The sequence below is a fragment of the Lygodium microphyllum genome, chromosome 1, assembly GCF_053477565.2.
Source record: "Lygodium microphyllum isolate KBCC chromosome 1, Lygodium_microphyllum_v1.1.10, whole genome shotgun sequence".
NCBI lineage: Eukaryota > Viridiplantae > Streptophyta > Polypodiopsida > Schizaeales > Lygodiaceae > Lygodium > Lygodium microphyllum.
This window is the reverse complement of record NC_141135.1, coordinates 167641530-167713618: the sequence shown is the minus strand read 5'-3', so window position 1 is coordinate 167713618 and position 72089 is coordinate 167641530. Positions and strand designations below refer to the sequence as shown.

Sequence of the window (72089 nt, the reverse complement as noted above, 5' to 3'; positions counted from 1 at the left end):
TCATGGTCTTGGCATGGTCCAACCTGAGCGCTATAGGTTTTGCATGGGAAGTAAAGACGATGATCATGAAATTGAACTTCTTATACCTAGTAAAGAAGATTCTTATGCCAAAGATGTAGTCTTGTGTTCTTGCAAACAAAATATGTGAAAAATAATACTAAAGCATGATTGTATTGAATGTTGTGAAAAGTGTAAAAAATGCAATAAATGAAGGAGAGAAATGTTAGCTATTGATTATTTACCTCTAAAGAAACAATTAGAGCTTTTAGTGCGATCCAGGAAACTTTGTCATGATTTCCTAAGCATGTGGCGTCATGAAACAAGATGGTTAGGGAAAGACATCCATATGCAACCAGAATTCATAAACGAGTTTTGGGATGGAACAAAGTGTCATGAGTATCAAGATTTTTGGAATCCTGATGCTGAGTATGAGATGGTTGTTGCGTGCAACAACCCTATATGTGGGAAAGTATAGACAACTTTTCCAAGGACTTGTTTTTCAATAGTTCTAGAACAATGTTTTGACCAAGAGATGCAAGAGTATAATTTTGTTTGTAAAAAATGTCGACATCTCAACAAATGTAAAAGGAAAATGTGTAGAGGTGATCCTCGGAACTTGGCACTTCTTTTACATTGGGATGGCTTCCAAGCCTCTTGTACCACTCAAAAGGACTGTGGTGTGGTTGAAATTAAGGTCCTTAATGGTGGGAAGGGTTCCATATTAGGCATTATTCCTGTTTTATTCATACCTTTTAGTTGCTCTAAATTTATTCGTAATACTCCTGATGTATTTCAAACTTTTTTAAGACCACTTATTAGTGAGCTACAAGACCTTTACATAAATGGTATGCAAGTGTCATACAACTACCCTGTAGAAAAGATTTTTGAAAATCCAATGGGACAATCAAACTTTTGTGTTGTTAGATTAATGCTAATGATGGTTACAAGGGATCATCCTGCACAACGCAAAATAGGATCCTTCAAAGATGGTGGTCAATTCTTTTGTCGTAGAGACAAAGCCCAAGCTACTTGATACTAGTAATCCCTCATTCCAAGGACGTTACCTTTACGATGGTAGTCGATATCAAGCAAGATATCCTCCAACCCAACGGTCCATAGGTAAAATGATTGATGCCTTATCAAGTTCAAAGAGGGCATCCACACAAGCTGAAAAGGATGGAAAACTAAAGCTTGTAGGATTAGCTGGAGAGTCTATTCTATGGAAATTGTATGATTTGTATGGTTTTAACTTGTCAATTGACTTGATATATGATGCGATGCATGTGTTATCTCTAAATATATTTCAAAAATACATACGAGTACTCATGAGAGCCATGTCCAATGAAAAGAAAAAGATGATAGATTTTTGTTGTGAAAATGCATATAAGCTCTCTCCACCCTCTATTCGTCATGGACGATGGCCTCATAATCCAAGTAAGTACAATTAAAGCTTTAAGGCTGAAGAGAACCAAAAGTTCATCCAATGGTGCTTACCATATATTTTAGGTATAGTTGATGAGATACCAAAGCCAATTTTTGACCTAGGTTTGTTGCTCATAGATATTGCACATGCCTTCTATAGTTATAGTCGATGTATTGGTTGGTCAAAATAATGTTTAGGTGTTGTATGTACTTTGTTTTCTGCTTGGAGAGTTCGAAAGGAAGAAGCCTTTGGTGCTACTTCTTCTCCCTTAGAACACGTTGCAGGAAATGGCGAACTACTAGATGACATATTGAGACATGGATTCCATGATGTGTATTGGTGTTGTGACTTTGAGTGAATGGTAGCATTATATATAGGGGTAAAGACTAATAATCACTTTAACAAAATATCTTATGTAAATCATTATAAGAGGACATTCTTCACTTCAATATTTAAGTTATTAGAAATGGAAGTAGATGGGCTTTTGCCACATGAAAGAATGCTTATCCAAGTACATGCCTGTCTTGTTTTACCTGATGGTTATGGTTTCACTGATTACTAGACACCGTGTTGTTATTCATTTCATGAGAATGGAATTGTGGAGGTTTCTTCAATTGAGCAGGCAAAGGAGATGTGGAAACTTTTTGAAAGAGATGATTCCCAATATCCTTGTAACATAATGATGCATGAAAAAGGCATTTTAATCACAAAAAAGAGAAGAGAACATAGGCCCCTTTCATCAGAAGAACAAAAATATATTGCGTAATTTCTTGGTCTTCAAGAGAATACACTAGTAGGACATCTAGTTACCACATATAGAAGAATTCTTTATAATGGAGAAATATACAAGATCGCAGATGACGTCGTGGTAAAAACTGACACTTTTTGTAGTACGTTAGAAAGTATAGGTCATTGGAAAGCAAGACTCACTAATTTTTTTTCCATTCAATGTGATGGAGAGTATTGCACCTTTTTTAGTGGAGAATATTACAAGCAATGCATAACTGTAAAAGAAAATGAAGAATGCTTACTTATAGATCCAATCATGGGAATGAGTGTACTACAAACTCAACAACTTCCATTTACATGGGATTGCATAAGACCATTGAGTTCTTTATTGCATAAGTTTGTTCCTTTACCTTTACATAATAGACTTGTTGCATATGAGGTAAAAGATCTAATTTAAAGAACAATATTATTACAAATAGGGGCAGTTGGTTGTATACCTCCTTGGTTGGAAAAATACGATATTGTGTTGGCAAGAAAACATGATGATATGGATGTGGAGTACATTCGTGCAATGATAAGAGAGGTAAATTATGAAGAAAAAATGTGCAAATTGTCATGGTTGAAGTGTGATCATAATAGAAGTACATGGAGAATTGATATTAATGAAGATATTTGGAGGGATTGGAACTTGTGTTGCATGGTAATGTCAAACTTTGAAGTTACAAAGAGAAGGAGAGTAACATTATCAATTGGAGAGTCTATAGATGTTCCAATAGTGTGGAGATCGCGTGATGTAACTTGACTGCTTTAGAGAGAGAGTGTGTGTGTGTGTTGCATTCTTGGAGATCCAAATGGGTGCTAGTAGCATTGGTCATAATGGACATCATTATCTGATCGCCATCCCATTGTGTATATCATAATGCTTTATCTATGGGTGTTTGTATATTAGGACGGTATCTCGTGGATATAGCTCATGTTGTGTCTCATGTATAGGTAGTTGGACCTTTGTGTGTATGTGTGTATGTGTGCATGTGTGATTATTAAAAAATGAGAAAATTTCTTGCTTGAAGAAGATTAATGTATGGATATAGTCTCTTCTTTGAGGAATACTAGCATATAAAGTTGTAAATTTGATTTTAGCTTGTCTCATGGTTTATATAGTTGTATATTGTATCCTTTTTATATGATTGATTGATTCTTTATTGGTTGAATATTAACATAGTTTCTTGATTTAATTTTAGCTTGTCTCATGGCCTCCCCAAGTCAACAAACTCTATTCAATGATGCAAACTATCATCACTCTGCAAAAAACAATTGAGGAACTAAAATCAAAGAATGATAGTTCCGAACAAACACTGAGCATGAGCAAACTAGTTTCAATACAAAGTAAAAGAGTCCAGTTGCCACCTCAAAAGCAAATCAAGAGTATACAAATAGGGGATGTATCTCTGATGAAGAATCCTACATATGACCAGATTTTCAAACCACCTAAAAGGATTAGTCGAGAAGACCAAGATGAGTTTGGAAAACCATTTTTACTAAAATACTATCGAGATACGCAAAATGTTAGGTATTGTGCTAATCACAGAAAAGTGTATAATTGGGTCAAGAGCCATGATATTGGTAATGATTTGCGGTTTCATAATAATAAAGATGACAAACATAAAATTTTAGAGATCATAGATCAAAACTATGATCATATTTTACCCCTTGAGTTTCCTGGTGCTACTTACCTTTGGAAAAAGGAGGATGCATATCTGTACTATCTTTCTGTTGCTCAAAATCTCAGAAAGAAACTCAAGAGGAAAAGATCATCTTTGGTGGATATATCTTTGGTAAGCATACTTATTTATCAAAAATTTCTCACCATAGATTATATACATAAGAAATTGGTACTGATTGGCACAACTATGTTTTTTTAATAGAAGAATCATTGCTTCGAGCAAGTAGATATGCAACAATAACAAGCATATTTGAATAGATACATGCAAAGCAACTTTGAATTGGGCTAATAAGGATTTGCATTGGTATAGACCACATCCATACACTACTCCAAAATTCATCTCCTAGTATGGCACAGGTTACTATTATTAGTTTGATCACATTAGTTTATATATGCACTTCTAGAGAAGTTTTGAAGGGTGCTATAGGTCATTTGAACTAGTTGTATGTCCCATCTTCACTTGAGGACATGAAAACATCGAAATGTGTTGTCCTTCTTTCCTTGGAGCTAGAGAAAAAGTTTTTGCTTCTCATTTCAAGCATGCCATATTAGATTTTCAACTTATTGTATAAAGTTGGATATTCAAATAGCTTAAAGAAAATGACTGAGATGTTTAACATACATATCAAACTTTGAATAAGTATATTCAAACAATATCTAGATCGAGACAAATGTAATATATGCAAAAGAATGAAAAATATTGATAATTTGGGAGTCTTTCAAGATCTTGTTCACTTTCCGCATGGAGTATGTAAAATGAAGAGACAATAATCAAGATATTGTCTCCCATCACAAGTTAAGTTTATTGTTGGTTGCCTCTTTCATAAAGAGAACTGTAGTTTGATTGTAACTATCCTCTACATGTATTTGTACACCAACATGAGTAAATAGTAGGCTTGACCATCTTAGGCTTCAATTTCTAAGAATATAGTAGAGATTGAGGAGGTCGAAATGGATGTTTATGATATTCCTAGAATTGAGAAAGAAAATGAGATGCCAACAACACTTGATGCTATTGATTTGAGAGAAGTTACCATGTTGAGAATGTTGAATATTGAGGTATTGTGATTAACCTAATATTCTTATTATTATGTAAATTGTAAACAAGATCTTTCTATTGAGAGGGTTCCATGAGTAAAATGAGATAGATTTACAATACCCATTCACATGAGTTTTTCATTAATGGTAGTGCCTTTAAATAGACTTCATGCACATGACTTAGGATTCTCTTTGGGGTTCCAAAGGTCAACCTAGGGTAAACATATGCAATCACATGTTCACCTCCCTAATTAGGTGGTTCCCCTTTATTATCTCAACCTCTTGATGCCTAATTTGAGTTGTGTTTAGAGTGAAACTCTTTATGGTTTAGATTAGGGCTTGCATCATTGGTTTACTTACAAGCATGCTTTGTTCGAAAGGCTCTTAAAAACTAGCACTTGATATAAGCTAACCCTAAATGACCCTTGCAATCTCAACATAGGCAAAAGTAGAGACAAGATTATGTTATTTAGAATACATTGCTCTCTTCATATATTGTGTAATACACTCGGATTTTGCATATTCCTTGCTACAATAGCATTAAATAAAAACCCCTCATTAGCGAAATATAGTTTCTAAGGTAAAAAAGATAGGGTAGCAAGAACCAATTCTATTGATGAAACTTGGAAGCATTAAAATATAAATTTTAAGGTAATCAAGATAGGGTAGTAAGAACAAACTTTATTGGTTTTAGCTTTGTTACCTTCACTATTTTTTTTCTTTTTAATGTTAAAATATATATGTATGTGTTGATTCTCAAAATGTTATTACATCATCCATAAAATATACAAAGGTCATAGACATAAAGTGTTATAATGAACTTTCAAGCATCCTAGATACTAGTCTACAGGTGCCACCCTTGAGGGTTTGCATTAAGGCCCTTGCTTTTTGGATATATGTTCTCAACATTGTAGTTAGTTCACTGAATCTATTCTTACACCTACCAAAAACTAAGGCATTCCTTATGAACCATGCTTTCATGATCACCAATACTCTAAGGATCTCCCAAAACTTGACATCCTCCTCATTGAGTTTTCACTTCTCATTGAGTACAACATGCATAGGACCAAAGTCACTTACAAGACTAATTTTATTTAGTATCTTCTTTAAGTATACCTTCACTTAGCTTGATCCATATTCACAAGCTCTCTTCCTCTAATTAACTATGTCTCTTATTTTTCCATGTTTGCAATTTTTTGGTGTTCCTATTGTTTTCCTTTACTCTAATCATGATATGAGCATGGGATAGATAGATAGATTTACACATGTATTGCATCTACTTTTTTGCTATAGCTTGATCCATATTCACAAGCTCTCTTCCTCTACTTGATTGTGACTTTTCTTTGCCAATGCTTGCATTGGTTGGTGTTTCTCTTGTTTTCCTTTACTCTAATAATGATATGAGTATGGGGGCACATAGGTAGGCTGGGGTAGAGAGAGCATCTCACAACACTTAGAGAGAGAGAGAGAGAGAGAGAGAGAGAGAGAGAGAGAGAGAGAGAGAGAGAGAGAGAGAGAGAGAGAGAGAGAGAGAGAGAGAGAGAGAGAGAGAGAGAGAGAGAGAGAGAGAGAGATTTTGTGTGTGTGTTACTTGTAACAAAGAGAAACACATTTTAAAGAAGAGTCGATGGGGTACATACAAAAGTACACACATGAATAAGAAAGAAAGAGAGATTCTAGAAACACTTAGGCATGAGCGAGTAAGAGGTCCACTCATAACCAAGAGAAAGAATAAGAGAGTGAAAGTACAAGAACCCATCATCCTTTAATTGAGACTTGGCTCTAGCTATAAAGAAAAAAGAGAAATGAATTTACATAATTGGGATTTGATTAAGGAGTTAATCAAATCCTTAAAACACTCATTTTGTTTGAAGTTTGACACTACTATTTCAAGTATCTCACATAGTGCACTTGCTTGAATGTTGTGCACAGATTATGTCCTAAAGTGCTTGTTCCAACTCACTTCCTACTCAAGCTACCATATACTTCCTTGAAGCATGTAAGAATGTGAGGATTAAAATTTTGTTGCCAACATCTAACTCACAACGAGTTTACTTCTATCATTGATCTTTTGAAATTTTTGTATCCATAGTATCGATGTGGCCACACAAATGAAGAAATTAAAATCAATGTCATGATTGAGACAATTGAATTTACCTCAAAATTTTGTATTCCTTTTCATGACTAATATTTAAAAATTTCTTTTAAACCATGGGGTAATTTGAGTAATTGAGTGTTGCAAGCATCAAAATTCTTTGTATTCTAACTTTCTCACTTGAAAGCATTTGAGTAATGTATAGATAACCAGCTTTAACTTTCCATGAGTAAATGTAATATGTAAATACAATTATATAGATAGAGAAATAAATATAAATTAATGATAATTCAATCAATAGAATGACTATTTGGGAATTTGGTGTAATTATCAAATGGAGATCTATCCTCTGGGGGTTCACTATATGTGAACCCTCTATATTGTTGAGATGTCAAGTTCCACATAAGTTGGCATCCACTACAAGCCTTGGTGATGTGGTAGGACTTTACTTCATATGAGTTGGCATCCACTATGATGTGGAAGGACTTTATTGATTGTCATTTTTTAGGTGACCGCCATGGAGGATATGCTAATGATCCAAATATACCCACATATTCCACTCTTGGTTATGGCACATTCATTGGGCCACCTCATTTATCCTTAATGGGTTCACATTTCATGATCACATGTATATATGTTTTAGTACTTTCAACTTAGTCTTTTATCAAGTTATAGACTAAGTCATTTTGTGTGTAATAAGAAGATGATTTCAACCCAACTTTGGTGTGCTTAAGTTTCCATTGTGTGTGTGTGATCTTGGTTGTTTTGACTCTCTCTCCTCTTGTCTATTTACATGGTCTGAGAGATGTCCCACAACTACATGGAGTTTGATAAAAGGCTAAGGTGAAGTGATGAAGCACAAAAGTAAGTAAGCAAGAAATGGGTTAGAAGCTATTCTATATTATTTGCTTTACTTTAGAATATAGCCACAAGAGGCTCATAATATTATAGACCTGCAAGTTTTTATTGCAATGAAACTTGATGAGCATGAAGAGCATTGATTTTTGCCATTTGTGGTCATTTTGGTCTCCAATTTGGCCTTACAAATTGGTCAAAAGCAATTTTTGGCTATAGTTTAGTTGTGTTCTCCATTTATAGGTGTAAAGGTTACAACTTTTGAACCTATAAGGTATGCATCTATGTACACATTGTAGATTACAATTATATAGTGAAAAAGATTATGTGTTATGGTTATAATACACCTCATATTAACATGGTTATAGAATGTAGATTTTGCAAGGCTGCTTATCTTACCAAAACATCTTATTATTTCAACCAAATTGTTAGTGAGAAACTTGATAAGAACTATTACCCTACATGAAGTTGAGAATGAGAAAAATTTTGAAGGGCAAAGGCTTTTAGGATTACATTGAAGGAGACATGGCAGTGTTACTCAAATTCTCTTTATAAAATGTTGTTACAGAATAGATAAAAGCCAAGAAGGATTGGGAATAAACATACATTAAAGTAATATATTTTCTATCTGTGAGTATAGATACAACAATGGACTATTTATAGGAATATTAAATCTTCACTATATATTGCATGGAAGAATGTGGCAAGGTTGTTTGAGAAGTAAACACAAAGGCCAAAAAGCTACAACTCAATTCAAAGCTAAATCAAGTTTAAAAAGAAAATATTTCCATCAATGATATGCATTAAAGATCAAGAGTATTGTGAAAGCTCTTTGAACTATCAATATAGCAATAGATAATGATAATGTTGTGCATGCGTGTTTAGATGGGCTCAAAGATATGTGTAAGAGCTTCAAGTTATCTATCAATAACAAGGGTGATATCACTCATATTCATAGATATCCCTACCTTTGTAGATTTGATTGCTATGTTGATACTTGAGGAGAAGAACCTTGGCTTGATTCCCTCCTTACTCAAAGTAAGAGCAATTCTGAACATGTGTTTTACTCTACTAGTAGATATAGAGATCATGGTTGAGGCCAAATGGAAGTCATGGTTATAGTTATGACACACAACAAAATAAGGAAGGAAAGTCTCAAGGGGGATCCAAAGAGAGCCAGTTTTAAGTTTTAACCAACAATAGAATTCTGGTTATGCTAGGGAATGCTTGTTAGATATATTGAATGCCCCACTGTCATAAGGTACCACCAATTGTCAGAGACTGAACTAGGGAGAGAGAAAGAGGAGAGAGAAGATTGCAAAAGAGAGAGAAAGATTGCAGGAAGAGAGAAGAAGAAGAGTGATGAGGAGAGAGAAAGACTAGATTTGGAGAGAGAAAGATAGGAAAGAGGGAGAAGCCATAGAAGCTGTGAGCAAGATGGGAGAGAAAGACTGTAATTGTATTAATGTGTCAAAAAGAAATGAAAAATTACATGTCCTCTCCTTTTATACCAATGTCAGTGTGATGTGGCATAATATCAATATTATTTACACTAAATCCTTATTCCCAACTTCTTACAATCCATCCCTTCCCTAAAGTTTTTATCCTCAAAAACAAACCTGAAAGACTAGAAAAAGATGGATAGAATAGAGTACTACTCTGTTTTTACAGCTTTATAAATGGGAAATGAATGAAGTATGACAAACTATATGGACTGAGATTGAAGAACGAGAGTAGGCCTTAGCTATATACATGATCTGGAGTACTTCAAAAGTATATGGAGCCATAAAGTCTTCAACAAATAATCTCAAAACAAAGTACACAGCTTGCTATGTAAATAGACCTTGCTGGACCAAATTTGCCATAACTTCTAGTAGAAGTGTCCAAATGAGGCGTACCATGTATCAAAATGAAGCTCTTGAAGAGTACTTTAAGCCCATGTAGATAGCTTAATTTTGAAAATTAGGCACGATAAAAACTGTTCTAAAACAACATGCTGTCCTGATCCTGTCTGCATCATCACTAGCTCCATAATCAATAGGCTTCAGCCACCAATATATCCCTTAAAAAAGGAAACTCATCTAATATAGAATCAGGCCTCCAAGAACCTTCCTCAAGTGGTAAACCTCTCCATTTGATCAAATATTCCACGATAGAACAAGATCGAAGATTCTTCTCATGCTGACCTATAACAGCCTCTGGGATGTACTGAATAAGACCTTCTTCATCAATAGGTGGCAGCTCATCAACTCTATCCACTTGATCACCATAAAAGGGCTTGAGTTGACTAATATGGAAGACATTATGAATCTTTGTGGAAGAGGGATACTCTAATCTGTATGCCAAATCTCCAATTCGCTTAAGGACCCGGTAAGGTCCATAAAACCTGTGGGCAAGCTTATTACTAGATCTATCTTTTAATGTAGAGTACTTGGACTTGGGTACCTTTAGTAAGACCAACTCTCCTTCTTGGAACTCTAAAGGCCGCCTCTTCTCATCAGCATACACCTTCATTTGGTCTTGAGCCTTCCTAAGATTCATCTTACATTGCTGAAGAAGGGTCTGCATTCTTTCTAACTCTTCCTTCCCATGAGGATTGATCCTTTCATTAAAGATAACTGTGGGTAAGGACACCTTGTAATCATACAAAGCCTCAAAGGTTGAAACTCCAATACTAGCATGGGTAGAATTGTTATAAGCAAACTCAGCCAAGTGTAACCAAGAATCCCATGAAGTTTGGACATCATAGGAAAAATGACGAAGATAAGTCTCCAACCATTTATTGACTCTTTCTGTCTGTCCCATCAGTTTGGGGATGATAGGCCGTAGATGGAGCCAATTTAGTGCCCATAGATGTAAATATCGCCTGTCGAAAGTTACTCATAAACTTTGAGTCTCTATCATGAACAATCACCTGTGGTAATCCATGTAGTCTAAAAATCTGCTCCATAAACTGACTGGCCACTTGAGAAGCAGTAAACTGAATCTTGGTTGGAATAAAATGGGCTGCCTTGGTGAGTCTGTCTACCACCACATATATACTATTCTATCCCTTCTTGGTAGTAGGTAAGCCAGTAATGAAATCCATAGTAATATGAGTCCATTTACCTATAGGAATAGGTAATGGCTGTAACAAACCTCCTGGCTTATGGGTGTTGTCCTTATTCTGCTACTACTGACAAGGCATACACTTCATAACAAAGTCCTTGACATCTTTCCACAATCCTTTCCAATAGAAACTTTTGTTGATCCTATCATAGGTCTTGAAAACTCCTAAATGTCTAGCTAGAGCTAAAGAATGTAGTTCTTCCATAATTTTTCGCGTAAAAGAAGAGGTAGAAGGAATAACAATCTTGCATTTTAACCAAATAAGGCCATTTTTGAACTGGTAATGTGAGTTTTCTTCCATAAGACCTTGCTGTAATTTATAAAAAATATGGCTGAATTCTTCATCCAGAAGATAAGCCTCCTGTAATTTTTCAATCCAATCATTATGCAATTCTGTCATAGCTGAAACTTTGCAAGCCCACATACGAGAAAGAGAATCAACCACTATATTATCTTTTCCCCTTGTATAAGTGATGTCAAAATCATAATTCTGTAATGTAGCTACCCAATGACGTTGCTTTGGAGTAAGATTGGACTGAGTAAGGAAATACTTAAGTACCCTGTGATCACTATGTACTCTGAATCGGTTGCCATACAAGGAATGGTGCCACTTCATAATTGCATGCAAGATAGCTAACATCTCCTGGTCATAAACATTCATAGCCATTTCTTTATCTGTAAGCTTACGGTTCTCAAAGGCAATCACTCCATGCTCCTGTAGCAAAACAGTCCCAATGCCACAGCCACTAGCATCACACTGTATACTAAATTCTTTGGAAAAGTCCAGGCATACTAAGATAAGAGCAAAGGTAAGGAGTTCCTTTAACTGGTTGAAGCTGCTATCTACAAGAGCATCCCAAAAGAAAGCCTCCTTCTTCAACCTATCAGTCAAAGGAGCCGCAATGGCCGCATAATGCTTAATGAATCGGCGATAGAATGAAGATAAACCAAGGAATCCTCTAAGAGAGGTAGTAGCAGTAGGTGTTAGCCAATCTTTTATACATTGCACCTTCTTGGGATCAACCTATATTCCTTTTTCACTGACAATATGTCCCAAGTATTCCACTTCAATCTGCATGAAAGAACACTTCTTCTCCTTAGCAAAAATCCTGTGATGTCTCAATACATCAAAAACCCTCCTCATATGTGCCAAGTGATCCTGTAAAGTCTTGTTGTAGATCAAAATGCCATCAAAGAACACTAAGACAAACTGAAAGAGAAAAGGCTGTAAAATCTTATTCATCAGGCTTTGGAAGGTAGCTAGAGCATTTGTAAGCCCAAATGGCATCACTAAGAAATGATAGAGCCCACGATCAGTCCTGAAAGCAATCTTGACTTCATCACCTTCTCGCATGCAAATCTGATGATACCCTGACCTCAAATCAATCTTCGTAAAAATTCGAGCCCCCTTAAGCTCATCAAGCAAATCATCAATCCTGGGTATTGGATACATGTTCTTCACTGTGATCTTATTAATATCCTTGTAGTCAATGCACATTCTGAAAGATCCATCTTTCTTTTTGACTAATAGGATTGGAGATGCATAAGGTGAAGAACTTGGTTCAATGAATCCCATCTCAAGAAGTTCCTTGATTTGCTTGGCTACTTCCTCTCGTTCACACTTTGATAATCTGTAAGGTGGCTTATTGATTGTCTTTGAGTTGGGCTCCAAATCAATGGGGTGATCTACTGCTCTCTTGGGAGGCAATGAAGTAGGTACCTCAAACAAATCTCTATACTCCTCCAAGAAGAGTTGTCAAGGCTGGATGGTTTGCTGAATTATTGGGTTGATCTTGCATTTCTTTATTCAAATGCAAAACAAATATTTGTGAGCGCCTCTTGTACTCCCTTTTGAGTTGTTGAATGGTAATAAGCTGAAAATCTGATCTACTAGGATTTCCATGTAAATGGATAAGCTGTCCCCATTGAAGATAAACTCCATATACAACTGTGAGAAATCCATAGTGATCCTGCCTAATGTCATCAACCAATCACAACCGAGTACAATGTCTATAGGCCCCATTTCCAAAGTGATCAGGTTTACTTTTGCTTCAAAATTTTCAGCCAACTGTAAAGAAACCTGTGGGCATATCTGTGTGCTAATTTCCTCTTCACCATTGGCCACTTGAACTCTAATGGGCTGTTGTAAATCTATGGGAATACAATTCAGCTTGTCCATGATGGACTTATTCACAAAACTATGAGTACTGCCACTGTCTATCAGAATGAACACTGGCTTTCCACATATGCTTCCCTTCATACGGAGTGTATTAGGGCTCTTAGATCCTGTCCAAGCATCCATAGAAATACAACAATTAGTGGCAGCAAGTGGCTCATAAAAAGTCCCACCTGGATCAAACAGAACACTTTCACCTGGATCAAAAGGAAAAGAGTCGTTGGATCATAGAAATACTCTTGCCCAACTTCTTCCTCAAGATTTTCATTTTCAACATTAAGTACAATTGCATTAGCTTCATCCTTGTCATCTTCAAAATCCTAAAAAACTAACATACTCTGAAGCTTGGGTTTGACATTTTTGTATACACACTTTGAGGCATGATCAGGTGTATACTTTTCCCCACACTTGAAACATAAGCCTTTCTCCTTTCTTTCTTTATAAAGATCCATAGGAATAGATTTAGGATTCGTGTTGGGCTGAAATGGATTTAGGCTTGCTGTCCCCTTGTTTGAAGTCAACTCTTAGACTGTTTGCTGTCCTGAAATTACTTTGAGGCCTAGAAGCATTGAATGGAGGATAAGTTGGTACCCTTGAGCTCCTATTTGGCACATGATTGCTGCCATAAGTGTTACCAACTTGCCCCTACTCAAAAACAGTCCTTGGCTGTCCAAAACCAGGCTGAAATGAAGATTCTCTTCTATACTTTCTTCCATAGCGCTCTGCAAGCTCAATAGCCTTAAAGAGGGAAGTAGGATTTTGTGCCATGAAATCGGCTAATAAAGATAGCTCTAAACCATACATATACTTGTGGAGCTTAGCCTCATCACTGATGCTTTCCACATACATGGTTAGGTTGAGGAATTAGTTAGTGTACTCTCTTACACTTAGGCCTCTTTGTTCCAAACCATACCATCTCCGTGCCAATTTCTCTTTTTCAAGAGGGGAGACAAATACTTCAGCCATAAGTGCCTTGAAAGCTTCCCAATTCTCTACAAGTATGTTTTCTTTTTTTATATACCTCCACCAAGTATGGGAAAATCCCTCCAAATGCAAGGAAGCAAAATGAATCTTCATGTCATCAGTTTTAGGGAATATGTCAAAGTAGGATTCCATCTTAGAGGTCCACTTCTCTAAATCAGATGGTGAAGATGACTGACCATTAAATTTAGCTAGAACAATCTTGTCCTTTAGCTCTCTTTCATGAAATGGTTGTTGTCCCAAAATAGGCTGATCATGAATAGCATCTATGGAACCCCCAAATTGAGATGGAAATCTCCCAACAGGTGGCTAAGAACCACTATGTAATCTTCCTGTTGGTAGAGAACCCCTAGGAATTTGAGTATTCTGCCCAAAAGCTTGAGAATTAGCTCCATTAAAATTGCCCAAATAGTCATCATGCCATTTGAAGCCTCTTCTACTTCATACTGGCTATTTGGGATGCCTCTTCTTCCAATAATCCCATGTCCATGACCATTTTGGTTAGATGGTTGAAGTGGGATTGAAGGCTCATTGTTTGAATAAGCTTTCTCCTTAGCTTCTTTTGATCCCATTTGCATTTGCATCCATTGGGAGAATTGTGCCATAAGTTGAGCATTAGATTCCATCAACTTATCAATAGAAGCCTTTGTTTGAGTTGTTGAATCCACCAACTTCTCAATGGAAGACTTTGTTTGATCAGTAGACAAAACCATTTGCTCCATTCTTGATAATATGGCCTCATGTCGTTCCCTATGTCTTTGTTCATGGACGCACAAGGTATTATTGAGTATACTGACTTTCCCTTGTTGTTGAGGCTCTTCAGGGCTCTCTTGAGGTGTATCATCCAACATGGAATCCCTGATTTTCTTAGCATAATCTTCCTGGACCTTATTTTTACCCTTATGTCCTGCCATAATAGTGTAGTCCTGCAGTACCCCCTATCAGAAAAACAGCAATAACTTTTGCTAGGGAACTCCGATTTCAAAACTTTTTAGTTCAAATCGAATGCAAGAACGCCCTCTTTGAGATGAGCTATAGCATGCTATAACAAATTTAGGACAAAAAATTCTATAACTCAATTTCTGAGTCTGAACTGTCCAAGCCTACACCCTGTCTAAACCTGTAAGTGCCATGTTTTGACCCTATAAGGCAAGATAGTAACCCCAAATGGTTACCAAACCCTGTAAAAGGTTGGATAGGACATGTGGGTACCCTGTAGTACCTGCACCTATACTTCAATAATGAAGGGTGTACCTATAACCACCTGTAAATGCCTTGTAGTGCCCTGTAAATTACCATTTGTTTACCTAGAATGGTTGAGCAAAAGCTGGAGTAACTGGAGTAGACGTCCCCACAGGTATGACAAATCTTGGAGGTGATGCAACTCCAGTAGAACGACGAGATGGAGACACCGCATCCGTGCCTCCACAGCAACCACATGAGCCACGCTCCTTGGAACTGCCACAAGAGGGAGGAGTCCCATCTGTATCTCGTGCCGACCGCGGGCTCACTGCCTCCGTATCTCTACAGCATCCCCCTGACCCTGAAGCATTCCCTCCCTCTGGCCCAAGTCTGGAGCGTCGACCTCATCTGCTCGAAGCTGAAGCATCTTATCGTGCCGAAGTAAATCTAATAGAGCAGCCTGATGATGTCCGAGACAGCATGTCTCTGAATCTCGCCATCTGATCTAGAGACATGCACGTGAAGATATCCTGCAACTCCTCATGGCTCATCCCTCGACTCATCCTGAAAAGGTCACCTGCACGGACAAAAAATGATGTTAGCATAATCAATTTAAATCATACAAAGCACGGTAACATAAATCCTAACAAAATGATCTCACTTAAAATGCATATTTTATGTACCCTTATAAGTGATTAGTCAACGAATTGAGTAACTGGGTTGTCAAGAGTATTGATAGGGAGGAAGAAGATTGGACTACCCTGTTACACTCCTCTATCAGTCAATTTCAAGTAACTAGCTGTCCAAGGTGGAAAAACTTAGATTTGCTCATCGTTATTGTAGGCCTAGTAGAGAGCAAGACAGCAGGGTGCTCATCATTGATGAAGGGGATCTGGCAGGCCTGGTTTAAATATAAAAAACTGTTAGTCCCATCTTCACATTCCAATTTCACCTTACCTTGGGTTGCACTAGACTCTATATGGTTTAGTTTTTTTCACCAATCTATTTCAAAGAGCAATCTAAATAAAGCCTACAAAATATATCGGAAGGGGATTAGAACTTGGGGGGATATATGGGATCCCAATATAAAAGATTGGCTAAGCAATGTACAACTCATGACTAAATTTGGCCTACTTCCTACTGAAGTCCACATGGTAACCTTCAAAATGCAACTATGGAATCCACACCTCTTAGTAGTCATCAATCTAAAATAGCCTTTCAATCCCATAGGAGTATGTCTAATCGGAGACAAGTCTCTTCTGCCCCCCCCCCCCCCCCCTTCTAGATCTCCAGGTGTGCAATAAAGATCTATGTGCTAAACTCAATGAAAGATGGCACATTAATTGGATCAATAAAGAATGGAATTAGAGATTTACTAGTATTTGGATGAAAGTTCTTTAGCATAAGATGTCATGTCTTATGTGGTTCATAATCCTTAAAGGTCTTTGGACTGATCAAAAGGGCTTTAAAGGCCTTCGAGTGGAGTTGTAGTAGCACATTTGGCAAGCTTGCAAGTAGGATGTTTGCAAATTGCAATTATGCCTACTTCTTAGGTTTTGAAAGTTTTGACCACCCTTAGAAATCGGATGTGGTTGTTGTGACACTTTCTAGTTTATTTAGATGCTAGGAACAGACTACCAATGTACGTACACTTACCCAGGATTTCTTAATATAAGTCTGACTTTTCCAAAGTAAAGGCTTGTTTTAGTTTGAAAAGCACACTCTACTGACATGTAGTCTTTAGTGCGTACGAGCCTTTGTCGAGATACGTATTGTTTCATTTTTCCGGTTTATTTTATGAAAGAGTTTTAGGGAAAGCAAGTCTATAAGACGCCCGGGCACTTTGACCTCAGTGTTCTTTCCTCTAGTCTCAAATATTTGTCATCGTCTCAGAGGAAAAAAAGCCTCTCTCTCTCTCTCTCTCTCTCTCTCTCTCTCTCTCTCTCTCTCTCTCTCTCTCTCTCGCCATGTTTAGGTTTCGGGCGCGTTGCTTGCAGCATTCCTAGAGATTACAATCGGTGTTTGTAGATGATCAATGGGCATTGTACTCATGCTACGATTGCGGATGGACGAATCTAAGATGTTTCCATGAAGAGAACCTCTATGGCTGTAACCTAGCCATCTCTCTCTCTCTCTCTCTCTCTCTCTCTCTCTCTCTTCCTTCCACTTTCATCTATGTATGTCTCAACTTCTGCCATGTTTACATTTCTGAAGGGTGCATTGTTTAATGCAGCAACCTATAATGTTGCCGTCCATAGCTAGAAATTACAATTGGTTCAGGTTGATCCCCAATGGACATTGTTCGCATGCCACGATCATGGAGCTGGATGGAAGAGATTAAGAACATGCCATGAAGAGAACTGCTCTGGCTGTAAGCTACGCAGGCAAAGAAGTAAAAGCTGTGAGATGCAACCTATCGAGCTCCCATCGCTAATGATCCACCACAGAGGTAGATGATAGAGCATGAGCAAGTCTTAGGATTTTTGGTCGGTTTCAAGCCAAAGGGACGCTATGACAAGCCAGCCTCAGATGCGCTTGATTACAAATTAATTGTCAGAGTTTATGCCAGTTTCCTTACTTGATTAGTTTTGTTAAAAAATTTGTTTAAAAATGTTAAAAATGTGCTTAAGAATGTTAAAAAATTTGTGCTCATGTTGATTAGTTCTGGATGAAACCATCCTCTCTCTCTCTCTCTCTCTCTCTCTCTCTCTCTCTCTCTCTCTCTCTCTCTCTCTCTCTCTCTCTCTCTCTCTCTCTCTCTCTCTCTCTCTCTCTCTCTCTCTCTCTCTGCGCGCCCTCAAAACGTAGGTTCTATGTCTAACAGACAAGACCCTCTCTGTGTGCTCGAAATGTGGGTTTGTTATCTAGCAGAGTGTTGGTCGTCTTCCAAACCAAGCTACTTCTTTGGATTTTGTGAGCTTGCTTCTTTAAATTATACGCCAAGTCCTATTCAAAGTTATTTAGTCGGTTCTGCTGCGGTACCAAAGATCTCTTTCGAACTTAAGTAAGGGCACCTATGCCAAGTCAAGGAATGATGATGCATAGACAACCCATGCCATGAAAGGAGGTCTAGACCATTGGATGAGTTGACTTCAAGTAAAGGTGAAAGCAAGACTATTGTGAGTGAAGAGGAGCCCAAGTGTAGTGCTAGATAATTAACATCTGTTAGGTGCAATAATGTGAGAAGAAAATAAATAAGACATTGAAACAAAACCTAGATGTTATGTTCATAGTTTATAATAGTGAAGAATCTACTACTTAAATAATTTTGTGCTAGTATTTGTTGCTCAAGTTTACCCTACTTAAATCTAGACATCACTATGGTTTGTTGAATTGCATATATACCATAGACGAAAATGGTCTTGTAGAGTGAAGAAAGATAGAAGGTATTCCATTTTGCACAAATTCCTAAGTACAAACTATCTTTGTATTTTTGTTGTATGGTCTATAACATGGACAAAGCTCTGAGGCTCTAAGCTCTAAACTTTTAATACACTAAAATTATTTTGAAAGTATTTTTGAAACGATCACGGCTATGACTATGATGAAGACCACAACTACGACTACGACTACGACCACGACCACGACTACGACCACGATGACCATGACCACAACTACGACTACGACCACGACCACAACCATGACCACGACCATGACCCTCTCCCTCTCTTTCTCTCTTTCCCTATTAGGTTTAATATTTTTTCTCTCTTTTTCTCTCTCCTATCCCTCTCTCATTTTTTCTCTCTCCTCTTCCTCTCTCATTTCCTTTTCTCTCTTTCTCTCCCTCTCTCATTTCCTCTCCCTCCCTCACCCTCTCCCTCTATTTCTCTCTTTCCCTATTATATTTATTGTTTTTTCTCTCTCCTCTCCCTCTCTCATTTCCTTTTCTCTCTTTCTCTCCCTCTCTCATTTCCTCTCCATGCCTCACCCTCTCCCTCTCTTTCTCTCTTTCCCTATTAGATTTAATGTTTTTTCTCTCTTTTTCTCTCTCCTCTCCCTCTCTCATTTTTTTCTCTCCTCCCTCTCTCTCATTTCCTTTTCTCTCTTTCTCTCCCTCTCTCATTTCCTCTCCCTCCCTCACCCTCTCCCTCTCCTTCTCTCTTTCCCTACTAGGTATATGGGTTTTTTCTCTCTCCTCTCCCTCTCTCATTTTTTCTCTCTCCTCTCCCTCTCTCATTTCCTTTTCTCTCCCTCTCTCGTATACGCTCCCTCTGTCACCCTCTCCCTCTCTTTCTCTCTTTCCCTATCAAGTTTAATGTTTTTTCTCTCTTTCTCTCCCTCTCTCGTTTCCTCTCCCTCCCTCACCCTCTCCCTCTCTTTCTCTCTTTTCCTATTAGGTATATGGGTTTTTTCTCTCTTATTCTCTCTCCTCTCCCTCTCTCATTCCCTTTTCTCTCTTTCTCTCCCTCTCTCGTATACGCTCCTTCCCTCACCCTCTCCTTCTCTTTCTCTTTCCCTATCAGGTTTAATGTTTTTTCTCTCTCCTCTCCCTCTCTCATTTTTTTTCTCTCTTTCTCTCATTTTTTATCCCTCTCTCATTTTTTTTCTCTCTTTCTCTCATTTTTTTCTCTCTTTCTCTCCCTCTCTCATTTCCTCTCCCTCCCTCACTCTCACCCTCTCTTTCTCTCTTTCCCTATTATGTTTAACATCTTTTCTCTCTATTTCTCTCTCCTCTCTTTCTCTCATTTTTTCTCTCTCCTCTCCCTCTCTCATTTCCTTTTGCTATCTTCCTCTTCCTCTCTCATTTCTTCTCTCTCCCTCTCTTTCTCTCTTTCCCTATTATGTTTAATGTTTTTCTCTCTTTCTCTCTCCCTCCCTCTACCTCTCCCTCTCTTTCTCTCTTTCAATGTTTCCCTCTCCCTCTCCATATCTCATTTCCCTATTATGTTTAATGTCCCTCTCCCTCTCCCTCTCTCATTTTCTCCTTCTCTCATTTCCCTATTATGTTTAATGTCTCCCTCTCCCTCTCCCTCTCTCATTTCCTCTCCCTCCCCCTCTCTTTCTCTCTCCCTCCCTCTCCCTCCCTCTTCCTCTCCCTCTCCCTCTCTCATTTCCTCTCCCTCCCTCTCCCTCTCCCTCTCCCTCTCTTTCTCTCTCATTTCCTCTCCCTCTCTCAATACACACAAATTATACCAAAAACAAGTAAAAGAGCGAGAGAAAACTCCCTCTCCCTCTCTCATTTTCTCTCCCTCCCCCTCTCCCTCTCCCTCTCTTTCTCTCTCCCTCCCTCTCCCTCCCCTCTCTCATTTCCTCTCCCTCCCTCTCCCTCTCCCTCTCCCTCTCTTTCTCTCTCATTTCCTCTCCCTCTCTCAATACACACAAATTATACCAAAAATAAGTAAAAGAGAGAGAGAAAACACAAAACCAAACCAAGAATAGACAATGCACTCACTGTAAAGGCTCGAAGAAGGGTTTGGTGGCTCCTCTTCGCGACGACGGCCCCTCTTCGCCCTCCGTACACCTCCTCCTCTTCTTCTCAAACAGCGGCGGCGGCGGCGGCGGCGGCGGCGGTGGTGAAAAGCATTCTTTCTCTTTCTTTCTCTCTTTATCTCCCTCTCAGCAAGATGCTTGCTCTCCCTCTCACTCTCCCTTTCGATCTCTTTCGTGAATATGCAAAAAATGATCTGCTCGAGTTTCAGCTCGCGTTTTTTTCCTCTGGGTACCGTCGTTATTTGCGTCACAAATAGCGACGCCGCTAGTTCTCGTCGCTGGACATCGCTATACCCTCATATCCTTGTAGTGTAATCAAGCGGCCAAATCTTCTTTACTTGTTTGACCAAATGCGGGGTGGAGTAATGTGTGTGCTTGCAACATTAGGCGACCTTGCTAAAGTGTCGGATCCACTTCTCCTAGAGAAAGAGATGAAGGGGGAGCGCATCATTTTTGAAGCAAAGAATGAACTTATATTTTCATCGGAATCTGGCCCCTCCTCTCCATCGATGAAAAAGCTAAGGAACAATTGAGAGTTCTTGTTGGCTATCCGCTCTTTGTATCTACCATCACTAACAACCATCACATGTATTTTTCTTGATGAATATAAGATACTTTACTTTGTCCCTACAAATAAATATTTATTAAATAAATGTGTGGTTCGTATAAGTGTGGCGATAATATGTGGTATGTGAATGATGCATTCGCATACGTTAACATAATTCAAGGCATAGTACTACACTTGCGATTGTGTAAGTGTGACGATAATGTGTGGTACGTGAATGGCGTATCTGCATATATTAACATAATTCAATGCGTAGTACTGTGTACTTGCGATTGCGCATAAGCAATAACGTAACTTGTATCCATACGTATTACTACTTTTGATGCATTTGTACGTTAAACAAAAATTAAGAGTCATGCGTTTCAAGAAACAAAACAAAACAACTTTACTCAATTATTTGAATTCAATACACATTGCATGAGATATTATGTATATATAAATAAATATTTCAATATGGTAGAGTATACAAAATTTTTTGGGCTTCCAAGATGTTATGTTGTTGTAACACGCATTATAAACCTTGCATCATTAATCTAGTAAAATATGGCGGAGTCCCCTTACCGTGTCGAAGCCGAATGATAAAGTTCATGTCTTTATCTGTGATTGTGACACGCTTTGCATGGATGGATGCAAGCTGTGTATCATCGAACAAGTCGATGAGAAACCCCTCTGCATCGGTTTTTAGGGCCTCCATGGCTGCAGCAGTCCACCTTCATGCTGGTGGGCCATCCCGCACTCATGCCCAAAATCTTCCCATCCCTTTCAGCTCCAAGTCTTGGATGACTTCTCGAACAACTTTATGAAGAGAAATTTTCGGGATGAGAAGCTCATATCTGCGTTGGATTCTCCTTATCTCTCGAAGGGCAACAATGCCCGGTTTCCATCTCCTCTTCTTTTGTGGTGGTCCTTGTGCTCTACGGGGAGCACCTATTACTACACTAGAGGAGGCTCCACTTTGTGCTCCAGGTGGCGGGCCTTGGCATGATGTCTTCCCAGGGCCAAAATGGTGACATGCTTGCTTGGTCCATGCCATGCAAGCTCAAGGAGGGCAAGAGGGAGAAGAGACAGAGGTTGGGGATGTGAAAATGGAGGAAGCAAAGAAATCAAGATGTGAAAATGAGAAGAAGAATGAACTTTTAACCCATTTAAACCCCAAAACCGGGTTAATGCAGTTTCATATGGACTATCCATCGTGTGATCGTAAATCCATAACCTTGTATCGGAATGCGACGAAACTTCACATGCACACTCATTAGGTGGCCAAGAGCCCAAATTATTTTTTTTGAAAAAAAAGTGCCTGCAAACCCCTAGTTTGAAGTCTGGTGCCTGGAGCCACTTTCAAGCATTAGGTGGCGTGCCTGCAAACCCCTGGTCTGAAGTCTGGCGTTTCTGAAGTCTGGCGTTTGGAGCAGGAAAGTGACTCTAGACGCCAGACTTCGAACCAGGGTTCTGCATGCACTTTTTTTAAAAAAAAGGGGCTATTGGCCACCTAACGAGTACGCATGTGAAGTTTCGTCGCATTCCAATATAGTTTAGTATTTTAAAAATTATCCCACACCAAAATTATGGATGGATTGATAATTGAGAAATCAACATCGCGACTACTGGCCCTTAGAAACTTCGCACCACATAAACTATACAGTGGCATTAGAAGTAAAGTCTACAACAAGAAATGGCAAATTTTTACATGTTATTCCTATTGAAATTGACAGTGCTAACAAAAACTGTAAGTAAGAATTGAAAATATAGCGAAGATGCACAGTCAAAGTTGAGAGCGAAGGAAAAGTGTAAAATTTTAATTCATATTTTAAGGGCGCATACAATAGTTTTGCACTGGGACATAGTCATATGTCCAATGCACGAGGATAACACTATGCCAAAAAAGATAACATTGCAAACTATGTTCATTCCATTGGAATGAATGCATCCTTCACTGCTTGAAGATTTCTTACAAGTTGGAAGTCCTTGGGAGTTACAGTGATGCGCTTCCCATGTATTGCACAACGTTGAGCATCAATCATCAAGTCAACTAAAAAGGCCTCTACAGCACACTGTAGAGCGTGAAGACATTCTTTTGTGAAGCGATCAGGTCTATCTTGACCTTGTGCCAAAAACCACCTCCTGCTTTCTGTGCGGTAGAGGTCTTGCACAATCTCGCGAACAAGTCTCAAGAAGCTCGCCTTCGGAATGATGAGATCAAAAGAGTGTTGATACCTTCTAATTTTTCTCAAGGCCACTGTACCTGGCTTCCACTTGCATTTCTTGTGGGGATGCTGAGGAGGACCCTTGTGAGGGCAACTTGAGGAAGGTGGATTAGGTTGAGAAGGGGGTGCATCTGAGCTAGTAGATGCTCCAAGGGGGGGCTGGATACAATATGGGGCTCTGAGCGGAAGCTTATTTGCAACTACCTTAGACCTAGCCATCTTTCCTGCACAAGAGATGTGAGAACTCAATCAATAAGATAGAAAGTGAAACCCTCTTTTATATAACCCTAAACTGTGAGACTCATTCACATAGATGCACACTCTCTCTTTCTCTCTTAAACTATGAATTGCATTCACACTGACTCACATTGTTCATCTACTATCTTAGCTCTTTTCAAACCCATTTACTACCTTGTCGAAGCCTTGTTTCTAGCCACTTGGCATGGTTCTCTTTGGCACTTGAGGCTTCATAATGCACTCTTTTAGTGACACGACGCGATTCCATCATGTCTGCAGCCGATTTATCAACATTTTCATTTTCTCTCTTTTGCGAGAGTTTAGCTTCACTCCCTACTATAATCCTATACCACCAAGATAGCAATTGGATCATTGGATTGCTACCATTCACCCCTCCACCATGATTAGTTTTTCTTTGATATGCACCACACGCTACCCAATGTGAATTTTCCATCCCTTGTGTGGACCAAATTTCGATGCTTCCCTTTTCTACAAAGTATGGCCCATGTGCCTCAAGGATATACTACAAAGACACATATCACACATGAGTAAAACTATGCTCAATAGTTTATACAATTCATACAATTTTAAAATATTAACTTAGTACGCACCATGTAATGTGTGATAGAGCTTTTGCCCCATGCTTCCACCATATTTTCGTAGAAGCTATACACAGCATTGATAAATTCTTGCTTATCTTCATTGTTAAACACCATCTTACGAAGTAAGAGAGCCAATTTGTTAAGACTTATCCAAACCTTAGCTTTGGCCAATCTTGTTTCTCCTCCATTACTTTGATTAGGAACTGCAAAATGTAACTTTTTCCACCTATCGTAGTCCTGCGGCCTACGAACCATGACATTCCCTTCCTCATTGATGGGTACTGAGAGAAACTTCCTAGCCTTTGCTCCCCAAAGCAAGGCTTTTTTGGCAAGCTACCAGATTTTCCTAATCTCTTCTCATCTTTTCAATCGTCACTTGATGCTTGTGTAGCCCAATTTCTAATAGCACTCACTCCACATTCCTACACGTTGCAATGGCTTCTTTTTCTGGTTGCATCCTATAAGCAAAGCAAATGTATTCATATACAAGTTTCTCCATGATTCTGAAAAAAGAATGCAATGAACAAATGTGAATACGATCCAAGGGAATGTTGAAGATGGGCTTCCAAGTGGGATCTTCTCTATTGCACGTCGATGCAGCACTTGTCACCTTTCGCCAGTTCTTCTTTCCATCCTTTCCTTTTACCCTCTTTGTCAAGAAATATAGGCATGGATTCTTTGTATTTGCACCATTGGAGATTCCACACATGCATTTTAAAGTTTTCAAGTCTCCTACAAGATGCCATTCAACCAAGTATTGACCATACCCTTCAACCGAGAGCATCTCACCATGTTCCTGACGATCGATGATGCTTGGAATGCTTGTGTGCATAAAGAATAGCTGCAACATCTCAAATGTTTCCTTAGGAACTTCAATTGCAGCGAGCCACCACACATGGCGCTCAGATTGAACACTAAAGTTCCTTGGGTTGTTCTTGTCGAATTGTAAAGCTCTATTCATCAGAGTTACACTAACTCTTTCAAGCTTTACTCCTTTGACGACCTCACTTTCATCTAATTTTATAACAAGCTGCAATTTACCATTACATTCCTCAACAGACATATTGTAGTACATTACCATTGCCGACTGCACCTTGTTCAAATCTAAATAGTAATTATTGAGTTCGGTGAACTTCACCTCATATGCATTTTTGGTCCCAACCTTTAGTGTTTCCACACATTGAACATGCATGGGATCTCCTATCAACTCCAAAACCTTTGTATTAAGTTGCTGTCGGACCTCTATTAACTTTGAAGGTTGAGGAAGAGGCACGATTCTATTTCTCTTCAGCACACAACCAAACCCAACCTTCACACCTTTGAATATCTTTGAGTAAGTCATTGTGCTAATGTCGGCCATGTCACAAATAGATTGTGCATCCACAGCTGAGAACTCATTTGACACATCTTTTTATGTGCACTCAATCACCTTTTCCTTCACAGCCTTAAACTTACGATTACTCAAAGCGTTTTCCAGTGTACTTGCCTTCAACAATCTACTAAGACACGATCCAACCTCACCCTCTCCTAGGTTCTCTTTCTGAGCTACCTTACATGCTTTGATACGTCGCTTCCACTGGCCACTATTCACAATGAACTCATTGATTGGCTTCTTCTTTCGTTTGCACTCCTGTGTTAGCTTGCTATTGATCTTTCTCAAGTCTTCCAATTGTGCCTTTGCCTTCTCATATGAGATACCAATGTCATGGATAGTGTCCTACATTGAAATAATTTGATTGTTTTTTTGAATTACAGTATCATTCAGTTGTACCACTTGTCCTATGAGCTGTTGTATATGAAGTTGATGTGCAGTGATCACATCATGGCAATTTTTTATGGTTGCTTGGCAAGTTGTAAATACTTTGAACGCCTAATCATTGAGCCACCTAGTATAACCAAGTAACCCATTTTCACCCTTGCACACATACTTCAGCAAATTTGTGATTCTTGAGAAAGTTGGAGGTCTATTGTTTAAGGGGTCAATTGGGTAGATTCCCCCATCAACCCACAAATCCATTCAATCCCATTTGCCTGTAACTCTATAAAACTTGAGGATTGACACTGGTACACTGGGTTCTTTTGAATAATGGGGCATATTCAATCTCTACCTCAATATGCAGCTCCTTCTTTCCTATATTCATTTTATTATTAATAGAAATGGGGAGCCTACTTGGTTATCACAAGAGGTAGAGTGGAGATAGATAGAGAGGCACACAAAGGTGCCAAGGGAAAGGAGGGTGTAAGTAATTCACTATGTTAATGAAGGTTGCATAAACACAGAGAAGAGGTCACAATAGAGCCATGAGAGAGTATAGATATGGGGGGAAATAGCTCAGAGGGTAGGGATGTCCAAGACTTTTCGTATTTTAGATATTTCTATTTTGCCTCCAAAAACATCTCCAAGAAACACGAAATTTGACCAGTTGGTTTGTTTTTTTACCAAAAGCTAGGATATAAAAAATCCCCAAAATATCTTAAAAGGAACTTTCGAAATTTCATTTTCCTTGTTCTTGATTAAAAAATCAATTACCTCGTATCTACTAATCATTTTGCATTGAAAACGAAGCACCACACTCCCGTAACTAACTCCTCTTTGAAAATAAAATCTGGTTGAAAAAGACTTCTTGAATGAGGAGAGAGAAGGAATCTGAGTATATCTTTGTAGATAATATAAAAAAGGCAAAACGAGATTGCAAAAGTGGAGAGAGAGGATGATTATTTTACTATTCTTCTCTCCTCTTTTCCTTGTTTTAAGGAGGAGAGAGGGGGGGGCTAAAAGGCCCATTTGTGAGTTCATTTTTTTCCTAATGAGGGGTCTGTGTAGTAAGTTTGTAGTAAGACAATACTCTTCATCCACTCAAACATACAAGTCTGCTTTCCTCTTAGGATTACTTATTTCCCTAAGCAGTTCCATTAGGAAATGCAGGATATGTGAGAGAATAGAGTAGCATAAATTTGTCACAATAATAATGATTTAGAAGGATTAGAGAGCAAAACAATACATAAAAAATGCTTAGATGTGTATATAATATGGTCATGCATCATTAGAGATTTAAAATACCCATTTTGGAGAGAGAAGAAACAAAGTCACTTTTGGGGTCTAATACGTCTTGCTAATGTGGCACTTAGCAAGAGTAGTGGGACATAAAGAGAGTATGTAACTACCTCTACAAGGTCCCATAAGTGTATAAAAAATTGGAGGCTATTTACTACAAAAAGGTGTATTAAAAATGAGTATTTCAACTTGCAATATGATTGGGCAACTTTTGAAGGAAAAAATCTATTTTTTGTCAGAAATTTTTAATTTTTAATTTTTGGGCCAAAAATAAATCTAAGTTGCTAATGTAGCACTTTTGAAAGAGGTATTGAAGGATGAAAATGCCAGTTACTAGGGTGAAAAGAAAAAGAGACGCCCTTCTTTCTAGGTGGGGCCTACAACAAAAAATAGGGTGGAGCCTAGGAATGTTTGGAGGGTCAAGGGACAAACAAACATGCAATGATGAGCATGGAAGAGAAACTAATCCAAGATTAAGGATTTTTAATCAATTTTTTACGAGGCCCTTTTTGAGTCCATATTTCACCTAATGTGTGCTTGAGGATGTTACTATGTATAGAAAGATTGTGGGCATCCTTATTTATTTGATGATCACTAGGATAAACCTAAACTACATAGTTGATTTGGAGAGTTAGTTTTTGCAGCACAGAAGCCACATGCAGGGCATATTCACTACGACAGCTACTAGAAATACCTATTAGAGTTTTCACTAAAAATGTTTTAAAAAAAAAAACATTCGGTATAGTCATCAGTATTTCCATTGCTATGGATGTCAAAATAGTTATCGATATATGGATTGATACTTCATAGCTAAAACTTATGACACACATTGTGATCCATTTATTGGCATAGTTTTTCAAAGCATATATCGGAGCACATTATGGTACATATTTTGGAAAAATTACATGTGCCATTTAAATTTGCCATATAGGTGAAAATTTTCTCTTCTTTGTGCATCATACAAGAATATGCATATTGAGAGTGAGCGAGAGCAAAGGCAAAAAAACCACTATGGTGAAAGCTCATTCACTTTTTATGTTTTTTGGATTTTTTTCTTACCTCTTTTCTAAACTCTCTCTCCTCTACACTGTCGTTGAAAAAAGACATGGCTTCAAGGTAGGATTTGTTATTTTTGCATATATGCATGAGAAACCTAGATTTTAAGATTTCTTGTAATAAATTTGAGTAAGAAAGTTTAGGTGTATGTATATGCAAGCTCAAGGAAAATAGAAAAAAATCACAATGTACTTTGTTGTTGTCCATTTTTAGTTGCTTAATCATGAAATTTAATAGAAAAGAGAGATAGAAAGAGAGAGAGATAAAATTTATAGTTTGTTACTTTAGGGAAACTTGAGAGAAAGAGATTAAAAAATATAGTTTGGTTTCTTTATTTAGCTTATTTGTCTTCTTTAGAGAGAGAGAGAGAGAGAGAGAGAGAGAGAGAGAGAGAGAGAGAGAGAGAGAGAGCGAGAGCTTAGGAAACAAAAAATCAAAGGGAGAAGAAATCAAGAGAATGATATAGAGACAGAGAGAGGTATGAGGTCTTTTAAACATAAATACAAATTATATCATAGAGTACACATGATTAGATGTAAGCTTCCTATTCGAAGAAGTAGTCAAAGCAAAAGGCATTCAACATCTATATCTTCATTAAGCATCTATTGAGTATGCTAGTTAATGTTGTTAATTGTAGAAAATATTTTTTAGCACAATTACTAGTTTGCTATAAAGAATATGGCAAGTTAATCTTAATTTCATTTAATGTTGCATTGATTGAGATTTAATATTTGAAAAAAATTATCATTAGAGATTATGGTTTATGTTTTGGGGTCTTCAATACACACCTTAAAGTCTCTTGACTTTCACTTGTGGTTTGACTAAAAATATGGACCAATTATGATCAAGTCCAATACCATTGGAAGAAATACAGACTTAAAAATTATCCTCTAGCAACTTGAAAGTTATTGACTTTCCTGAATGATAAGAGATTCTAGAAGGAATTAACTCAAGTTAACGTCACATTATGTGGTCACAGAGCCAACCTCACCCCATAATGACAACTTGCATCTTTCTTCAACCATGTTAAAGGCAACTAACAACCACACAAGCATGCATTGGACATGGGGCCTCATGATTATAGGCCATAGTAGTTATCACCAGGGTAAATGCTAATTGTTGTAAGCCATCTCAAACTATGGCTCTTATTCTTAACATAATCAACATCACTCTCTCTTAAAAGGAAAACCACCCTTTCTCTCATCATACTTCTAAGGCCTTGCCTCTTTCACTAAGAAAAATAATCTTCCTCAAGCTCTAATCATAATCTCTACGAGGCTATTTTTTGAGTTCATATTCCTTCTAATAGCTTAGATATTAGAACCAACTTGTTTTTTTACTTTCAAGAAACCAATTATTCGGACTTGAAATTGTTGTTATGCTATTAAGCTCATATGAAAAAGCCCACTTGTGGGTAGCCTAGATACACTCTTATGCTATAGTCATGGATAGATGGAAACATAATGCTTAAGCAGGGGAAGGGAGAGCATCTTAAGCTAGTCTAAGCAAGGGATAGATGAAATGCTAATAAAGGGGATTGGGAGAGATAAAGAGAGAGAGAGTATAGGATAGGTAAAAAGGTAAATATGGAAAAACATTAATATATTAATTTGTTTGTTTGTATAGGTTGATACTACATCAACATGAGCCACACATGAAAGATGAGGAGATACATTGCTTCATGGCTGGTATGGACCCTAAGACCATGCAATGAATCCTTGACATAGCAGGGCAATTCTTATCACAATGGATGTCACATATGCAAACTCATCATAGTCCTGTCCTAGCATACATAGTTGACTCACTTGTCCTCGTCGTCTCTCAAGTTCTTATAGCTTCAATGGTTGTAACCCTTGTCGATGCATGATGCTATCTTGCCATAGCAAGAGCAGCCCTCATCTAAGTGAAGTCCCCCTTCCCTCATCGTCATAGACCGGCGGACCACCACCAATGTCCCATTCAGTCCTTTTATCCAGTAGGCTATTGGCTCGCTATTGGGGCCTCCTTCACCCACTCTCACACTAGGGGGAATGACATTGAACTTACTACCAGGGCTTGGCACCTACTACCCTAGATCAAGCTCTTACTCCCCCACCCCTATCCAAACCTTCATGCCCATCAATCCCATCCCTCATCAGGACAATCTTGTCGCTACTACTGATCACCCCTCCCTATCTTCTATGCCTTGAAAGTCCAAGATACCTATAGCTCCTCTTGTCTTCTCATACTTGATCAACTACCATATAGGTCGGCACACCATGACCAATGAAGGAAGAAGAGTCATCACCATGCTGCACAAGCTTGTTGGGTAGGTGTATAAACATAGCATAACAAAAAAATGAACAGATCAAGACCCTAAGGAAATGGATTATATTGTAAGAATTCTCTATGAGTTTCCATAGCCCTTTGCCACCCATAGATAGATTTTTTTATGATTACATGCAAAGGGCATGCAAATATGTATCGTGAAATACCTCTGCCACTTACATTCGAAAGCACGTGATGCCTATAATAATATATTACAAAAGACTACCTAGGTAGAGGTAGCAAAAAGATGCAGCACATACATGAGTTGTCGCTGACCCATCATTGCATCTTGGGAGTAGTGGTTGGGCCTCTTTCAAGATGGAATTTCCAATGTCAACTTGCACCTCTAAACATAAGTTTTTAAGGGAATGTTGATTGCTCTTTTTTCACATTTTTCTTAAAGACCCAACAACATGAACTAGGTCTTCATCCTTATTCGATGCAAGGCCAATCTCCTAGCTTATGTACTTTGTTTGTGTGTGTGTGTGCTACAAATGTGTTAGTCGAATTTGGGAGAAGGTGCAAAAGTAGTTAGCCACAATTTGATTCATGATGTAATTACTTGGAAACTAGCGTTGTTGGGTGTCACAGGTGGAATGTCCCTTGCATCTGAACCCTTTTGGAGTGTGATTAGGGGAGCAATTCTGCTAAGCTATTTGGAACGACAAAAATTTTAAAAAAATTAAAGCCATAGCTTGGGTCACAATTAACATAGTTGATAAAACCTACGAAATTCTAGATTGGAGGTTTTTGTATTGATTGTCAAAAATGTTTTTTCCTGCAAAAAAGGCATTGGTTGCACACACTAAAGAAGGCTTAAGGCGGGGGACATTTCCATGAGAGGAGAACAATAGATACACGTGAGCAAGTGCTGAGTCACAACACGTGTCCCCTGGCAAAATGAGCCCAAGAGGCAAGAGAGGGGTCCCTATGTGCAAAGCTAATATATTAGGTTTGCTAATATCACATTAGAAAATGGAATTCTGCCAATGACGTCCAGTGTTCACTAAGACTATAGAATTGGAGCCCTAAACATGATTAAGCCCATCTTCTACCATTATATATCATTATTCTCACTGATGTGGGCCTATGATGAATCGCTATTCCTCGCGGGGTTATCAACTTATCATTATTTTAGTTAAATCCCGCAGGCCGGTGTTGTCTTCAATGGGTCGCCAGCTGCAGTTGAGACAACACACAAGCCTAATCTGGTTTAGCAGGATTAAGGCATGGCTTCGGTAACACAAGGAACTTTAGACACCTATCCATATAGAAAAAAAAGAGAAAATTTCTAGATACTTATCAAAGTATCTAGAAAAAGTCTCAACTAGTAAAAGTGGAACACTTTACAAGTTAGTGATATAGTAAAATATTCCTGTAATTTCAAAATTCTCTAGTTATCCATGTAGTGAAATTTTACTATATAAACAGACTAGTTAGAACTAATCATATAGTATTTTTTTATATATAAGAAAACTAGTTGCAATCATGTAGATAGTTTTAAGAATTACTATTATGGTAAAACATATAAATTAAAATAATAGAAAGAATTAAAAGATGTTATCTTCATTAATAAAGAGGTCAATTCAAGATACATATATCATCAATACTCAAAGGTTTATTGTGATTTTTTGTGACATGAATTTTCTCTCTATAGAGTAACCAATCCACGAGAGCTTTTCTCATGGCTGGCAATGTTTGCTCATTGCATCCTCCTTAAAAAGTAGGATCTCTCTTAATAACACCATATGTAGATTTTAACGATACATATAGCTCATCAATGGATTTTATGTCTAAATATTTGAGGAGAATGGTTTCTTGGTCTTCCTCTTCAAATGCTACTACATCATAAGTTAATTAGCTACTCTATTGTCTTAATATTTAATAACATTGAGTTACCGATAAAGTTCTTGATGGCAATTCTATATTAGAAGGATCCACACTTTTTGATGGCTCAACATGGTCGAGAGTCTATAGTATAGACAAGAAAATAAAGTTAACAAAATTAAATCATGCCACATTTAGTAAAAAGAAATACAAAGAAGTACCTTAGATAATTTCTTATTTTTTCCCTTACTCTCCTTTTGTTGTTGCTTTCTTTGCTGCATTTTCTCGCTCATCTTATCACAATAAGTTTGTAATTAGATATAATTTATTAAATACATATATTAAAATAAAATATCAAGAGATGGCTAAGCATACCTTTCATACACAAAGACTTTTCCATGCTACTTCAACCTCCTCAAGATCTTGGATCATATCTTGTGGAAGAGAGTGTTCGTTACTACATGAACCCTATAATACAAGAAAAGTAAAACTTAAAATGGAATATCTTTTAATTTAAAAGTATACAAAAATTAAGAATATATGTATATATTCCTCATACATATGGAATTCCTTGTAGTAGCTCCATAAAACTATGATCTGAGTTTAAATAGTCCTGAAACATAGGTTAAGTGTTAGAGACAATCAAATGAAAAAAGACTACAAACCAAGATATACTAACCATTTCATTATTTTTTTGACATTTTTCGGAAGCAAAAATTGAAACAAGAGGCGGACCATCATTGTGAGATTCAAACTAGTACAAGCAAGAAAATTGAAGTCAATATCAAAAACTAAAAACTCCAAATATTAAAATATTTAAATGAGTGAACGATGTACATATATGTGTTGCACTATTCTCAAAAAAGATACATTATTCTTCCACCATAAGTTGTGGATAATACACCTTGTCACTTGTATCCTAAAATTTTAGAGAAAATATAATGAAAGGTAAATATATCTAAGAAACTTAAAGTGAAATGACTATAATAAAGATAAAGATAATAAAAATTATACAATAGAAAAAATAAAACTTGAGATGAAAATTGCAAATCTTTCTTTGTTCATGTCACCTACCATGATAAATTATTGTCCCATTTATGGCTACATATGGCTTGCTTGACTACTTGCAACAAGTTTGTGATTGTGTTCTTAGAGCGAGCTCTAAATATTGAGCACATTAAGGACACTACAGCTTGATCCCATTAATCTTTCTAAACGAATCCTTTGGAGCATTGCACTATACATCTCTTCATGGCATGGAAAAGAGGTTAAATGGACCAATATTTATCTCCAAAACATATGGATCTTTAACTTATTTCAACATTTAAAAGAAATATTACTTAATAGGATGATCAACCCTTGGTATTCATATGATGGAAATGTACATAAAACACATATGCACACACATCCACACACATACACAAAGAGAGATTGTTATTGCACGTCTAATTGGGATCTTGACAATAAGGCCTCCATTGGGAATGTTTTAAAATACCCTTTTGTACAACATTTCCTATGTATGGACACTTTCCTCCCCTTGCCTCTAGGTAGCTCGTACTTGTGTGTCTTAATAAGGAAAAAGAACACCTTATTTCTCAAATGCTCAAAGATGTACTACATATTGTATGGGAAGGAGCAATGAGAAAATCTCATATAAATTTATTTACATTTGCAAAACTACAAAAAAAAAAATCATGGAGGTCGAGAGACCACACAAATTTTCCCTATTTGTTGAATCCATCTCCAATGTATACCTTTCTCCTAATGAGCTACACTCACCTTATAGAAAAAAGAGGGACTTGAGGATGAGTTTGAATATTTGGTATGTTAGTCATATTCCATGTTAATACTAGTGACAAAAACACACATAGTAACAAATAACTAGCATGTGCCATTAAGATAGGTCATATTGATGAGCAACTAAACAAACAAGACATGAATATCAAAGAATTTGTCAATGGAGCCCTTAATTTCATTGAGGTCAATAATCTCATAAATGTGCAATAATCATAAGAGCATAAAACTTCATGCACATGCTCACTCCATTAGCACAAATCCTACCTTCCAAGGGCCAAATTAACTCCCATACAAAGGGATAGGTCCAATCACAAAGACTTTCCCAATAAATGACTATGGGTGTGAGGAAGCTATACATAGTCTTGTTTGATATCATGAGGCAGTGGAGCATTACAAAAGGATAAGCATGAAATAAGGCATGAAGTTTGCATGCTAGGACTTATCTATATGAGCATATAGAAGACAATACTAACTTTGAGCCAGTCTGTCTCTTGGTGAAGGAAAAACCAAGCCATCCTTGGGCTTAAGGGAGAAGCCATATCACAAGACAAACTATTGAAAAGTTCCCATGATTTGGAAGAGATGTCAAGGAGTAGAATCACTCTCTTGATTAAATATTATTAAGGATTAGGTGTATAATCAAACTAGGACATTAATCATGTCAACAATTGTATAGATAAGAGAGAGAGAGAGAGAGAGAGAGAGAGAGAGAGAGAGAGAGAGAGAGAGAGAGAGAGAGAGAGAGAGAGAGAGAGAGAGAGAGAGAGAGAACATAATATTGACCATTTTGTGGATGATATAAATGTTTCAAGAGATTCGATTGAAAAATAACCAAGCACGAAGAACAAACAATACTAAATCTACTAGATATGATTTTTGATATTTAGAAACACTTCAAAAGGTACTTGATGCAAATCAAATGGAATACTAAGGCCTTCTAAAGGTGGGTCAAAAACCTACATAGCTTTTGAGCAGAGGATTTCTTTTCAATAATAGGAGTTTCACCAATTTTCAAATACTCTATTGAATCTAAATTTAACATTTTTAAATATACAATTAAGGATGGCCTTACAATTTCAGATATAAATGTGATGCACCACACTAGCATATGTATGTTTAACCAAAAATATGAGAACACTTATTCCATCTATGATTGATTTTTGTTTTCTTGTTTCTAGCAACTTCACTTGAATTTTTAATTTAAATAAGGTAATGCCAAGAGATAGACATTTTCTAGTTTTATTGAAGGATAGTTTGCTACCATGGTCTTCAAAGGACATGCTAGGGCCTTGAAATGGGTTTTTTTTAATGTGACGACATAGTGATGGTATTAAAATATGTCTATAGTCTTACAAGAAGTAGTTAAGATTTTATAGATCTTTGAAGCTTACAAAAGGTCTCCTTGACTTCAACTCTTAGCAAACTTAAAAGTCACCTGGGAAATTTCTCAAAATGATCAGTTGAGTCTAAAACTAGTTTGGCTTTCCCCTTAAATACTATAACATTCTTACTTTCCCAAAATTTAGAAAGAGTATCTTTCCTTACTATGTGCCAAAGCTCAAGAAAAGCAAGGAACACATTTCCTTCTACCTTAGAATGGCATTTTTCTATACCTCAATATCATAGGGTTGAGCTCTTATCATCCAATCTTGGATTTTTCTCCAAAACCTTCTGATTAAATTACAAGATGAAAAAAAGGTAAACGACATCTTCCTTAAGAAATTTATAGATGGGGCAATGGCTATTCAAGCCTTTCCATTTAGAAATCTTATTACTAGTTGGGATTCTAACCATGGTAATTCTCCACAAGATCATATTCAATTTTGTGAATGGAGTAGTTGTCCAATGAGTTGTTCCTGTGAGGGTTTCTTGCACAAAATGGTTTTCACACAAATAGGGGGCAGGGGGTTTACATTCTAGAAAGAAAGTCACATTGAGATGTTTTCACATTCCAAAATTTATTTAAGATAATTTTTATCCAATAAAATTGGTTTCTTTATTGATGGAGAGAGCAATAGAGGAAGAGAAAGGTGATGTTTTCCACCTAAGAACATTGCATGGAGGGTGTCTCATTTGAAAACCTTAAAAAGACTAAAGAGTGAAAAATCATATAGTGTCCTAAAAGAGTTTTTAGGTTTCCCCAAAAAACCTTAGGAACACCCTCCTCCCTCGAGGCCCCAAAAACCCCATGGGAAAAAGTCCCAAATGTCAAGCACCAAACTCTTGAAGTTCTCAAGAGAGAGTTTACCATAATGCTTGATCATGTAAGTGTGAGACTTCATCATCAAATCTTCATCAATTGACGAAGTTGATTTTAGTAAAGACTAGGCAATTCCATTGATGGTCAAGTGTTACCAACTAAACTAAATTTTGAGTCTAGGAGAGGAAGGTCAAATATTCTTTATGTTATTTTCCACTAAGGCCAACCACCACTGGACTTCTTTTAATTCGTGAGAGAAAATTTCTTATTTAGCTCTTGAATAGACAACCAATCTAAAGTATACGGGTTCCTTAAATCTTTTTTATGTAGAGCAGAAGCTCTCTTTGGACCCATAAAGATTAGAGCTCTATCATCAATCGTAGTAAAAGAAGAAAGCCAAATGCACATCTTAAGAGAAGAACCCCCCTTATCAGGAGAATGACATTCTGTAGCTTTTGGTAACACCTCTAAGCATCCATAATGAGTTGAATAGGATCTTCCTAACCCTATCTTCCACAAAAAAAATTCTATGAAACCACCAAAATTTGGGCTCAAGTTTTTGCTTCACTAGAGCTCAAACCAACAATTTTAAAATAGCCACTCATGGCTATTGCGTGATAGGCATCTTTTGCAACCATTTGAGGCTAAAATTAGTACATCTATGAAATAGAGGCTCTAATCCAAATCATCCATGCTTTTGACTCATAGTAACTCGAGCTCCAAAAATAAATCATTAAAAGGGAACACCATAGAAATAAATATTGTGAAGGATTGCAAGGTTTTCTTTAGCACACAAGCTTACCGATAAAAGATAGGGTTATCTTGTTCTAGTACTCTAGCTTAGTGATAACCTTTACTTCCAATCATTCAAATATTTGTTTCATGGTGATTTAGGGCATCCCAAGTACCTGAGCACTTTACCATAGCAAATATCATTAAGTTTTGTTTGTCTAAGGATTTCATGATCCTCTTAGAAAGATAACCATAAGAATTCAAATTTCTTTGCTAACAACAAACTTGAAATGCTTGTGGTATATCATATAAGACAAATAAAGCCTAAATGCTATCAATATATTCTTGGATGATGTTTGCATTATCATACACAAATGCTTGCCACACAGAATTTTTTGTTAGGAATAGGAAGACCCTTAATAGATCTAGAGGAGACCAATCAATCTAAATTGTAGAGGAATAGTTCCATAATCACTATAAAGAGAAAAGGTGCTAGTCGACATCCCTATTTGATTGATCTATAGAGGGAGAATAAGCCTATTAGTTGCCCATTAATACAAACTTTAGCAAAAGAATTGAAAAATTAGTTTTGACATTGTCATAAAAGATATGTCCAAAGCCCATCTTTGCTAGAGTCAAAATGATAAAATCCCATCTCACCTTATCATAAGTCTTATTCACATTTAAGTTAATCATTGTAAAGCTAAAATTTGAGGAAGTGTAGGATCCAAGGTAAATACCAAATTCAAAATCACTTCATGAATGTTTTTTCTATGCAAAAAACCAAAATTCATGTTGTACAAGCCTTCATCCTACTTAATCCTTAAAGCTAATGCTTTTGCAAGTATCTTATACGAGGCAATAATTGAGGTCATTGGCCTCTAGTATTTCAACATATGCCTTCTAGGGTTTTTGGATGATGACTCCCCTATTCATTGCAATATAATTTTTTTTTTCTTTTTGTATAGCAATGAGAAATTTGCAAAAAATATTATTGTGGCTTTCTTAAAAAATCTAGAAATTTTGAATTGTGAGACCATCTCCACTTGGATACTTCCCTTCTTCTTGCCAAACACGACCTTCTTAAAATTTTCACTAGAGAAGGGGTGATACATGATTAATGCCTTATGAATTGAAACTAATTTTGGCAAAAGTGCAAAAATTTATTTACTTTTGAGAAATACTCATTGTCCACCTCTACTTGACTTCCCATTACTAAGACATTACAAAAGGTCTCAGAGATGCCTTTGTTAGAAGTGTGTTTCACACCATTATGATTAGTCAAAAATAGAAGCTAGCATGTAGTAATTTCGTGGCACATGATACTCAAGGGCTAATCATCCTCCATCTACAATACTTGGAGCTCATGAGCCTCGCAAATAATAGTAATGTCCACACTTGTACTATCACATTTGTCTTGACCAAGGCACAACCATTCACCCTTGAGCATTCTCCATGTGTGATACTTGAACACTAGGTATAAAGTTTATCATTCATCAAATTATTTGCAATTGGAAAGGAAAGTTAGCTTAGCAACCCCAAAGTAAGAATATAGTCAATTAAGAGAGTGAAATTTTATCCAAAAGCTATGTCCCTTGTTGTGATTCAACAGTACTATGTGAGGATTGAGATAAATTTTTTATGTCCAAGTTTTTCCTAGAATTCTTATTATGTAATTCCTCTGATGTACTTTTTATGATGCACATGCTTTTAATATGCCTTAAACCCTCACATTCATTAAATATATGCACAAAAATTGCAACTAATATAAACTAGCTCAAGTGTACATTCTTTGAGCCAATGCTTGGCTTCATAGAGTTCAATATGTTTGCAAAATTTTTTGTACTACACGTGTAAAATGTTGCCATTACACAATAGCCATTCTATGCTATTGAAATTTGGTACATGTATAGAGTCAGGAGTTGCATATTCTTGCCCCCACGATGTGAATGGAGGGGTGCTTCTTGTTGTGGGATCCACAGGATACAATCTACCATTAGTCCATAGATTGATATTCTTTCCAACCTTTGATCTCATTGACTCTAGTGCACTTGGTGTGTTGATAGACACTTGGTTTCTCTTATGAATGGGTTCATATTTATCTTCTAGATCAATATGGAGATGGTATGGATGTTTACGGCCAACCATGTTTGCGATCAAGTTACAGGCAGTGATCAAAGCTTGTAATGTTGGTGTGGTTTAGAGTCCTCGAAAACAAAGTTTTGAAAATGGAGAGGGAAGATTTTGAGAGAGTCATTGAAGGGCAGTTTCTATGTGATAGTGAAGCATCGAAGGTGGTGCATGCGACGTCTTTGAATTTTTTCATCAATGAATGATAGACAACAAAAGTACCATGCCAAAAGAACGGTTTAGTGGCACACTACCACATGCCTTTGGTGATTTTTGTGTAGAATAAACTAAATTTTAGTGGCTTGATTATTGTGCCTTTGGTGAAACTCAACCCATGCACGAACCACTATGCTATGATCCCATTGGTTAGCAGAGTTTTTATTTTGGAAAGAAATGGAAGGATTAAAATATTTAAATTTAAGGACTGAAATACCATGGCCCCCTACTAATAGCCATTGCAATTGATTGTGGACATGGTGGGGCTAAGAGGGAAGGGTCTAGGTCAGGAGTCTACATCTCTTCTCTCTCTCTCTCTCTCTCTCTCTCTCTCTCTCTCTCTCTCTCTCTCTCTCTCTCTCTCTCTCTCTCTCTCTCTCTCTCTCTCTCTCTCTCTCTCTCTCTCTCTCTCTCTCTCTCTCTCTCTCTCTCTCTCTCTCTCTCTCTCTCTCTCTCTCTCTCTCTCTCTCTCTCTCTCTCTCTCTCTCTAGTGATGGAGAATCTCGATTATAGTGCATCCCTAGCTACAGTGACTCTGAGTCAATACACCCCATGGATGTTGGTCCAAGAACTAATGCAATGCTGTAAAGAGCCATAGGCAAAGAAGAAAAGAAAGGGATCATGGCACTATTGCAAGGTCACCAAAAACAAAGTGAGAGGAGGACATTTTCTCAGCTATGGCACAATGATAGCATAAGCAAACTCAAGGTCTCCCACAAGAAAAAGGATCTACTACAGCTACTGCTATGCAAGCAACCTCATAGCTCTACAAAGGATGTGTATTAGGGGAGTATACCTTTGGCATTTTTTGTTGGACACAAATGCTCTTTTCAACATATCACAAACCTCTGTAGAATTTAATATTTGATTTTACTTCACAGGGATTGTACCCATTTTTAGCTTTGCCTTTTTGTTCTTTTCTGCAAACTTGGAGGGACTTTCATATCTCTTGTTATGCCTTCGAAGAAATCAATGTAACACAAAGTTGGAATTAAAATGGAATATAAAAATTTATAAGAAGCAAAGCTCACACAGAGATACAACTAGTCATGTGATTATATTGTCAAACGTATGCGATGATAGGGCTATTGAGATTTGCAATCACACCTACTGTAGCCTCTTTGGATAAGGCAGTCTTGGGGTGAGGACATGTTCTTGAGAGATCTTCAAATCTTCAATGAGTCTTCAAGAACTGATCTTCAAGGTTGTATTTCCCTCCTTGATTTGATGCTGGAGTAGCCCAAAAATCTCAGAACCTGATGTGAGGCAAAGATGATATAAGTGTCAATAGTTACTAAATAACTGTCAAGAGACACTATGATACGATGCTTCAATCTTGCAAGAAGTCACCATGATCTCCCCTCCTCAATGATTTGATGCATGTACTTGCTTGAATCTTCAGAGAGTAACTAGATTTAAATGATAATGCATTGGCTTTAATGGCAAGAGAGAGAAAATGAGGTGGTTTTGAGCTTGAGGAATATTTGGTTATGGAGGAAGGATTAGGGTTTTTGAGAGCATCCTGGTTTTTCACTCTGTGTGAGTTGGACAGTTGATCATTTTCAAAACTTTTTTTAAATAGAAATGAAGCTTGGTAGATAGGCTACCAAATCCCCATGATGGCTCGTCAGATTGCGAAGCGTAGAGATCACACCAGCGTATGAATGTAGATAGGTGCAGAATGAGGCAGTGATCTCAGAAAATGGCAATGCCAGGCTCTAGAGTGATCAATGTCAGGCATTCTTACGATGGAAAGCTACGCCCTAACTTCAGAAACATTTCTCTAGAAGTAAGTGTGAAGAGATATGGGGTATAGGAGTAGATCAGGAAGCTCCAAGTGAGCTTGGTACTGTCTGGCTATGGTAGATAAGAGGGAAAGTGAAGATGGAGGTGTAAAATGAGTTCATGCACTCAAGCCAAGTTAGAGAAGTCTTGTAGAAGAAGAGAGGCAAGTTAAAAATGCTAAGCCATGCTCAGATGCACTCTGATACCATGTGAAAACATGGGATCTAGAGCATGGGAGCTATGGGGGCTCATAAACCTTGACTAGACACATGAAGACACTGACGTGACAGAGACCAAGAACCTTGACTCAAGAGTAAATGACAATCATCAAGTGCACTATACTGAGGAGCAACATGACAGTGACATTGTATTCATATCATATGAAAATGACAAGCAAGTACAATGCTAAATAGAGTTGGGTAGGTGACACTTTTTTCCTCTATGCCTATGGGATTAGTACAATATAATCTGGCTCCACAAGTATCTCTTAGTGATACTAGTCACTTAGTGCTTTTTGGGCACTTGCGCTTGTTAGCACATTCAAGATCAATTCTTCTACTGCTAAAATCTAAGAATTTTGGAGCTAAATTTGCTATTGTTCCTGCAAATCCAACATGGTCAAGGACTCTTTGACAATTTGCTTTAAGGGGATCGGGTTTCACACCTAGTAGAGGCGCATCAAGCTTATCCTAATGAAGAAGGGTCCCTCGGCCCTCACAAGTGGCAAAGAAAAGAAACCTCATGATGTAGACCTAGCAGTCACTTGGCAAAAGAATGATGGTAAGGCTCACGCCATTATCAAACTAGAGCTAGACAACAGCTATATCCACCATGTGGATAGCTACGATACTTCACATGATACATGGAAGAGACTTGACACTTTGTTTGGTGCACAGTCTAAGTCATCAAAATATGGTTTCTTGATTGAAATTTTCAGGCTTGACATGAAGTCCAACACATCACTTGCCACACATCTAAATTACATGGAAGGAATTCTAACCCAGCTTACATGAATCAACATTAAAATGGAAGAAGATGTTTGCATTGGTGTTCAGCTTAAAATTTTGCCTCCTGAATATGATAATGTATCAACAGCCTTAATCAATATGTCAAACCCTAAAATTTAGTGTTAGAGGAGGAAAATAAGCTAAAAACTAAAGAATAACCAAGCACCTCTAGAAATGAACAAGCATTATATGTTGGCAATAGGTACAAAGGCAAGGAGGATCAGCTTTTCTGTGATTTTTGCCTAGAAATCCTATCTTGCTGCAATTAAAGAAGAAGGAGACCATGGAGCAAAGGAAGAAGAAGACCACCAAGAGAAGGACAAGCCTCATCAATCCTTCTATTCTGATAGATCGTTTTAGCCTTGTAATGTCTAAAGCCCAAATGCCTTTATCATAAGCTTGTAAACTTCTCATGTAGCCATGTACTATAGCCTCTGTACACTTTGTGAGGCCCCTATTACAACCTTTGGACGTCCACCATGTATGTGGTACCCACATGTAGCCTTTTCTATGACAACCTCTGGTGTTTTGCCATGTCTATGGTGTGCCCACACTTTGCAAGTGTTACTCTCACTAAAGCCTCTACATACTTCATACTTCTGGTTGTGATTGAGGAGGGGTGTTGAGTGCAATCACACACCTATTGTAGCCTCTTTGGATAAGGCAGTCCTGGGCTGAGGACATGCAGGCTGTAGTAATCCCATAGGCATAGAGGAAAAAAGTGTCACCTACCCAACGCTATTTAACATTGTAATTGCTTGTCATTTTCATATGAGATGAATACAATGCCACTGTCATGTTGCTCCTCAATATAGTGTACTTGATGATTTTCATTTACTCTTGAGTTAAGGTTCTTGATCTCTATCATGTCAGTGTCTTCATGTGTCTAGTCAAGATCTATGAGCCACCAGAGTTGCCATGCTCTAGATCCCGCGTTTTCACAAGGGCTTCCAAGCTCTCATGGATCAAACACGACTATCCATGTGGTTAGACTATCAAATGTCCATGCAATGATTGGGCTTCCTACATTCCTTATTATTTTTTGTCTATTCTTCTTGCTTAGTGGTCTGTTCTTTCTACTCACAGTGAGGACTGTTGTATCAAGGGCTTTGCTTCCTAGCATCTTTTGTGTCAACTAAATGCGCAAAGCTTCATGCATTTTTCCCAACTGCTATGAGGCCGCCAACACACAATCATGTACCGAGGGCAAGCCCCACAACCACTGTCCCAACACCAAAGAGGACACACAATCTCTTTGGTGAGACCACAGAAAACACCTCATCTCAGTAGTATCAAAACAAGTCAACGATGAGGATGAGGGGTGAGCAATCACATCATCACTTGCATGATCAATATAGCTAGTTGTAGGATGAATTTCAAGTGCCATGTAGCAACTAATTAGATAGTTGTGCATTGCAAGAAAAAACAAACACAATGAGTTCCCAATACTCAACAAATTCTACTTGATAGCACAAAAACTATATGACAAGTATGGCCTGAGCCTTAAGGGGAGGGTCACTCATCGATGCTGATCTTCCTAATGAACAATGGCTCTTAGTGTTCAAGCTAAAATATCGAAAGAATGCCAAGATATACCTTGGATATACATGGACTATCTACAACTTAAATTTTTTGAGGATTGCAGATTGCTCTTCCAAAAGGTATATCAGGGCCCCCATCATGTGGGGAGATCACAACAAAGTTTTCCAGGTGCTATGCATTTGAGAGATGTAGTGTTGCAAAAGAAGACCCTTCCGCGCATAAGATTGCATGGGCAAAGTTTGGGACATCCATGCTAGAAATGTGCAAAAGCAAGCTTGGAGGACTAGAAACGAAGTTGGACGATTGGAGGAGGGAAAATGGCGTATTTTAGGGTGTTCTGTATGGGTCAAATAGAAAGATCGATTGCATGTAGGATGCAAGAAATATGTGCACTAAAGAGGATAACATTTTCAAGTCAGGACCTTTCAAACTAGATTACATCTCCGATTTATCGGGCATTGCTGAGAGATTTTTGACAAGTTGCATGCAGATGTTGAGTAGGTTACATGAGTTGAGGAAATCTCTCTAACAACAGAAGGAGAGCTTATCGAGGGTTGAGGGCTCCAATGTTGTGGTTAAGAGAATTAAGGACAATATTGCCATGTTTTGGAGGAGCTACACAAGTAAGGGCCGCCTAATGCCGAAGAGCTAAATGAAGTGGAGGCTAATCTGAACGCATCGAAGCGCATGCTCCATCAACTTGGAATGACTAAGGATTCATAGCTTCTTGCCCAAGAGGTGGAAGATCAACATGTACTTTTGCCTTACCTTTGGCATCATCCTCTTCCTTTGGTACTGTTGTACTCTGTTGGCCTAGTGTTGTATTTGTTTTGGCATCTTTTGATATTTTGGATCATTTTAGAATATTTTGAACCTTTTGGCACATTTTCATTGAAACACTTTTGCACATTATAAAATTCAGTGGTAGATCTTAGTTCATTAGGCTTGATCTTGACCCTCATGTGCACTAAATGCCTTATTGGTCACCATCAAGCAAGGGGGGACCATCATGTGCATTAAATTCCTTATGGGTCACCAAGTAAGAGGAGACTCTCATTGTGGTGGAGGATATCCACATTGTTTAGTGATAACCCTCGTGTGCATTGAACTCCTTATGGATCACAATTAAGTAAGGGAGGCCCCTTACTAGGCGGCAGAGAGCCCCTGCATCACTTTAGTGGTGACCCTCATGTTCACCAATCATCGTATGGGTCACCACCAAAAGCAAGGGGGTCCCTCACTATTGGTGGAGGATCCCCCTTTCGCTTAGTAGTGACCCTCATTTGAACTTTTTCGAAGGATCCCCCATTGCTTGGAGGACCCCCCCCATAGCTTGGTACCTTTAAGGTATCTTTGGTGCTATTCGATACTTTTTATTATTGAATATAAAATATTATTTTCTACTCCCCATCGCTTGACCAAACCCCCCATCCCTTGTCAGAGGGCCCCCCATCGCTTGGTGGTGACTCTCATGAGAACTTTTTCAAAGGATTTTCCATCACTTGGAGGAGGAGCCCCCATCGCTTGGTAATTTTATGGTCTTGTTTGTGCTATTTGGTACTTTTTATTTTTTAATATAAAATATTATTTGGCACTTCCATCACTTGGCAACCCCCCATCCCTTGATGACAGGAGCCCCCATCGCTTGGTAGCTGGCCCTCATGCAAACTTTATTGAAGGACCCACATTGCTTGGTACCTTTTGGTATTTTTGGTACTATTTGGTCCTTTTTATTTTTGAATATTGAATATTGTTTGGTACTATTTGGTAAATTTTGCATACTTTTATTGCACACATTATAGTGCATTTTGCACCCAACTATTTGTGCATTTTGATACCTTTCAAAACATTTTGGTAAATATTTTTGTATATTTTGGTACATTATGATTTACATTTTGGTGCTTTTTGATAATGTCGATATTTTTTGGTACTCTACTAACGAATTTTCATGTTTGGTCTGCAGATGGAATGCAATTTTCCTAAAATTCCCCCTCACTTCGTGGTGACCCATATGATGATTGGTGCACGTTAAAAGATTCACATTATTTCCCAGACTCCAAGTTGTGGATGAAGGCAACACAATCCATGTTTTGGAGACTTGTGCTACTTGTGGGGGGGAGTCTTTAGACTCCACCTATGTGATGAGTTCTTTCATGATGCTTTGCAGGCACCAATACCAATCCTTGTGTTTCAGTGCTAGTCTCATGACAAAGGATACTTGTGAAAGCTAGATGCAATCATCAAATCCCAAAAGTGAGTTGGGCACACAAGTGATATATTCAAGAGAGTAAGTAACTATTTTCTTATTTCTCACATTTTTTGCCTTATTATTTTCCTCTTTTTCTATGGGTCATCTTGCTGAACTTTGTATATTGTGGGGCTAATATGGTGTATGCAGACAACCATGCTATAGATAAGGACCCGAAGGGTCTTGGACAAGACTCTAGTGACATCAAGCAAGAGGTGCTTGGGGACCCTAAAGCAAGCAATGACTGGGGTGACACAAAAATGCATGTGTAAATACCCACTGAGTCTATTGTTTATGAAAAGGAGAAGGGGGAGCTGGAAGGAGAGGAGAAGCCTGCTACGGTTCTTGTCTCTGGAGAGCTGAAGGGGGAACTGGAAGGAGAGGAGGAGTCTACTATGATTGAGAGCGGAAGAGGGAGTTGGAGGGAGAAGGGGAGCCCACTATGGTTCCTGAAAATGAGTAGAGACCAGGTGAAGACAATATGTAGCTCAAACAATTTTGAGTTCAACTATTTGTTTAGTCTACTACATATACCTAATTTGTTAACTTATTTTGTAGTCCTAAGAGCCTAGTGGCTTGAGGAGGAGTCTCGTGTGTGAAAAATAAGCTTCTAGGTGATGTTCCTACAACCAAGGGTAGATTGATAATCATTGATTTCAATGCAGTGCTCTTGAAGGAATCAAAAGAACCTTTTAAAGAGGAATGGTTTTTGGAGGGGTCCAAACTAGCTTGGGTTGGTGAAGATTTTTACTATATGGTGAGGCCTAGCACCAAACAATTCTTATTGGCATTGGGGGCCAAAGCAAGATCATGGTTTGGAGCTCTTGCAGCAAGCCAACATTGATGTAGATTTTGTCTGCATGCTTCCCCTACACACTAGTAAACAATAAAATTATTATAGATAAAGCTACTTGGAGGCTGTTGGTATTTCTGTGTCATTTTCTAGTCTTCCTATTGATTAAGCCTTACATTCATGTTTTCTTTGAGTAGATGTTTTCTCTCAAAAAATTGTGAAGTGTGGCAAAAGATTTTTCACCATATCCCTCATGTTGATGAGCAAAATTGGAAGAAGCCTGTGTTATTAAAGAGCTTGCAGAAAGTGTGAAAAAAACACCCTTGATTCAATGCCAACAACACCATACCCCGTAGCAGTCCATTGTATCTGACGAGTACTGTTGAGCCCTGGCTTCAAGGGTGGATCGAAGATCTCTATCCACTGGCCTATAGTAGAAAACGTCCCATGTATGACGTTGAAGATGACTTGTCTCTAGTGGTGAAAAATTACTTCATTCAGAAGGAGGGCTATTCGTATCAACCTAAAAGGCCAAATGTATGAGTTGTTCCAGTTGGTTTTGAGGTTATTAGTGTGAGATCTCTTCCTTGGTTAAAATTGGTCAAGGTGCTAGTTGCCAGTCCCAACCAAGTCTTTAGTTCCTATACATCCTCTACGTTTTTGGAAGATACACTATTGATGCCAGGAGGCATATTCCACGGTGGATTCCGTGCCACGGTGGACTCCGTGAGGTTTTACGGTGGATTCCGTAAACTTAGATGACCGGGGCTCATACACAAAGAGGATTCTTTGTGCGAGAAGTTGATGGGGACGCCTGTCCTTTTCGGGCGTTTCATTAATTTAGTGTGTACATGGGTGATTCCATAGCGGGTGATTCCGCAAAATGCATATTAAATTAATAAACGTTTATGAGTTTAGAGTGCGCACTCGTAATAAATTAAGGTTAGGATTTATTTCTAACCAGTTGATTTATTTATGTAGCTGAAGACTGCTAGGTATTCACTTTTGTCGGTTTAATTGTATTATTTTACTAATGATTGTGAATGCTTCAGTTGATGTGTAGAGATAGCAGCAGTGGCGGAGGAAAGCATTGGAGTCTAGCGAGTATTCGACCTTTGGATTATATTTTGATAGGCGCCACGCCTATATTTTGTTGTCTATTGAGACATCGATTATTGATTATTATTTTGTATGTGCCTATGCGCACGGATATGTTATTTCTATTTGGACATTGAGATTGGGCGTGCCAAACTCTATGGGCACTGTCCATTAGCTTTATTTCCTATTTTTGTAGAAAGCAAACTCAAAAGCTAAAAGCTTGTGATATTTTTGTAAATTGGGCTATTATTGAGCATGAAGATGAAAATATACATAAAATACATGCTTGGTGAAGTGCTCACACAAGGCATGGGGGGGAGATTGAACCCAATTGGTCTCTTGCTTCTTGTCGTTCATGCTTTTACATTGTTTTTTGTGCAAAAAGGTAGAGTTCATTGTTCTTGGGGACCTTCCGGGATTCACTACGTGAGCATACTGCGACCGATCTGTGCACCAGTGGTATTAGAGCGGAGCTGAGATCAAGAGCTTCCAATCGCTACCCATCTCGAGTGAAGGCGGAGCTCCAGGAACAATCGGGCTCTATAGTCAATCTCGTCGCGAACCGTCGATACAGGTAGACTTCTGGCGATCAAGAACCCCTATTTCTACTCTCAGATCACGAAGGACCAGGCTGTATAGGTGGAGGACCACGCAATCATCTCCTTCACCAAAATCGTGGATAACAGACAAAAAGAGTAACTTTTTTTCTTCATTAAGCTTCAAAGCTTCAAGTTACAACTTAATCAATTTCATCACAAGCTTAAGAAGGCTTCTCTTAAGCAAATCGAAATCGAAGCGGCGTGAGGCTGTCCAGGGCGGCGCGACTCCGTCAAGGACATCCTCTTGTCCTACAAATTCAAGACGTATTAAGAAGCTTAAAGCTTCTTAATCCATTAAGTCAATCAAAGCTTTAAGCTTTCTGCAAGTCACACAGGATAATCAAGTTCAGCAACTCCGGGTCCCGCACTTCTAAAGTCAAGTTCTGTAAGTCGACTGGAATCAAGTCCTGCAAGTTCATCAAGTCGGCCTAAGTTCTGCAAGTCTGTAACTCTGCAAGTCGGCTAAGTCTGCAACTCTGCAAGTCAGACTAGTCAACTGGAATCATAACTGACTAGTGCTCAAAACTCCTAGAAGGGCTGTTCCTACGCAAAAATTCTGAACTGGAAAGTTGTTCATGGCAAAGTATTCTACCCATCTACAGGTTCGCTGAAGTATTTTCAGCAAACGAAGAAGGAAATATTGCAGATTTTTTGAAAATTGAGAAAGAAATACCCAAAAATACATAGCCTTGTAACCCTGAATTTGAGCTACGCTCATCCCGCTAACTTGATTTTGAGTGAGAAAGGTCTTTTGAGTTTTACAGGATGACGACCCCACATACGGATGATCCTATGGCTGAAGACGACCTACTTGAGCCTACCATGGAACAAAAGCTAGATCTAATCATGCTGCAATTGAAAGAAGAACGAAGGGCTAGGCAAGCATTGCAAGCGCAATTGACAAAATTACAAAGAGCGTCTACCGACAAAGAAAAACCTCAAGCTGAAGATTTGATTCGCCGTACCATCGACGCCACTCTTGAAGCACAAACCATTCGCAAGGAATCAAAGATAAGTAAACGAAGTTTCAAATTTCGCACTTTCAATGGCATACGAGAAGGAAAGACTGTTTTATCATTCATTAGCCAGTTTGATGACTATTTCCATGAGGAAACTTATCCAGAAAAAGATAAAATCAAGTGTGTTACTAATCATTTGGTAGACAGAGCATCACTTTGGTGGACTGTAGTACGCAAGAGCATAGAATGTCCTGCTACTTGGGAAGATTTCAAGAAGAAGTTCATGTAGAATTTCCTTCCACCGCAATTTCATGAGAAGGCTATCAAGCAATGGGATTTACTTCAACAACGAGATTGTGAGCCTATTCCTCAGTATACAGAGTGTTTTTGGAATGCACTCCTACAGCTACGCATGCTTGAAGACGTACCAGAGACGACACACAAGCGGAAGTATATGTCTGAACTTCTTGGACATTACTACGTTGAAGTGAACATGTTCAAGCCTGCTACCCTTGAAGACGCCATCTCACTAGCTCACGACACTGAAGATAAGTTATGCGGTAGAGACAGACGACCACAGCAATTCCAAGCCAATGGTAATTATGGATCTAAACAATTCAATTCCAATTTTAGAAGGTTTAATCCAGGTCGTTTCTCATCACCATCTTTCCGCAAGAATTGGGCTAAAACACCTGCATTACCATCTAATGTCAATCCAAATCCTAAGCCTATTCCATAAGCAAATCCAAATGTACCTAGACTTCCAGCCATTACAAATAATGTAACCAAAGCCAAGCCAATAGTATGCTATAAATGTCACCAGCCAGGGCATCTCGCAGCAAATTGTCATTCAAAGAAGCCACTAGCACATATCAACTATCTTGGAGCCATGGACGAAGACGAGCATGAGGATATGCCTGATTTCACTGAAGATGAGGATGATACTACTACTACTTCCGACACTTTACCAGGTATGCCTACTCCACATTCATTATTGACTATGAAATGTTTGGTGCATGGAAAGGAAAGAACTATCTTGCATGATGACGGTAGTACTCATGACTTTATTTCAGCAAAATTGGTAAAGGAATTAAAATTACAGATTGTACCTACGCATTATCGCATAAAAGCTGCATTTTTAGGCACTAGGTACAATGGCACACAAGAAGTTCAAGATTTAGAGATTCAAATTGGTTCATACATTGAAAGAAAAAACTTCTTAGTTGTTCCATTACAGTCGAGTGACATTATTTTAGGAATGCCTTGGAGACACCAACATAATCCAAATATAGATTATTCCACGCACACAATGAATATTAATTTTCAAGGAAAATCTATTACATTATATGGTATGCATGCATCTAGTATTTTTCCACTGCTTTTGCATACTCAAGCAAAACGTGCATTATGCAAGAGTACTAAATCATATCTCATTTGGGTGAATGAATTGCAAGCAAAGGAAAATCATATGCACCCTAGGCATAAGGAATTTCTTGCATATTTTAAGGATTGTTTTGCCGAAGACCTACCACCAGGTTTACCTCCTTCACGACCAGAAGACCATAAGATTGATTTGATCCCTAGCACACAACCACCGTGCAAAGCACCATATAGGCACAATCAAATAGAGCAAAAAGAAATCCAGAGTCAAGTAGAAGAATTACTAAATAGAGGTTTAATTCGACCTAGCAGTTCTCCATTCGGTGCACCTGTACTCTTAGTTAAGAAAAAGAATAATACCTATCGTATGTGTATTGACTACCGAGCTTTAAATAAGATCACTGTAAAGAATAGGTATCCTATACCTAGAGTTGATGACCTTATGGACAAACTGCAAGGATCTTCTATATTTAGTAAAATTGACCTTAAGTCTGGATATCATCAGGTGAGGCTAGATAAATCTGACATATTTAAGACTGCATTCAGAACACAATTTGGCCATTACGAATTCTTAGTCATGCCATTCGGATTGACTAATGCACCTGCCACCTTTAGTAGAATGATGAACCGTATCTTTTTGAAATATCAGTACTGTGTGATTGTTTTCTTTGATGATATTTGGGTGTTTAGTCAAAGTGAAAAAGAGCATTATGAGCATTTATCATTAGTTTTTCAATTACTGAAAGAAAATCAATTGTTTGCAAATCCTGAAAAGAGTGAATTCTTTAAGACAGAAATAGAATATTTAGGTCATATTGTATCAAAAGAAGGAATTAAAGTTGATCCTAAGAAAATTGATGCAATATTGAATTGGCATGTTCCTAAAAACGTGCATGAGTAACGCTCATTCCTTGGTCTTGCTAGTTTCTATAGGAAGTTTATACGTAATTTTTCATTACTTGCTTTACCATTAACCAAACTTCTTAAGAAAGGAATTGTTTATCAATGGACTGAAACTCAGCAGAAATCCTTTGGTTTACTGAAACGTGCATTAACCAATGCCCCTGTTCTACAATTACCTGACTTTAATAGACCATTCTTTCTAGTTGTGACTGATGCTAGCGGATCAGGAATAGGAGCCGTACTAATGCAAGACAATCATCCAATAGCATATTCTAGTTCTAAGCTGAAACCCTCTGAGCTGAAATATTCCACTTATGACAAAGAATTATTAGCAGTTGTACAAGCATTAAGACAGTGGAAACACTACTTAATGGGTTCAGAATTCATGATAAAGACCGATCAGCAAAGCATTAGACATTTACTTAGCCAACCCCAAATCTCTGACCGACATATCAAATGGGCTTCCTTCATTCAAAGTTTTCATCCTATCATTCAATACCAACCTAGAAAAGAAAATGTAGTTGCTGATGCATTGAGTAGAAGACCTGCAATTCATAATATTTTTGTCATATCTTTTGATTCTTTGATTGCTATGAAAGATACATATCACCAGGATATTACTTTTCATTCTGATTGGCAAAAATTAGTTTAAAATAATTTCATTCCTGTTGATTCATTGTTATATAATGATGGATTTATGTTTTATGAAAAGAGACTGTGTGTTACTATTCCATTCCGATCTTTTGTTTTGAATGAAATTCATTGTCCCCCATATCAAGGTCATAGAGGTATCATATCTACATTACGCATGTTAACTGAAGATTTTTATTGGCTGCATATGGATGCAGATGTATCTAATTTCGTTTCTGAATGTTTGATTTGTCAAAGAGTTAAGAGACATCATGGTAAACAGTATGGATTACTAATGCCTTTGTCTATTCCATCTAAACCTTGGGAACAAATTTCTATGGATTTCATTACTGGTTTACCAAATACTAAATCTAACCATGACATGATTTGGACAGTTGTAGATAGATTTAGTAAGCAAGCATATTTCATTCCATGTAAGAAAACTTTAACAGCATCACAAGCAGCACAATTATTTTTGAAAACTGTTTTTACTAACCATGGATTGCCAAAAGTGATTATTTCAGATCGTGATTCTAGATTTTGTAACAATTTTTGGATTACTCTGTTTGCAAATCTAGGCACAAAGATTGATTTCTCATCTGCATTTCATCCAGAAACAAATGGACAAACAGAAGCCACAAATAGCACCATTCTAGATCTTTTACGTGTATACACTATCTCTAAACCTCAGACATGGGATACTCATTTGCATTTATTACAGTTTGCATATAACAATACACCGCACACATCTACAAAGAAAGCACCTTTTGAAGTCATTTATGGATATAGATTATCTACACCTGTTGCATCTTTGTCTAATAGAATTCAGAGTGCTGATGATATTGCTAGTATGCATAATAGTATTTTTGATGAGGTTAAGGATATGATTGCTAAAGCCCAACAATCATATACCAAACAAGCCAACAAGAAAAGACAAGCCATGAATTTCAAAATTGATGATTATGTTTGGCTGAGAATAGAAAAACGTAGACTGCAAAGTGTAGATAGACATCCAGTTGTCAAATTAGCTCCTAGATTCTATGGACCATTTAGAATCATTCATAAAATTAATGATAATGCATTCAAGTTAGAATTACCATCTCATTGGAAAATTCACAACACGTTTCACATTAGTTTATTGAGACCATTTAGAGGCCAATTACCTATCCACCCTGTTTATGAAAACCCACCTTTATTAGAGGAAGAGACTGAAATACTTGAACCAGAAGCTATCATAGACACTGACTATATAACCACTAGAACTGGCCGAAGGTATTCTAGATATTTAGTAAAATTTAAGAACCATCCTGTAGAGGAAGCACAATGGATGCACACTAGAGACTTAAATGCTTTCCCCACTCTATTAGCTCCACATTGAGCTAATAGCAATTTAGGTCAATTGCTATCCCGCCCCGGGGGTATGATGCCAGGAGGCATATTCCACGGTGGATTCCGTGCCATGGTGGACTCCGTGAGGTTTTACGGTGGATTCCGTAAACTTAGATGACCGGGGCTCATACACAAAGAGGATTCTTTGTGCGAGAAGTTGATGGGGATGCCTGTCCTTTTTGGGCGTTTCATTAATTTAGTGTGTACATGGGTGATTCCATAGTGGGTGATTCCGCAAAATGCATATTAAATTAATAAACGTTTATGAGTTTAGAGTGCGCACTCGTAATAAATTAAGGTTAGGATTTATTTCTAACCAGTTGATTTATTTATGTAGCTGAAGACTGCTAGGTATTCACTTTTGTCGGTTTAATTGTATTATTTTACTAATGATTGTGAATGCTTCAGTTGATGTGTAGAGATAGCAGCAGTGGCGGAGGAAAGCATTGGAGTCTAGCGAGTATTCGACCTTTGGATTATATTTTGATAGGCGCCACGCCTATATTTTGTTATGTCTATTGAGACATCGATTATTGATTATTATTTTGTATGTGCCTATGCGCACGGATATGTTATTTCTATTTGGACATTGAGATTGGGCGTGCCAAACTCTATGGGCACTGTCCATTAGCTTTATTTCCTATTTTTGTAGAAAGTAAACTCAAAAGCTAAAAGCTTGTGATATTTTTGTAAATTGGGCTATTATTGAGCATGAAGATGGAGATATACATAAAATACATGCTTGGTGAAGCGCTCACACAAGGCATGGGGGGAGATTGAACCCAATTGGTCTCTTGCTTCTTGTCGTTCATGCTTTTACATTGTTTTTTGTGCAAAAAGGTAGAGTTCATTGTTCTTGGGGACCTTCCGGGATTCACTACGTGAGCATACTGCGACCGATCTGCGCACCAACTATAAATAGCATGTTGATAGAACTCTTGCTGTAGCAAAAGTGCTTGATTTTTTGCTGATGCATGGAGTTTAAGTTGAATTTCTCTATGAAGAGTGTGCCAAGCATGTAGTCAATCGCTATAATACTTCCTTGTAGGTTCTATTGGCTCCTTTCTCCATTCGATGGATTGTAGTATTTAGACTCATCCCAATTGTTTTGTAATCTTGTGAAGGATATCTTCATCTATGCTTGAGTCTGATGAGTTAGTATTCTTAGCTTTCCTTATCTAGCTAAACCATACGATCTATGATCTAGGCATTGTTAATTTCATTCCTTTTTCTCATAACCTCAACTTCTTGCAACTTATGTGATGATGATTATGTGGTGATGCGATGTTATGGGTGGCAGTACATGGTGATCTCTGGGCTTATATAAATGTCAATGTTGATTATGGTATTGTAATATGTGCTAGAAGAACTATCAGACAACAAATATAACTAGAGAATCAAAAAACCTCATTCCCCACATAGGCAATAGACTATATGATTATGTTATGATTATGTGGTCCCTCGATGTTGCAAGTGGCGATAGGTGGTGATCTCTGGGTTTTTAAAAATTTCAATGTTGACTATGGTATTCTAGGGAGTTATATTGAGGAGGTGACCATCATGTTGATATGACCCATTATCATTTGGTGGTGATCTTCATGTGCTATGAATCACCCATGGGTCAGCACCAACTTGGTGGTGACCCTCGTGGGTGGCGAGGGTGAGACCCACAAGTGCCAAGTGTGATATTATGTTTTGGGAAACCACCCTAATATCCCCCTTTGGCCGATCAATAGCCCCCTCCTCATTTTGGTATCCCAATCCCAATGGCATGTGGCACTAGTTCATCAATCAAAGCTCCACCCTTGCCACCCATGAGGGTCACCACCAAGTTGGTATTTCATGACAATATCAATTAGCATTTTAGGTACTCTATGACAATATCAATTAGCATTTTAGTAATGAAAAAAGCCATAGAGTACCTAGAAGCTTCAAATGGCACTGAAACGATTTCAAAAGTGACAAATGTATCCAAAAATACAAAATTCTACAAAAAGATTAAGAGAAAGTACAAAAAAGCATAAGAGCATGAGACAGTACAAATAAGCTTGTTAATGAGACGAGAACAACCAAAGAGAGTACCAAGAAGCACCAAATGGTACTAAAAGGGTTTCAAGAATACCAAATGTATCCAAAAAAACCAAGTGCTCCAAAACAATTAAAAAACAATAAAGAACCAATTCCACCAAAGGTTCAATAATCCCAGAGTACCAAAATATGCCAAATGCTCCCTACATTTGTATGTGTACCAAATGCAATCCCTAAACCTAATGAACCAAAGAGAACCAAATGTATCAAACATGACCAAATATACCAAAGAGTACAAGAAACACCAAAATATACCAAAAGGATCCAAAGTTTGTATCAATAAGCTTTTTAGTAAGAAGATCAGCCAGAGAGTTCCAAGGAGCACTAGATGGTATTGAAAGGGTTTCAAGAGTACTAGATATATCCAAAACCACGAAGCGTTCCCATAAGATCAAGAGGCAATACTAGGGACAAACCAAGAAAAATTACATTGAGCATACCTGCTCAAGCTCAACCTCTTATCCTAGTAGTTCTATGTTCTCATTGACCCCGAGACATTGTAGCATTTGTTGGCTCACTCCTAGGTCACAGCCTCCGCCTCCTTTACCTCTACATTATTACTGGAATTTGTTGTTGGAGCTCTTGGAAGCATGTTTTATACACTTTAATGATGTCCTTTATGTGCTTGGGCACTACGCATTTGACCTCTTGTTCCTAAGAAATGCCTCCTTCTTTTGCTAGATCAAAGCCTTCAACTCCAATAGCCTATTCTGTGTACTCTAGGTCTTGCCAGGCATCCTCTTCAACAATGACTCCAAGTCAACAGTGTAATCATAGACTGGTTTTGCATACCTAGACTAGCCCTACATACCCAGGCTCCAGCTCTGTACAACCTAGCTTTGTACAAAGCTCCCTCTCATAGACTTTGCGAAGCGAGGATTCTTTCTACGAGGGACACTGACCTAAGAGGCACCATTCATCCTTCTCCATGCCTCAATCTTCTTTTCCAACCCCCCTGGCCTAGTCTTGCACATTTGAGTCACATTTTGCCCAACCTTGCCCATGCCACTTTGTGGTGTACCGGGTCTTCTGTCCCATCATGGCATCTCTCAAATGCATAGCACCACGCAAACCTAGTTGTGATCTCACCACAAGATAGAGGTGCTTGATACACCTTATGGAAAAGGAACCTACAATCTTTCACCAAGTGAGGGTGCATGTGGCTTAGGTAGATCTTTGCACCTTTTTTATGCTTGTGTGAGGGCAACTTCACCTAAGTCCTTTGGAAGCATCCCTTCTAGACTCAGGCCATACTCTTGGTGTAGCTCCTGTACCCCATAGCAAAATTTGCTAAATTGTGGATAGTCTTCCATTATATTTTTTCCTAAGAGATGTCAATCGACACTCGAAGCTAGACATACCATGGTCCTCTTTTGAAAGTAAAATAATACTTAATGTATATAAAATTTGGGATGATGTAAGACACATCTCCATGGCATTATTATCAGCTATGCTCATTAGTGGGACTGATGGAAGTGGCAACATAGCTCATTTTCTTTATTAGAATTAGGTAAAGATGACTACTAGTCTAGTCAACTCTAGTTTCCACTATCGACAATCAAGTGTGCAAAGAACCTTAGATTCTTATAACTTTTCTACAACTTGTGAACAAATGCTTATAATACCATTGTTTGTAGTGCTAGTTATAACACTATCCACTCTCTACAAGATAATTTGGAGTAGCAAAATGTCCAAAATATAAAATAAAAATAGAAAATCAATAACAAATAGATATTTAGAAAATAAAGTTGGATCTTGTATTTGATCAATATAACTTTGTGTAAATCCAAGGTGCAGATTAGCAAACTCAACATTGGTGTCCATTTGCAAAAAGTTTTGCAAGCAATCACATGGCACTACTATATTCTTAATTAAAAGGCTTTCTAGTGATGGATTGATTTGCTTGAATCTCAATGAACAAATTTTGATATGCACTATACCAGCCTTGCTACATTTCCCTGCTCTTCTGAAAGTGAACCTTGCACTACTTGGTACTTATAGGAACATTTTCCATGGTCAAATATATGAGCATAGTTAGCATCTCTGACCTTAATTTTTTTCTTTTCTATCTCAGAAACAAGTGTTCTAGCTCTACATCAATCATTACAGACCAAGATATTCATAGCAACAATTATAGTTGACCCTTCTAGTGTGTTGATCAAACCATAGGCAATTGAAAACTAGAGAGTAGCAAGTTGCTTTGGAAAGTCTACTAACTGCTCACTGTGACAACAAAGCACATCCTTCTTCATGTCTTTAGATATGTTTTGTGAAACCAGACCCAAGCTCGAAGAATAACCCTACCATGAAATCTTTCCTATACAATCTTGTAGCTTCTCATAAAAGTGTTTTCTTTGTGGGTGCTTTTTGTTGGAGACTAAAAAGAATTGAGTGTTTCCTTTGGCATCAATCCACCAACAACATCCTAGCTTCTTCCAAGCCTTCTTTGCAACTTGCATGACTTCAATCTCTCTTGCATCCTCTTACATTCGCACAGCTACATAAATATTAGCTATGCAAATGTAGGTTGAAGCAACAATTTTATATATCTCACGAATACAACTAAAAGCTAGTCTCCTAATCCTCGTAGCCAACTTGTCCTGCATTGGGAAGAGCTGCAATTTGATTGCCATGCAAATGCAAGATTGCAGACTAAGGAAGGGCAGGTAGGGTTGCAATTTTCAGCACTCATTGACTCTTTAATTTGCAAGCATTTCTTACATCCTAAACACAATTCTCACCCTCACCACATACAAGGGTCATGACCATGCAATATGAGGGCCTCCACCATTGAGATGGGGATCTTTCACTTGGTGCTGACCCATGTGGGGTTCATTGCATAAAAGGGTCAAGCGATGTGGTACTCTCCAACCTTAGGAGAGGGGCCTTTCTTGCTTTGTGTAATGATCCATCGTGGGTCTAAACCATGCGAGGGTCATGACTGAGTAACAAGCTCTTAAAATTTGAAGTAGTGAGATTGACCATATGTGCAAGTATGGCGTAGACTACATGAAGACCTAGCTAAATGTGGAAAAACATATAACAAACAAAGTGAATCCCAAACAAAGTAATACCATGGCATCTCACCTCTACGTTTGGTCGAGGAATTGTCTTCATCATTAAATCGGACTGGCATTTTCTCAAATTTCTCCATGGAGAAACTATCCATGCTTGCACTAGTGGTTGGGGTCCGTGTCTCCTCCCATATCAGACCGTGGTGTCGTATTGATGCTATGAGGGGATTTTGTCCCCTAGTTGTCCTTTGTCATTGGAGGCTTCATTGGGGTGGTCTTAATGACCCCCTTCCTTGATGGAGTCCTCATGGCAATAGGCAAACTAGGTGCAAAGCACCAAGAAGAGAGTTTGAGAGCGGCATAACAACGAGCCATGGGGGCTACATTGAGAGCTTAATGGCTAGAGGGGACTTGTGGTGTATCTGGGGTAGTGACCCGTAGTACATCTCCTATGCCTCATCTATTGGATGATAGTGAGATTCATTTGTGGGATAGGACGTTTCTTAGTAGTTCAAACTCGAGTCTACTCGACAGAACTCCATCCATATGTGATCATAATGACACCATAGATGTACATCACAACTTGACATCATTTGGGCTGGCGACATGCTCAAAATTCTATATATTTTAACTTTTCTTATCCAGGGATTTCCCTCTAAAATCCAAATTAAGATTTATTGGAAGCACCAACCGCGCACAAACAAAACGGGTCCTTTTATTGTACCACCAAATCGTGCTTTCACCCACCTAGGGTTATTTTTACCTAGATTGCAATTTTTTTTTCCAATGGTATATTTTATAAATTGCATAGAATTTTCTCTCTCCTCAATTTCTTACAGGGCCAAAAATTGACCTCAAATCTCCCCTAATGGGTGATTTGCCCAAAACATCCTCAATAGCTTTAGGAGCATGGGCTTATTGCCAATCTCATCTACCACATGTGGGATGGTGAATAGAAGGTAGCCCCACTCCTCACAATCCTCTTACCTGAATACATTTGTAAGAAAACAACAATTTAGAGTACTTATCATGCAATAATATTGCTTTGATGTCACCATTGACCAAAACCAATGTATGCATGTATAAGCATGCATTGGAAAATTTGACATGTGGCACCCACCATAGTACAACTGTATGTGCTAGAAGTAAGAACATCTGATGGTAGATCTCATGAAGTCCTAAATGCATAAAACACAAATCAAACAAAGTGAATCCCAAACCATAGCACCATAGCTCTAGAAACTAATAGTCACAAAATGATATACATGCAAAGCAAAAACCCAAGTAGCTTGTATAAAATAACTTGGGCATATGCACAGTAACAATATGGAAGCTCACCTTTAGGGTTTGTTGTAACTTCTCTTCATCACCAAATAGGTTTGAGGTTCTCTCCAATTGCTCCATAGAGTAGCTATCCTTGCTTGTGTAAGTGCTTGGGGTTCGCTTCTCCTTGAGCACAAACCATGGTATCTTGTTGATGCTATGAGGAGATTTCTTCTCCTCCTTAACCTTCTTCTTTGGGAGCTTCTCCAGGGTGGATTCAACTCCTCCCTTCCTTTGTGGAGTCCTCATAACAATAGGAAAATTGTGCAAAGCATCGAGAAGAGAGCTTGTGGGCACAACAATAGGGCGTGGCAGTTGTTTGAGAAAATGGCTAGAGGAGGTGTGTTGTATCTGGGGCAAGGAGCCTGCATAGGTATGCTATGCACTCTCAATCAATCTCCCTCAAAGCGATGAGATTTAGGCTACGCAAGAGAGGATGGTTCATAGCTATTTAAATTCCACCCAATCTCACACCCCATCATAATGTCAGCATAATTCCTAATATTATATTTTCACCCCTTCTTATTTTTGTCTTTTCATGCACCCTATTGATTTCCCCCCTGCCCCCTCCCCCTCCCCCCCCCCCCCCCCCTTAACTAAGTAATAATACAAACATGTCTTCTTTCACATCACTTTGGGTTTGAGTATTTTATGACCACTTGAATATTCTTAGAATTTTAACTATCATCATCAAAGGAATTCCCTCCAAAATCCAAATTATTAAGTAATGGAAGCACCAACCAAGTAGAAACAAAATTGGTTCTTTTTTTTTTGCCACCAAACCATGCTTTCACCCATGCTCTTTATGAAATTCATTCCTAACGAAGTAAAAGTACCTTAGATTCATTAAAAAAAAGTTACCTATCCCCAAAAAATAATCATAGCCTTAAATGGATAGTCAAGAGGTCATACATCAAACCTTACTAAACATACCCCACTTTGGAGGACTTTATATATCTTTCTTTGATCGAATCATCCACAATACCATTGGTAAACTTGTTACTTGCTCAAGTGGACACCTTTTTTGGAGTGCATTTTCATGGAGTCTTCATTACAATAAAAATGGAACAAGCACCAAGCATCATAAAACAACCATATATTGGAGACCCTTTCCATTTCTACCCATATTTTTGAGATCCTTACGTGCAAAAGTATCTTCAACAATTCAAAAAGAGAACACAACTCTAACAATTGCATAAACCAAGATTCTTACTGTAAATCTTGCCATTCTAGCATACAATACACAATCCACATGGTCATTAAAATCAATTATTTATTGTAATTTCTACTACATAAAGAGTAAGCAATGCACTATTTAAAAAGATAAGAGAACTTTGAATTAGGTTAATTATTAGAGTTTAGTCTACTTACAACTCTCACTACAATGATAGGAATCTTGCACATACAATAGCAAATGCCAATAGACTTGTGAATCTAATGCATCTTAGGACATCACATATATGTCTTTGGGGGGTCTCCCCTTACTCCCCCACCCCCACCCCCACCCCCGCCCCCCCCCCCCCCCCCCCCCCCCCTAAGGCTCAACTTTTAAATTCCCCTTTCTTTTTTCTTTTCTTCCTTATGTATGTATGTTTGTGTGTATGAATAATATGAAATAATTTTAATTAAAAAATGTAACATGTTTTAAAAATTTTACATAAATAAAATAAATAATTTTAATAAAATTAAAAATTAAAAATTGATAATATTTCAAATTAAGTCAAGAAAAGTAATAACAAATTGAAATAAGCTAGGGAATCTTTTATATTATATCCTTCTATATATAAAAAATGTATACAAATTGTATTTTTAAAATACCTTACTTTAACCCACGTGATGCACACATATATTCATGAGTAACTTACCCGAGATGGAATCCCACATGGGAGGCACCTCTCCTTCCTCTAGTGCAAAGGAATAATAGTTTTTTCTTTGATAAGTGAAACATGATTTTATATTTCATGTTCTATAAAAGAATCATTTCTATCTATATGGCTATCTTTATTTGTTAATGTGATCTCATTACTTATCCTTCAATAATATTTATTCCCAAAGGACTATCATGATGATCTTTACTCTTTCCATCATGAAATGGTGGAAATTGGGAAATAAGTTCTTTTGATTGATGGCATAGTCAATCAAATCCTAATAGATGAATTTTTTGATCTACATTGTGATGTCACATACTACACGCATGTCCACATGCAATTTTAGTTTTGCATAACCATAAAGAGGTATGCAATTATAGGTTCCTCTTTTGCAAAGTTTTTCCACCATTAAATAAAGGAAAGAGATTTAGCTTGTTCACTTAATCCTAACATGCAAGATTTTTCTTTGTGGTTCTCTTGTCAATGGTGCAACTTCTTATGGCATCTATAGTTGAGATAGCATGAAAGTTTGAAAATGAACTCCCACTACTCTTTCTTAAAGCGTTGGATACTTGTAGATATAGTATGAGCACCTCACACAATAGAACATGCACTTTTACATTATTTAGAAGTTAGCATCTTCCAAGAAAATGAATAGACAAAAGTGAAATATTATCTCAAGAAAATGATAAGTTTAGCTAGTATTGAAAAGAAAGCAAAGGATGGATATGTTTGTGCACTACTTCTTCCCTGACTTACAATGTTGGATTTCAAGGAAATGAGGTGATTGTTGAGCTGATGAAATGACAAATAGCTAGCCTTGAAATTAACATTTAGGAAAGTCACTTGGAGGTGGAGGTAATGTGGCTTCAAGGCCCTCACCATTCTTTACAATGAAAGCCATTGACATGCCCCAAGATGTGTGAATCTCTAAGTGACAATGCATATACCATACACCTACAAGAATGTCAAGATTTTATCAAGATGTATGCTTAATTAGGAGAGTTCAAATTAATAAGAGTATAAAATTTTCATAATAATAAATAATAAAGTGATGGAGATGATCTCTATGAGGTTGATGCATTGAAACAACATCTTCTAAGGAAAAGAATGTTATATGTCAAAAAATTATATGGCCATAAAGGGGAGTTGACTAAGACCTACGACTTCATTACAAAAATCCTCTCATCAAAATTGAGTGTCTTTCATAAGAGTTTGTATTAAAAATGTAGTATTAAACATTAAACGCAAACTAAACAACAATGTTATGGAATTAATTATAAAAGGCTTAAGGTTGGTAAATTACCTGGATTTGTTGTGGTGAAGCGTATAGCTGCCCATCCTCCAGAAGGAACTGCAATTGTGTTTCTAGATGGTGGATCATGTAAATTGAAGTTTGCAGGGTCAGTAGTGGCATTGTAGTTACCAAATCCAGTCCCAACAATATAGAAATTTGTCCCATGCAAGTGAATGGGATGGCTCTCAATAGCAAAGGTGGATGTGTCTTGGAATACTAATTGGACACTCTTGTTAAACTCTAGTACTTTAACCTTGGTGCCCAAGACTGAGGTAGGAATATTGTTTACTTCATTTGCACTTGTATAGTCAAATGGATAAGGAGGATTATTTGGGAAATCTGTATCATACACCCCACTTATATTGTAGTAATAAGCCTGCATATGGAAGTACAATTTCTAGTTAGCAAAATCTCCAAAAGCTCTCTTAAAGTTCAAATTGAAGTACATTTTTTCCCTTAAAATTGAAGTTGAAGTACATTTTCTACGATCTTCCATATTAGGACTTCCAAGTTAGTTCTTTCATTTTCACAAGATTACCTCATGAAGTGTATATTGAGAAAAATTGCCATTTGTTTTTCTCTAAGTCATGATAAGCATGTCTTCAACATTCAACCACCATATTAAACAACAAATGCGAAAGCTAGAAGATAAACCAATCATACTACATGATATATGCAAGAAGAACCTTGAACGTGGTAGATTATTTTTAAAGGACTTGAAGTTACCTCTAGCAAGGATATTGTGGGATCTTTGAAGGTGATGTTGTTGATGGCAGTCATCAAGGTGTTTCGATCTGAAAAAGGCTGGGTGATATAGCTAAGGGTGTAGAAAAGGTCATAGTCAATTTTCATTGGCAAGTTATAATAAAAGTAACCTTTAGACTCATATTGACCTTTAAGGCTTTTTGTGAAGTTACTTGCATAGTATTTGTCATCATAGGCAGGAAATGTTGGGAACGGCAAGGTTGAAACTTCAACTTCTTGGGCACCATTATAATGTAAGAGAGCAGAGGTGGGAGTGGGCAAATAGGGGATGAGAGTATCATTGGCAGGTGAGAACACAGTAGCTACCATTAAATATTGGCTTACGGCCTTATCTGCCTTCATGATGACACTGTTGGTCTGCCCAGGAGCTAATATCACTACGTCAGTTCTAAAGGGCTTTGTATACTCTCCATCTGCTTCTACAATTGTCATGGTGTGATTTGCAATTGAAAAATACATTTGCACATTCAAAGCTGCATTTATCAAGTGCAACATATACATATGTCCCTTTGTCACATTGAACCTCGTCATTTCTGCAAGAATGTTAATAAGGTTAGCATAAGAGCTCATGTCAAGTGTCACAAAACTAAACTAATATCTTGATATTTTTAAAAGTCCCCAAGTACCTTGATCTTTGCATGACCTCAAGCCTAATTAAGATGTTAGCATACATTTATACAATAATATATTGTGCATTATAATTAAAGGGTATTACAAGATAATGAGTATTTTTATTCCAATATTTTGATTCATGTAAGTAGAATTTACTAGTCCTTCTACACAAAATAGGCACTTATGGTAGAAAGGCATGTTCATTGAGAATGAAGAGTTTAACTCATTGCACATAATCAATGCAATAATCAACATTCAATTTGTACCAACAAAGCATGAAAATAAAGAGTGGCATTGATCCTTTCAGTTCTTTTCACCATTGCCAACCAAATCAACAAAATGAAGACCCATTGAGGAATAATGTTTTGAAATTGTGTTAAAAATAAATGATTTACCTCTTTGTTCCAACAATGTTGTCTTTCATAGATTGTCACCCTTGTTAATGTAGTGCTTATGAGAGTGAATTGTGGCTAAGCATTCCTAAAGTTCTATGATGCATAGTTAAAACATAAGTATATTTTGAATTCTAAGATATAAGTTCTCTCTAATTTCCATGAGAGCATTGATAGTGCTACCACTTTTTGAATGATTGAGACCACAAAACTCGATCAAACTTGCAAGTGTTGAGGATTTCGACATGAAAAGCATGAATTACATAAGCCACGTGATTTCTTATTTGGTGAAGATGGCATCCAAGAACCAAGAAAAGGACTTCCATGAGGGGAATTAGAAGGGTTTGGATAGCAATGCCTTCCAAAAATTTTGAAATTCACCTTGTGGAGGCTGGTGATGAATAAATTATCAACCAAAGAAAGATTAAGTCTATGAGGATTGCATCTCTTTACTCTTTTTACAAGAGGGAGGATGAACCACTTAGACATATCATTTTGGAATGCAAAGAGATTAAGAAGGTGTGGAGAGGAATATAAAAATATGTCTAAAGAGAGCTAGATTCTCTAAAGATTTTGATTTCAAGCTAATACTTTTTGGGGATAAATGAGCTAGGGCTGAAGTCACAATCAAGTTCTTGAATGTGATTAGGCTAGCTATATTCATAGAGGTGTAGAAATTGACAAACAATAGGGGCTTTGGGCAAGTCTTATTTGTGATGCTATCTTGATGGTTAAGTAGCTTAATTTAGGGGTGAAGTCCTAGTAGCTTTGAAAGGTTATGATGATAAGGATAAAGTCTACAAAGTGTTTTACGAAGCTTTAAAGAAGGCCTAAGGCTAGCACTTGCAAAATGCCCTTAGATGAAAATGTATTATACAAATGATTTTTCCTATAATATCAAATTCATGCGCATTTTGAAAAAAACACTGTTTAAGTTGACAACACTCGAAGTTGATATATTTACTAGAGCACTAAATACTTAGAAACTCTTTAATTCTCCTCAATTTATAAATTGCAACTTTCATCAAGTAATTAATAACACATTATCCAATTTCAAATTTACCACATTCTTATCTCTCTCAAATCCATACGATCCTAATGTTCTTTCCACTCATGCAACAATAAAAGAAATTGATCATATCCTTTATAAGATGCAAATGTTTACATCATTTTGCCATTCATGCAATATTATCCACCGAGACTAGTTTGGTAAAAGCATTGATGTTGCTATGTGCGGCTTATATGTAGTTTATTATGATCCTTATAATACCTTGTGTGGAGCAATTTGATGGGTATCCAGGTTGCCCATTGATGGTACGAGCATTTGAGTGATTATAACCTCTACCTGTGGACAAAGCTTCTTCAATTACAGCCTCCACATCAGCATTCCACCACTCTCCTGTAAATAATATAGAGAAAGCAAGCAACATTATGTAAAGGAAAAAGAAAATATTGTCCCAATTTTCACCCATGAGGATATCTAAAAATTTCACAGTTTTACATCTCTTCACATTTTACCTAAGTGCCTTTGTATAGGTCTTTTTGACCAACTTCGACAAAGTGCTCCACAATATGCACATGCAAACATGCATACACCCATACATGCACATATAGTTGCACCTACACATGTGCACGTGTGCACACACCACATGCATGCAAAATGTGTGCGTGCGTGCGTGCGTGCGTGCGTGCGTGCGTGCGTGTGTGTGTGTGTGTGTGTGTGTGTGTGTGTGTGTGTGTGTGCATGTGCGTGCGTGCGTGTGTGCGTGCGTGCGTGCGCGCAATATATATGTTTATGCATGCATGCATGTTCGGTAACATGTACATAAGTATGTTGAAATTCATTGACTACTTGTCAAATCCATGCTTATATATTTTCATGATCTTACTTTACATTTATGATTTCACTTCAAGTGAGTCCTTTAAGGTTAATAAAATATCATATCTTTCCCCATGTTGTCATTATTTCCCTTCACACAATGTTAGTTATTACAAACTTAAATTAAATAACAATGTATTGAAAGGTTATTTGAAAGTGACCTAATGGTTAGAGCTTTGAGAATCATCATATTTATATTAGCATGCTCAAGTATCAAAGGTAGAGCACCCTTCAAGAAAGGCAAGAGTGGTATGATTCATGTATTTTAAAGTGACTCCATCCTGTAAATCTTACACAAATAGTTGAATCCATGTCCATAAAAAAACTAGAGTTTGGGCCTAGCCTTTTCATCTTTGAAGACGGGATTTATACACCTAAAAAGATTAGGTGCTCACTATACCAAATGACTCAAAGCTAAAGTTTTCAAGTAGTACTCTTACAGGACAACAAGAGTTGTCTTCACAGAGCTTCTTAAATAATTGAATCTAGCCCACCCAAGGCTTTAATTTGACTTGTTCAACTACATATCCTTTTCTAATTTGGCCTAATTGGTGACTTCTTTTGAAAACTTACTTTACAGGTAGAAACTATGATGCCATTTGATTGATACTAAAGCTTTTGAAACACCTCTAGGGGAAATATTTTCCTTGTTGAGTGGTTGAATGTCATTTAAAGCCTTCCCAAAGCTAATTTGTATATTTAATCCTACCAACAATATACTTTAATATGCATGTGGCATAAAATGCATTGGTGGAATCTCATCAATATAGACACTTGTTTGATGGGTCTCAAAAAGTACATATTTTTTATTAATTCTAAATACATAGTGTGCAAGACAAGAAAAGGTATATGGGTTTCTTTAAAAAGGGTGAGTCTCAAAATGAGATATGGTCATATTCACAATCCATACTAAAACACTCCATATTTTTGAAAGTGCCTCCTTTATAGTTTAATAGATTTAAAACAATCCGAATCATGCCACTTATGGTTGTCAACACAAAAAGAAGAAAAGCACAGTTCATGCTCAAGGCTTGCAAACATTGTTTTTATTTTGACTACCCACCTAGAATGATTGGTGGCAACTCGTCAGTTGGTGGATTAAAAGGTGTTGTCAAAGTAGGTTTAGGTCTTATAATAATGGCTCCATGGACAGTTGCCCTCAACCAGCTTATATGTGCATGCCAAAACAAGGTGCCTCTTTGATCAACTATTTGGAACTTGTGAACATAAGATTTGCCTTGTTGAATAGGGCATTGTGTAATGTAGGCCAGTCCATCCGCCCAAGCTGTAAGAAGCTGTCGAACGCCATGCCTAAACCAATAAAAACAATGTTTTAAGGAGAAGGGATGCAAAGTAAACTTAACAAACACCTAATATCAAAATAACTAACATTTATTACCACAATAGTGTGAAAATATGGCTCTGATATTAGCCACCTTCTCCCCAATACACAAAAAATAGAGATTAAACAAATTGTTTTAATGATTGTTTATATAAATCATGGATTAGCTCTCAAAAGTGTTTATCAAGCAAAAAGGGAAACAATGATTGGAGGAAAGTCTTATTGAATTTGGTAAACTAGTTCAACTTACATGCAAGAGAGCATTGATATGTGGCCATTTTAGGAGGTATAGGTTGCAAGCCACATTTGGCAAGCAACATTCCTTGTGTCAAGTTAGATTGGCAACTTTTGCCTTTCCTTAGTCCTTGAATATTTCAAGATATAAGATTTCACATAAAAACTACTTAAAAACACTTATGGATGGGGTCTAATATGAAGTCCCTATGGCTATTAACTATACAAGAGATGTGTGGAAGTGAGATTCCATACTATTAACACATTTGTAATGTAGCAACAATAAGTTTAGTACTATGGATTTAAGTAGTTTACCAATGGATTGTGATGTTGGATGGCACCAAGTTTGTGATGTTTATCAACACATGGTCTCCTTCGTTTACATACATTGTGGGGCCTGGAAACTTCCCATTCACAGTCACAATGGACCTTGTCTCACATAGCCGAGTGACATTCACATACTCCACCTACAAATCATGTGATCCAGTTAATCAAATGATATCAATGTCGCCCCATTTATTATTTTGTGACCTCTACACTTGATCTAAATACATATTTGGGTAGTGATGGCATCAAAGCCTGCAAGAGTTGCACTTGGCTACATAATATTGTAGGCAAGTTCACCATAGCCCTACGTGGATCTCTCTTTGTTTAAGGGTGCATTTGGAATACATGAGGAGCTTGACAATGGTAACCCATAGCTAAAAACGGTCTCACCCATTGCCTTGTGAGTGGCTATTCCACTTATCCCTGTTAGTGAAAGTTAATAACTTATTGAAAAAATCATCATGAACTTGTCTCATATGGCAAAAATTAAGCAACTATTGACAATAATATTGCAAGCAAGGTCATAGCTGTTGGCTTGCTAGTGGCTATTCCACTTATGGTTGTTAGTAAAAGCTAATAACTTACTAATAAATCATCATCAACTTGTCTTGTGTGACAATAATTAACTAATGGTAGGACAATATTGCAGGTAAGATCACACAGACTTATGTGGATGTCTCTTTGTTGAAGGTGCATTTGGGATACACGAGGAGCTTGTCAATGGTGGTCATGTAGACTTATGTGGATCTCTCTTTGTTGAAGGTGCATTTGGGATACATGTTGAAGGTGCACACAAATTATACAAATAGACTCTCTCTCTCTCTCTCTCTCTCTCTCTCTCTCTCTCTCTCTCTCTCTCTCTCTCTCAAAGTTGGATGGTTCGACTGAGAAGGATAAGATTATGAAAGAGTAGCAGGCCATAATTGTCCAATTTTCTTCGCACAGCAAGGCCTCCTTAAAAGCCAGTGTCTCTATATCTCACAAAAGAAATGCAGAGCCCCTCCAAAACAAGAGAAATTCACACACACACACACATTCACACAATCTCTCTCTCTCTCTCTCTCTCTCTCTCTCTCTCTACTTACATTCCAGTGGAAGTGATTGGTCGTGGAGCCTTCCGCCACAGCCCCAAAGCTGAGGATCAAGCGAAGGGTAATGAGAAGAGCAAGCTGATAATAAGCACGAGCATAATGAAAGCTGCTGATCCTGAAGAGAGTATAACAATGCTTCATAGTATGATGATGATGATGATGAAGGAAGCTGCTGGTGCCTGCGCCTGCTGAGAGCTATGGCGTCCTGCTACAAAACAAAGCAGGCTTGTGTGTTGTTCCGACTGCAGCTGGTGACCCATGAAAGGCAGCAGTACCCAGTGGGTTTAATAACGATTATACTCTCTGTCTCGCTCTCTCTCTCTAGATCAATCAATCAGTAGAGTGCTTTCAGGCGCTGCTGTATCATCACTAAAATAATGCCCAACAGGCTACAGTACCAGGAAATGCAACAGCACTCTGAGCAGTTATTATCATACGTCTCCATCACCAGTTAGGATAAGCGAATTATATATAAGTAGTGTAATTATTAAGAATCCTGATATTTAATTATTGCGCCGCGTAGGCGTGAATGGTGTATATTGACGTCCATTTGAGCACGCCGCATCGATGATGGGCTGGGTCCTGTTTTTATCATGGCTATCCTTCAATAAGCCTTAGTGGGCAGTGAATCTGCTCGACACCATCATCCATCGATCGATCGATCGATCATCATCTTCTTCTTTTTTTAAATTTTTTTAAAAATAAAGCAAAATATTCCCTGTCCACGTAGGGCCGCCTGTCTTTCCTCCTCGTGCTCATTTTTGCCAGCTCTGGCTCGGCAACCGCCCACGTGGGCCTTCTCTTCCCCTCCCGTGGGAATGCCTCTCCCTCCCTTGGGCCTCACGCCTTAAGAGTAGGGGACACACGCACATCTGCCTGATCACTTACGTGTCGAATAAGTAACGTTTGCTAGGTGTGACATGTCTTTTTTCTTTCTTATTTAGTGGAGGCTTTCCTATCAATGTTTGCAACTCACTTAGTACTAAATCTCAACTTTGTGTGAACACTAGGTGTAACTCTCCCAAATTGCACATACCCACATGCGTACGCGCACGCATGCGCGCGTGCACACACACACACACACACACAACATAAACTAGGGGATTGGCTATGCATCAACATGGGAGAAGACCTAGTTGATGTTGTTGGGTCTTTACAAACAAAAGTGAAAAAAGAGCAATCAACATTTCTTTTTTAAAATTTGTTTGAAGGTGGAATTCCATACGAGATGAGGACTTGCTTCCTCTGGCTAAAGCTTGACATGAGAGAATATCTAAAGGATACAAATTTTCATTGATCCAATAGGTGGCTATTAATCATGCAATCAATGTGTAAAAAGAAATGCTAGTGTAGGGGGAGAAGTTTCCCATGAGTAGAAACACATGTATGTGCCTATTTTAGTACAAATAAACATAGAGAAAGCTTCTACTATGAGGATGGAGAAAACATAAAACTCACCTCCTTGACATAGAGGACACATCTCTATTTGATAAATGTAATGAAGTTTCAAATAGTCATTCCATTGATTGAATTGTTCAACATTCATTTATAGGGCATTCCTATATATATATATATATATAGGGCATTCTATTGATTGAATTGTCTAACATTAATTTATGGGGCATTCCTCTAAATATATGTATATCTCGAAGAAGTCACCCATAAATATACAAGTATATCACGTGGGTTCAAAAGAATATATTTTTAAAATACTATTTTTACACAAAAGGGTACCATATATAGGGGTTATTCATAGATTGAAAGCAATACTCTAACTGCCGCTGAGTCAAGTAGGCCTTTAGAAAAGGGATGTAGTGTAGGTAGATAAAATTCATAGTAAGGATATTTTTACATAG

At 37.7% G+C, this 72089-nt stretch overlaps 1 protein-coding gene across 5 annotated transcripts; it reads right to left on the bottom strand.

The window, feature by feature from the left end:
* Positions 1 to 32490: 32490 nt before the first annotated feature.
* LOC148041951 (laccase-10-like) lies at positions 32491 to 70584 on the bottom strand. Of its 5 annotated transcripts, XM_087684383.1 has the most exons (11): positions 70228 to 70584; positions 69131 to 69282; positions 68303 to 68550; positions 66631 to 66759; positions 64318 to 64889; positions 63601 to 63967; positions 60442 to 60791; positions 33153 to 33206; positions 32969 to 33061; positions 32815 to 32886; positions 32491 to 32737 (listed from the first exon to the last, which is right to left on the bottom strand). In XM_087684383.1, the coding sequence occupies exons 1-9, from the start codon at positions 70372 to 70374 to the stop codon at positions 32972 to 32974; spliced, it is 2109 nt and encodes a 702-aa protein (XP_087540509.1). In that variant the 5' UTR covers positions 70375 to 70584; the 3' UTR covers positions 32491 to 32737; positions 32815 to 32886; positions 32969 to 32971. The 5 variants fall into 5 exon arrangements, with proteins under 5 accessions (XP_087540509.1, XP_087540518.1, XP_087540525.1 ...); XM_087684399.1 differs by lacking the exons at positions 32491 to 32737; positions 32815 to 32886; positions 32969 to 33061; positions 33153 to 33206 and adding exons at positions 59901 to 60090; positions 60224 to 60281; XM_087684392.1 differs by lacking the exons at positions 32491 to 32737; positions 32815 to 32886; positions 32969 to 33061; positions 33153 to 33206 and adding an exon at positions 40701 to 40924.
* Between the last annotated feature and the right edge of the window lie 1505 nt (positions 70585 to 72089).

Coding starts and splice junctions, on each gene's coding strand:
- LOC148041951 (XM_087684383.1), bottom strand. CDS start 70,374: ATGAAGCATTGTTATACTCTCTTCAGGATCAGCAGCTTTCATTATGCT. Junction 33,207..60,441: donor AGTTACAACAAACCCTAAAG/GTGAGCTTCCAT, acceptor CCTATGTTTCAG/GACTATTTAAACTCAGATCA. Junction 33,062..33,152: donor TACTACAAGGAATTCCATAT/GTATGAGGAATA, acceptor CTTGTATTATAG/GGTTCATGTAGTAACGAACA.